The following is a 72089-nucleotide window of genomic DNA, read 5'->3' as shown; positions in this document are numbered from 1 at the left end:
ACCCTAACCCTAACCCTAACCCTAACCCTAACCCTAACCCTAACCCTAACCCTAACCCTAACCCTAACCCTAACCCTATTTTTCAAGGGCGACATCCATTTAACATTGGAGTCAATGGGAAAGCGACTTCTCGCGATATCTCCCCAACGGTTAAGGTTAGGGAAATGGTTGATATGTCTATGGATTCGTCTCAGCAAGACCTTCAAGGAGACACCCAACATGTGGCCCGCGGACCTTCCGGGGCCGAGATATGGCCACTTCCGGTCCGGGTTTTCCAGGTTCAGGAAATTGCCTGATTCATGCTCCTATGTGGTTTCTGGGATGTCGCCATTCCATAGGGACATGTAGCACTTAGGCATTTTTAAGACAGCTGGACATGTCACTTTTACTAACCTTAACCGGTCCCTTCTTCTCGCGATATCTGACGAACGCAATGTCCCACTGACCTCACACCCCAGTCCAGGCACTTGTCTACTCGAGGCCTCTCTGTAGATACCCAACATGACCCAATTTGACGACCATCAAAATCACTTCCGGTGCTCGACCAATCGTGTTCAGAATCGCCTGAAACGTATAGTGGTCAACTTTCCTGGGGACCACCCACCCATACATAGTACCCTGTGGCACTTAGGCGATTTTTCAAGGGCGACATCCATTTAACATTGGAGTCAATGGGAAAGCGACTTCTCGCGATATCTCCCCAACGGTTAAGGTTAGGGAAATGGTTGATATGTCTATGGATTCGTCTCAGCAAGACCTTCAAGGAGACACCCAACATGTGGCCCGCGGACCTTCCGGGGCCGAGATATGGCCACTTCCGGTCCGGGTTTTCCAGGTTCAGGAAATTGCCTGATTCATGCTCCTATGTGGTTTCTGGGATGTCGCCATTCCATAGGGACATGTAGCACTTAGGCATTTTTCACTAGGCGACATCCCATTTAACATGGGACTCTATGGGGGGGCGACATCTCGCGTTATCTCGAAAACGATAAGTGCTACGTCCGGGATGTCAATTACACATATGATCAGCTCCCTCAGACCTTCCGCTGGACACCACCCACTTGTCTCTGGCTACTTCCGGTCACGTGCTATGGACACCGGAAGTACTAACCGGAAGTCACTTCCAGGAAGTAGCTTTTTTCCTGATCGATGCTCATTTCTTACTTTCACCTCTCTACGACCTTCCTAACGGAAGTTATTGACGTATGTCGCCGCGACATACCCCCCATTTAGCTATATACCTAACCCTAACCCTAACCCTAACCCTAACCCTAACAGTTATGACCTCGTGGTTCAACGAACCACGATCGCGAAAACCCCCTAACCTAACCCTAACCCTAACCCTAACCCTAACCCTAACCCTAACCCGGTCCGACTTTTCCAAAGAAAGGAAATTGCCTGATTCGTGCTCCCAAGTGCTTTCCTCACTTTCCCATACATTAGTAACACTTAGAACAATTTTCACTCATGTATTCCTATGGGCCATTTTCATTGGCCCATAACTTTTGATAGGAATGACGTAGAGACTTGGTTCCGGTCTCTATCGAAAGCCCGCCCCCGAAAATGGGGGGGTAGCCAAAATCTCGATGACGTCACACCAATAGCCTTCCAATGAGCCACAATGCTTGTATTTTTACCCATGATCCTTTGCTCCAATCCCGGAAATGACGCCACCAGCGTGCTCAGCGCACCGAACACTCACTAGGGACATGTCTATCTCCCATCTAGCCCATCGGGAAAGTAGTTTGAGCCTAAATCTCGACTTGGTACTCATCCCTTATACCTAACCCAATTTTCACACTTAGTCAAATTTTCACCCTTCTCCATGCATTCCTATGGGGGATTTTAATTTGCCCATAACTTTTGATAGGAAGGTGCTAGAGACTCCATTCCAGCATTTCTGAATTCAGCGTCCCCGATAATGGGGGGGTAGGTCGTGGTCCCATCTCTCTACGACCTTCCCTCGAGGATGATCAAAATGATCATCGTGGTTATTACCCCTATACCTAACCCTAACCCTAACCCTAACCCTAACCCTAACCCTAACAGTTATGACCTCGTGGTTCAACGAACCACGATCGCGAAAACCCCCTAACCTAACCCTAACCCTAACCCTAACCCTAACCCTAACCCTAACCCGGTCCGACTTTTCCAAAGAAAGGAAATTGCCTGATTCGTGCTCCCAAGTGCTTTCCTCACTTTCCCATACATTAGTAACACTTAGAACAATTTTCACTCATGTATTCCTATGGGCCATTTTCATTGGCCCATAACTTTTGATAGGAATGACGTAGAGACTTGGTTCCGGTCTCTATCGAAAGCCCGCCCCCGAAAATGGGGGGGTAGCCAAAATCTCGATGACGTCACACCAATAGCCTTCCAATGAGCCACAATGCTTGTATTTTTACCCATGATCCTTTGCTCCAATCCCGGAAATGACGCCACCAGCGTGCTCAGCGCACCGAACACTCACTAGGGACATGTCTATCTCCCATCTAGCCCATCGGGAAAGTAGTTTGAGCCTAAATCTCGACTTGGTACTCATCCCTTATACCTAACCCTAACCCTAACCCTAACCCTACACCCAACATGTGGCTCGCGGACCTTCCTGGGCCGAGATATGGCCACTTCCGGTCGACATTTCCGGCCCGTCTCCAAATCACCTGATTCGTGCTCCTAAGTGGTTTCTGGACTTTCACTAACATATGTAACACTTAGGAAAATTTCACTATCCGACCTAAACCACGCCCACAACTTACCAACGGTACCGCCCACAAACTCCTAATTGGTGTCTACCCCCACTATATCGACCACCAGGAACACGATGACACCACCCACGTGTCTCTACCACCTTCCGTTCCTGAGATAATCATGCTACTTCCGGACCGGAAGTGGGTGGGGCCTAATGACGCACACCAATCGAAAGCCCATGCCGTGGTTGAGGGGGGTAGAGCTTAGTTTCATGTCTCTACGACCTTCCTATCAACAGTTATATCCTCGTGGTTCAACGAACCACGATCGCGAAAACCCCCTAACCTACACCCAACATGTGGCTCGCGGACCTTCCTGGGCCGAGATATGGCCACTTCCGGTCGACATTTCCGGCCCGTCTCCAAATCACCTGATTCGTGCTCCTAAGTGGTTTCTGGACTTTCACTAACATATGTAACACTTAGGAAAATTTCACTATCCGACCTAAACCACGCCCACAACTTACCAACGGTACCGCCCACAAACTCCTAATTGGTGTCTACCCCCACTATATCGACCACCAGGAACACGATGACACCACCCACGTGTCTCTACCACCTTCCGTTCCTGAGATAATCATGCTACTTCCGGACCGGAAGTGGGTGGGGCCTAATGACGCACACCAATCGAAAGCCCATGCCGTGGTTGAGGGGGGTAGAGCTTAGTTTCATGTCTCTACGACCTTCCTATCAACAGTTATATCCTCGTGGTTCAACGAACCACGATCGCGAAAACCCCCTAACCTAACCCTAACCCTATTTTTCAAGGGCGACATCCATTTAACATTGGAGTCAATGGGAAAGCGACTTCTCGCGATATCTCCCCAACGGTTAAGGTTAGGGAAATGGTTGATATGTCTATGGATTCGTCTCAGCAAGACCTTCAAGGAGACACCCAACATGTGGCCCGCGGACCTTCCGGGGCCGAGATATGGCCACTTCCGGTCCGGGTTTTCCAGGTTCAGGAAATTGCCTGATTCATGCTCCTATGTGGTTTCTGGGATGTCGCCATTCCATAGGGACATGTAGCACTTAGGCATTTTTAAGACAGCTGGACATGTCACTTTTACTAACCTTAACCGGTCCCTTCTTCTCGCGATATCTGACGAACGCAATGTCCCACTGACCTCACACCCCAGTCCAGGCACTTGTCTACTCGAGGCCTCTCTGTAGATACCCAACATGACCCAATTTGACGACCATCAAAATCACTTCCGGTGCTCGACCAATCGTGTTCAGAATCGCCTGAAACGTATAGTGGTCAACTTTCCTGGGGACCACCCACCCATACATAGTACCCTGTGGCACTTAGGCGATTTTTCAAGGGCGACATCCATTTAACATTGGAGTCAATGGGAAAGCGACTTCTCGCGATATCTCCCCAACGGTTAAGGTTAGGGAAATGGTTGATATGTCTATGGATTCGTCTCAGCAAGACCTTCAAGGAGACACCCAACATGTGGCCCGCGGACCTTCCGGGGCCGAGATATGGCCACTTCCGGTCCGGGTTTTCCAGGTTCAGGAAATTGCCTGATTCATGCTCCTATGTGGTTTCTGGGATGTCGCCATTCCATAGGGACATGTAGCACTTAGGCATTTTTCACTAGGCGACATCCCATTTAACATGGGACTCTATGGGGGGGCGACATCTCGCGTTATCTCGAAAACGATAAGTGCTACGTCCGGGATGTCAATTACACATATGATCAGCTCCCTCAGACCTTCCGCTGGACACCACCCACTTGTCTCTGGCTACTTCCGGTCACGTGCTATGGACACCGGAAGTACTAACCGGAAGTCACTTCCAGGAAGTAGCTTTTTTCCTGATCGATGCTCATTTCTTACTTTCACCTCTCTACGACCTTCCTAACGGAAGTTATTGACGTATGTCGCCGCGACATACCCCCCATTTAGCTATATACCTAACCCTAACCCTAACCCTAACCCTAACCCTAACAGTTATGACCTCGTGGTTCAACGAACCACGATCGCGAAAACCCCCTAACCTAACCCTAACCCTAACCCTAACCCTAACCCTAACCCTAACCCGGTCCGACTTTTCCAAAGAAAGGAAATTGCCTGATTCGTGCTCCCAAGTGCTTTCCTCACTTTCCCATACATTAGTAACACTTAGAACAATTTTCACTCATGTATTCCTATGGGCCATTTTCATTGGCCCATAACTTTTGATAGGAATGACGTAGAGACTTGGTTCCGGTCTCTATCGAAAGCCCGCCCCCGAAAATGGGGGGGTAGCCAAAATCTCGATGACGTCACACCAATAGCCTTCCAATGAGCCACAATGCTTGTATTTTTACCCATGATCCTTTGCTCCAATCCCGGAAATGACGCCACCAGCGTGCTCAGCGCACCGAACACTCACTAGGGACATGTCTATCTCCCATCTAGCCCATCGGGAAAGTAGTTTGAGCCTAAATCTCGACTTGGTACTCATCCCTTATACCTAACCCAATTTTCACACTTAGTCAAATTTTCACCCTTCTCCATGCATTCCTATGGGGGATTTTAATTTGCCCATAACTTTTGATAGGAAGGTGCTAGAGACTCCATTCCAGCATTTCTGAATTCAGCGTCCCCGATAATGGGGGGGTAGGTCGTGGTCCCATCTCTCTACGACCTTCCCTCGAGGATGATCAAAATGATCATCGTGGTTATTACCCCTATACCTAACCCTAACCCTAACCCTAACCCTAACCCTAACCCTAACAGTTATGACCTCGTGGTTCAACGAACCACGATCGCGAAAACCCCCTAACCTAACCCTAACCCTAACCCTAACCCTAACCCTAACCCTAACCCGGTCCGACTTTTCCAAAGAAAGGAAATTGCCTGATTCGTGCTCCCAAGTGCTTTCCTCACTTTCCCATACATTAGTAACACTTAGAACAATTTTCACTCATGTATTCCTATGGGCCATTTTCATTGGCCCATAACTTTTGATAGGAATGACGTAGAGACTTGGTTCCGGTCTCTATCGAAAGCCCGCCCCCGAAAATGGGGGGGTAGCCAAAATCTCGATGACGTCACACCAATAGCCTTCCAATGAGCCACAATGCTTGTATTTTTACCCATGATCCTTTGCTCCAATCCCGGAAATGACGCCACCAGCGTGCTCAGCGCACCGAACACTCACTAGGGACATGTCTATCTCCCATCTAGCCCATCGGGAAAGTAGTTTGAGCCTAAATCTCGACTTGGTACTCATCCCTTATACCTAACCCTAACCCTAACCCTAACCCTACACCCAACATGTGGCTCGCGGACCTTCCTGGGCCGAGATATGGCCACTTCCGGTCGACATTTCCGGCCCGTCTCCAAATCACCTGATTCGTGCTCCTAAGTGGTTTCTGGACTTTCACTAACATATGTAACACTTAGGAAAATTTCACTATCCGACCTAAACCACGCCCACAACTTACCAACGGTACCGCCCACAAACTCCTAATTGGTGTCTACCCCCACTATATCGACCACCAGGAACACGATGACACCACCCACGTGTCTCTACCACCTTCCGTTCCTGAGATAATCATGCTACTTCCGGACCGGAAGTGGGTGGGGCCTAATGACGCACACCAATCGAAAGCCCATGCCGTGGTTGAGGGGGGTAGAGCTTAGTTTCATGTCTCTACGACCTTCCTATCAACAGTTATATCCTCGTGGTTCAACGAACCACGATCGCGAAAACCCCCTAACCTACACCCAACATGTGGCTCGCGGACCTTCCTGGGCCGAGATATGGCCACTTCCGGTCGACATTTCCGGCCCGTCTCCAAATCACCTGATTCGTGCTCCTAAGTGGTTTCTGGACTTTCACTAACATATGTAACACTTAGGAAAATTTCACTATCCGACCTAAACCACGCCCACAACTTACCAACGGTACCGCCCACAAACTCCTAATTGGTGTCTACCCCCACTATATCGACCACCAGGAACACGATGACACCACCCACGTGTCTCTACCACCTTCCGTTCCTGAGATAATCATGCTACTTCCGGACCGGAAGTGGGTGGGGCCTAATGACGCACACCAATCGAAAGCCCATGCCGTGGTTGAGGGGGGTAGAGCTTAGTTTCATGTCTCTACGACCTTCCTATCAACAGTTATATCCTCGTGGTTCAACGAACCACGATCGCGAAAACCCCCTAACCTAACCCTGCCCATAACTTTTGATAGGAAGGTGCTAGAGACTCCATTCCAGCATTTCTGAATTCAGCGTCCCCGATAATGGGGGGGTAGGTCGTGGTCCCATCTCTCTACGACCTTCCCTCGAGGATGATCAAAATGATCATCGTGGTTATTACCCCTATACCTAACTCCCAGCTTCTTGCTGGACTCTCTACCCATCTGCAACCTAACCCAGAGGGACTATGCATGCTTTTTCCCTCTTTTCACCTGACCTGACCTGGACATTTTCTATTCTATGCCTGGACATGTCAGTTTTACTAACCTTAACCAATCCCTGACACATGCTGGACACTGGGATATTGCCTAAACTTAACCCACAGGTCCACAGCTTTCAGGTAAACTTGGTTCCATGTCTCTAGCCCACTCCTAGCCAGAGATATCAACTTGAAACCACCCCTTCTTTAATCGTAACACGCAAATATGCGCTTTTGGCCATAACTCACCAACGGTTAAGGTTAGGGAAATGGTTGATATGTCTATGGATTCCTCTCAGCAAGACCTTCAAGGAGACACCCAACATGTGGCCCGCGGACCTTCCTGGGCCGAGATATGGACACTTCCGGTCCGACTTTTCCAAAGAAAGGAAATTGCCTGATTCGTGCTCCCAAGTGCTTTCCTCACTTTCCCATACATTAGTAACACTTAGAACAATTTTCACTCATGTATTCCTATGGGCCATTTTCATTGGCCCATAACTTTTGATAGGAATGACGTAGAGACTTGGTTCCGGTCTCTATCGAAAGCCCGCCCCCGAAAATGGGGGGGTAGCCAAAATCTCGATGACGTCACACCAATAGCCTTCCAATGAGCCACAATGCTTGTATTTTTACCCATGATCCTTTGCTCCAATCCCGGAAATGACGCCACCAGCGTGCTCAGCGCACCGAACACTCACTAGGGACATGTCTATCTCCCATCTAGCCCATCGGGAAAGTAGTTTGAGCCTAAATCTCGACTTGGTACTCATCCCTTATACCTAACCCTAACCCTAACCCTAACCCTACACCCAACATGTGGCTCGCGGACCTTCCTGGGCCGAGATATGGCCACTTCCGGTCGACATTTCCGGCCCGTCTCCAAATCACCTGATTCGTGCTCCTAAGTGGTTTCTGGACTTTCACTAACATATGTAACACTTAGGAAAATTTCACTATCCGACCTAAACCACGCCCACAACTTACCAACGGTACCGCCCACAAACTCCTAATTGGTGTCTACCCCCACTATATCGACCACCAGGAACACGATGACACCACCCACGTGTCTCTACCACCTTCCGTTCCTGAGATAATCATGCTACTTCCGGACCGGAAGTGGGTGGGGCCTAATGACGCACACCAATCGAAAGCCCATGCCGTGGTTGAGGGGGGTAGAGCTTAGTTTCATGTCTCTACGACCTTCCTATCAACAGTTATATCCTCGTGGTTCAACGAACCACGATCGCGAAAACCCCCTAACCTAACCCTGCCCATAACTTTTGATAGGAAGGTGCTAGAGACTCCATTCCAGCATTTCTGAATTCAGCGTCCCCGATAATGGGGGGTAGGTCGTGGTCCCATCTCTCTACGACCTTCCCTCGAGGATGATCAAAATGATCATCGTGGTTATTACCCCTATACCTAACTCCCAGCTTCTTGCTGGACTCTCTACCCATCTGCAACCTAACCCAGAGGGACTATGCATGCTTTTTCCCTCTTTTCACCTGACCTGACCTGGACATTTTCTATTCTATGCCTGGACATGTCAGTTTTACTAACCTTAACCAATCCCTGACACATGCTGGACACTGGGATATTGCCTAAACTTAACCCACAGGTCCACAGCTTTCAGGTAAACTTGGTTCCATGTCTCTAGCCCACTCCTAGCCAGAGATATCAACTTGAAACCACCCCTTCTTTAATCGTAACACGCAAATATGCGCTTTTGGCCATAACTCACCAACGGTTAAGGTTAGGGAAATGGTTGATATGTCTATGGATTCCTCTCAGCAAGACCTTCAAGGAGACACCCAACATGTGGCCCGCGGACCTTCCTGGGCCGAGATATGGACACTTCCGGTCCGACTTTTCCAAAGAAAGGAAATTGCCTGATTCGTGCTCCCAAGTGCTTTCCTCACTTTCCCATACATTAGTAACACTTAGAACAATTTTCACTCATGTATTCCTATGGGCCATTTTCATTGGCCCATAACTTTTGATAGGAATGACGTAGAGACTTGGTTCCGGTCTCTATCGAAAGCCCGCCCCCGAAAATGGGGGGGTAGCCAAAATCTCGATGACGTCACACCAATAGCCTTCCAATGAGCCACAATGCTTGTATTTTTACCCATGATCCTTTGCTCCAATCCCGGAAATGACGCCACCAGCGTGCTCAGCGCACCGAACACTCACTAGGGACATGTCTATCTCCCATCTAGCCCATCGGGAAAGTAGTTTGAGCCTAAATCTCGACTTGGTACTCATCCCTTATACCTAACCCTAACCCTAACCCTAACCCTAACCCTAACCCTTTAGCCACAAGCATAGATTATCAGGGAATACTGAAGTGCATAGACAAGTCATGTAACTATGTTTACTAATTTGTTTACTCTGAAATGTCTGTGCTACAGCATCCCATCGTCATGGGTGAACTGGATCGGAGAGACTCAGGGCAGGCGTCCAAGTATGGAGAGTGCATTCCGTTTTGAGTGATGTCTCCGGCCTACGGCCTACGACATCACTCTTACAAATCTTCATAACCTAACCCTAAAATGAGCCGACATTTCAAAAGTGGCACTCTTCCTATATCCTAACCCTACCTATGCCTGGACATGTCAGTTTTACTAACCTTAACCACTCCCTGGCACATGCTGGACACTGGACTCTTGCCTAAACTTAACCACTCGGGCCATTTTTCACTATGTCGCAAAACACACTTCTCGCGATATCTGACCAGGGGAATGTCCCACTGACCCAACACCCCAGTCCAGGCACTTGTCTACTCGAGACCTCTCTGTAGATACCCAACATGACCCAATTTCACGACCATCACAATCACTTCCGGTCGGGGACCAATCATGTTCAGAATCGCCTGAAACATATAGTGGTCAACTTTCCTGGGGACCGCCCACCCATACATAGACACTCAAACACTTTGAACAATTTTCACTCCATTCATTCCTATGGGGGATTTTCATTGGCCCATAACTTTTCATAGGAAGGTCCTAGAGACTTGCTTCCGGTCTCTATCGATCGGGCGTCGTCGATAATGGGGGGGTAGGCGGAGTCTCAACTAATGAGCACTTAAGGGAAAAAATGAGCCCTCAAAAAACTCTGAAAAATACCCCTTTTTTGCCCATAACTTTTCATAGGAATGTCCTAGAGACTTGCTTCCGGTCTCAATCGAAAGGGCGTGGCCGATAATGGGGGGGTAGCCGGAGTCTCAAGTCTCTCACATGCTCACAGGAAAATGAGCCGACATTTCAAAAGTGGCACTCTTCCTATATCCTAACCCTAACCCTAACCCTAACCCTAACCCTAACCCTAACCCTAACCCTAACCCTAACCCTAACCCTAACCCTAACCCTAACCCTAACCCTAACCCTAACCCTAACCCTAACCCTAACCCTAACCCTAACCCGGTCCGACTTTTCCAAAGAAAGGAAATTGCCTGATTCGTGCTCCCAAGTGCTTTCCTCACTTTCCCATACATTAGTAACACTTAGAACAATTTTCACTCATGTATTCCTATGGGCCATTTTCATTGGCCCATAACTTTTCATAGGAATGAGCTACAGACTCCATTCCGGTCTCTATCGAAAGCCCGCCCCCGAAAATGGGGGGGTAGCCAAAATCTCGATGACGTCACACCAATAGCCTTCCAATGAGCCACAATGCTTGTATTTTTACCCATGATCCTTTGCTCCAATCCCGGAAATGACGCCACCAGCGTGCTCAGCGCACCGAACACTCACTAGGGACATGTCTATCTCCCATCTAGCCCATCGGGAAAGTAGTTTGAGCCTAAATCTCGACTTGGTACTCATCCCTTATACCTAACCCAATTTTCACACTTAGTCAAATTTTCACCCTTCTCCATGCATTCCTATGGGGGATTTTAATTTGCCCATAACTTTTGATAGGAAGGTGCTAGAGACTCCATTCCAGCATTTCTGAATTCAGCGTCCCCGATAATGGGGGGGTAGGTCGTGGTCCCATCTCTCTACGACCTTCCCTCGAGGATGATCAAAATGATCATCGTGGTTATTACCCCTATACCTAACCCTAACCCTAACCCTAACCCTAACAGTTATGACCTCGTGGTTCAACGAACCACGATCGCGAAAACCCCCTAACCTAACCCTAACCCTAACCCTAACCCTAACCCTAACCCTAACCCGGTCCGACTTTTCCAAAGAAAGGAAATTGCCTGATTCGTGCTCCCAAGTGCTTTCCTCACTTTCCCATACATTAGTAACACTTAGAACAATTTTCACTCATGTATTCCTATGGGCCATTTTCATTGGCCCATAACTTTTGATAGGAATGACGTAGAGACTTGGTTCCGGTCTCTATCGAAAGCCCGCCCCCGAAAATGGGGGGGTAGCCAAAATCTCGATGACGTCACACCAATAGCCTTCCAATGAGCCACAATGCTTGTATTTTTACCCATGATCCTTTGCTCCAATCCCGGAAATGACGCCACCAGCGTGCTCAGCGCACCGAACACTCACTAGGGACATGTCTATCTCCCATCTAGCCCATCGGGAAAGTAGTTTGAGCCTAAATCTCGACTTGGTACTCATCCCTTATACCTAACCCTAACCCTAACCCTAACCCTACACCCAACATGTGGCTCGCGGACCTTCCTGGGCCGAGATATGGCCACTTCCGGTCGACATTTCCGGCCCGTCTCCAAATCACCTGATTCGTGCTCCTAAGTGGTTTCTGGACTTTCACTAACATATGTAACACTTAGGAAAATTTCACTATCCGACCTAAACCACGCCCACAACTTACCAACGGTACCGCCCACAAACTCCTAATTGGTGTCTACCCCCACTATATCGACCACCAGGAACACGATGACACCACCCACGTGTCTCTACCACCTTCCGTTCCTGAGATAATCATGCTACTTCCGGACCGGAAGTGGGTGGGGCCTAATGACGCACACCAATCGAAAGCCCATGCCGTGGTTGAGGGGGGTAGAGCTTAGTTTCATGTCTCTACGACCTTCCTATCAACAGTTATATCCTCGTGGTTCAACGAACCACGATCGCGAAAACCCCCTAACCTAACCCTGCCCATAACTTTTGATAGGAAGGTGCTAGAGACTCCATTCCAGCATTTCTGAATTCAGCGTCCCCGATAATGGGGGGGTAGGTCGTGGTCCCATCTCTCTACGACCTTCCCTCGAGGATGATCAAAATGATCATCGTGGTTATTACCCCTATACCTAACTCCCAGCTTCTTGCTGGACTCTCTACCCATCTGCAACCTAACCCAGAGGGACTATGCATGCTTTTTCCCTCTTTTCACCTGACCTGACCTGGACATTTTCTATTCTATGCCTGGACATGTCAGTTTTACTAACCTTAACCAATCCCTGACACATGCTGGACACTGGGATATTGCCTAAACTTAACCCACAGGTCCACAGCTTTCAGGTAAACTTGGTTCCATGTCTCTAGCCCACTCCTAGCCAGAGATATCAACTTGAAACCACCCCTTCTTTAATCGTAACACGCAAATATGCGCTTTTGGCCATAACTCACCAACGGTTAAGGTTAGGGAAATGGTTGATATGTCTATGGATTCCTCTCAGCAAGACCTTCAAGGAGACACCCAACATGTGGCCCGCGGACCTTCCTGGGCCGAGATATGGACACTTCCGGTCCGACTTTTCCAAAGAAAGGAAATTGCCTGATTCGTGCTCCCAAGTGCTTTCCTCACTTTCCCATACATTAGTAACACTTAGAACAATTTTCACTCATGTATTCCTATGGGCCATTTTCATTGGCCCATAACTTTTGATAGGAATGACGTAGAGACTTGGTTCCGGTCTCTATCGAAAGCCCGCCCCCGAAAATGGGGGGGTAGCCAAAATCTCGATGACGTCACACCAATAGCCTTCCAATGAGCCACAATGCTTGTATTTTTACCCATGATCCTTTGCTCCAATCCCGGAAATGACGCCACCAGCGTGCTCAGCGCACCGAACACTCACTAGGGACATGTCTATCTCCCATCTAGCCCATCGGGAAAGTAGTTTGAGCCTAAATCTCGACTTGGTACTCATCCCTTATACCTAACCCAATTTTCACACTTAGTCAAATTTTCACCCTTCTCCATGCATTCCTATGGGGGATTTTAATTTGCCCATAACTTTTGATAGGAAGGTGCTAGAGACTCCATTCCAGCATTTCTGAATTCAGCGTCCCCGATAATGGGGGGGTAGGTCGTGGTCCCATCTCTCTACGACCTTCCCTCGAGGATGATCAAAATGATCATCGTGGTTATTACCCCTATACCTAACCCTAACCCTAACCCTAACCCTAACCCTAACCCTAACAGTTATGACCTCGTGGTTCAACGAACCACGATCGCGAAAACCCCCTAACCTAACCCTAACCCTAACCCTAACCCTAACCCTAACCCTAACCCGGTCCGACTTTTCCAAAGAAAGGAAATTGCCTGATTCGTGCTCCCAAGTGCTTTCCTCACTTTCCCATACATTAGTAACACTTAGAACAATTTTCACTCATGTATTCCTATGGGCCATTTTCATTGGCCCATAACTTTTGATAGGAATGACGTAGAGACTTGGTTCCGGTCTCTATCGAAAGCCCGCCCCCGAAAATGGGGGGGTAGCCAAAATCTCGATGACGTCACACCAATAGCCTTCCAATGAGCCACAATGCTTGTATTTTTACCCATGATCCTTTGCTCCAATCCCGGAAATGACGCCACCAGCGTGCTCAGCGCACCGAACACTCACTAGGGACATGTCTATCTCCCATCTAGCCCATCGGGAAAGTAGTTTGAGCCTAAATCTCGACTTGGTACTCATCCCTTATACCTAACCCTAACCCTAACCCTAACCCTACACCCAACATGTGGCTCGCGGACCTTCCTGGGCCGAGATATGGCCACTTCCGGTCGACATTTCCGGCCCGTCTCCAAATCACCTGATTCGTGCTCCTAAGTGGTTTCTGGACTTTCACTAACATATGTAACACTTAGGAAAATTTCACTATCCGACCTAAACCACGCCCACAACTTACCAACGGTACCGCCCACAAACTCCTAATTGGTGTCTACCCCCACTATATCGACCACCAGGAACACGATGACACCACCCACGTGTCTCTACCACCTTCCGTTCCTGAGATAATCATGCTACTTCCGGACCGGAAGTGGGTGGGGCCTAATGACGCACACCAATCGAAAGCCCATGCCGTGGTTGAGGGGGGTAGAGCTTAGTTTCATGTCTCTACGACCTTCCTATCAACAGTTATATCCTCGTGGTTCAACGAACCACGATCGCGAAAACCCCCTAACCTAACCCTGCCCATAACTTTTGATAGGAAGGTGCTAGAGACTCCATTCCAGCATTTCTGAATTCAGCGTCCCCGATAATGGGGGGGTAGGTCGTGGTCCCATCTCTCTACGACCTTCCCTCGAGGATGATCAAAATGATCATCGTGGTTATTACCCCTATACCTAACTCCCAGCTTCTTGCTGGACTCTCTACCCATCTGCAACCTAACCCAGAGGGACTATGCATGCTTTTTCCCTCTTTTCACCTGACCTGACCTGGACATTTTCTATTCTATGCCTGGACATGTCAGTTTTACTAACCTTAACCAATCCCTGACACATGCTGGACACTGGGATATTGCCTAAACTTAACCCACAGGTCCACAGCTTTCAGGTAAACTTGGTTCCATGTCTCTAGCCCACTCCTAGCCAGAGATATCAACTTGAAACCACCCCTTCTTTAATCGTAACACGCAAATATGCGCTTTTGGCCATAACTCACCAACGGTTAAGGTTAGGGAAATGGTTGATATGTCTATGGATTCCTCTCAGCAAGACCTTCAAGGAGACACCCAACATGTGGCCCGCGGACCTTCCTGGGCCGAGATATGGACACTTCCGGTCCGACTTTTCCAAAGAAAGGAAATTGCCTGATTCGTGCTCCCAAGTGCTTTCCTCACTTTCCCATACATTAGTAACACTTAGAACAATTTTCACTCATGTATTCCTATGGGCCATTTTCATTGGCCCATAACTTTTGATAGGAATGACGTAGAGACTTGGTTCCGGTCTCTATCGAAAGCCCGCCCCCGAAAATGGGGGGGTAGCCAAAATCTCGATGACGTCACACCAATAGCCTTCCAATGAGCCACAATGCTTGTATTTTTACCCATGATCCTTTGCTCCAATCCCGGAAATGACGCCACCAGCGTGCTCAGCGCACCGAACACTCACTAGGGACATGTCTATCTCCCATCTAGCCCATCGGGAAAGTAGTTTGAGCCTAAATCTCGACTTGGTACTCATCCCTTATACCTAACCCTAACCCTAACCCTAACCCTACACCCAACATGTGGCTCGCGGACCTTCCTGGGCCGAGATATGGCCACTTCCGGTCGACATTTCCGGCCCGTCTCCAAATCACCTGATTCGTGCTCCTAAGTGGTTTCTGGACTTTCACTAACATATGTAACACTTAGGAAAATTTCACTATCCGACCTAAACCACGCCCACAACTTACCAACGGTACCGCCCACAAACTCCTAATTGGTGTCTACCCCACTATATCGACCACCAGGAACACGATGACACCACCCACGTGTCTCTACCACCTTCCGTTCCTGAGATAATCATGCTACTTCCGGACCGGAAGTGGGTGGGGCCTAATGACGCACACCAATCGAAAGCCCATGCCGTGGTTGAGGGGGGTAGAGCTTAGTTTCATGTCTCTACGACCTTCCTATCAACAGTTATATCCTCGTGGTTCAACGAACCACGATCGCGAAAACCCCCTAACCTAACCCTGCCCATAACTTTTGATAGGAAGGTGCTAGAGACTCCATTCCAGCATTTCTGAATTCAGCGTCCCCGATAATGGGGGGTAGGTCGTGGTCCCATCTCTCTACGACCTTCCCTCGAGGATGATCAAAATGATCATCGTGGTTATTACCCCTATACCTAACTCCCAGCTTCTTGCTGGACTCTCTACCCATCTGCAACCTAACCCAGAGGGACTATGCATGCTTTTTCCCTCTTTTCACCTGACCTGACCTGGACATTTTCTATTCTATGCCTGGACATGTCAGTTTTACTAACCTTAACCAATCCCTGACACATGCTGGACACTGGGATATTGCCTAAACTTAACCCACAGGTCCACAGCTTTCAGGTAAACTTGGTTCCATGTCTCTAGCCCACTCCTAGCCAGAGATATCAACTTGAAACCACCCCTTCTTTAATCGTAACACGCAAATATGCGCTTTTGGCCATAACTCACCAACGGTTAAGGTTAGGGAAATGGTTGATATGTCTATGGATTCCTCTCAGCAAGACCTTCAAGGAGACACCCAACATGTGGCCCGCGGACCTTCCTGGGCCGAGATATGGACACTTCCGGTCCGACTTTTCCAAAGAAAGGAAATTGCCTGATTCGTGCTCCCAAGTGCTTTCCTCACTTTCCCATACATTAGTAACACTTAGAACAATTTTCACTCATGTATTCCTATGGGCCATTTTCATTGGCCCATAACTTTTGATAGGAATGACGTAGAGACTTGGTTCCGGTCTCTATCGAAAGCCCGCCCCCGAAAATGGGGGGGTAGCCAAAATCTCGATGACGTCACACCAATAGCCTTCCAATGAGCCACAATGCTTGTATTTTTACCCATGATCCTTTGCTCCAATCCCGGAAATGACGCCACCAGCGTGCTCAGCGCACCGAACACTCACTAGGGACATGTCTATCTCCCATCTAGCCCATCGGGAAAGTAGTTTGAGCCTAAATCTCGACTTGGTACTCATCCCTTATACCTAACCCTAACCCTAACCCTAACCCTAACCCTAACCCTTTAGCCACAAGCATAGATTATCAGGGAATACTGAAGTGCATAGACAAGTCATGTAACTATGTTTACTAATTTGTTTACTCTGAAATGTCTGTGCTACAGCATCCCATCGTCATGGGTGAACTGGATCGGAGAGACTCAGGGCAGGCGTCCAAGTATGGAGAGTGCATTCCGTTTTGAGTGATGTCTCCGGCCTACGGCCTACGACATCACTCTTACAAATCTTCATAACCTAACCCTAAAATGAGCCGACATTTCAAAAGTGGCACTCTTCCTATATCCTAACCCTACCTATGCCTGGACATGTCAGTTTTACTAACCTTAACCACTCCCTGGCACATGCTGGACACTGGACTCTTGCCTAAACTTAACCACTCGGGCCATTTTTCACTATGTCGCAAAACACACTTCTCGCGATATCTGACCAGGGGAATGTCCCACTGACCCAACACCCCAGTCCAGGCACTTGTCTACTCGAGACCTCTCTGTAGATACCCAACATGACCCAATTTCACGACCATCACAATCACTTCCGGTCGGGGACCAATCATGTTCAGAATCGCCTGAAACATATAGTGGTCAACTTTCCTGGGGACCGCCCACCCATACATAGACACTCAAACACTTTGAACAATTTTCACTCCATTCATTCCTATGGGGGATTTTCATTGGCCCATAACTTTTCATAGGAAGGTCCTAGAGACTTGCTTCCGGTCTCTATCGATCGGGCGTCGTCGATAATGGGGGGGTAGGCGGAGTCTCAACTAATGAGCACTTAAGGGAAAAAATGAGCCCTCAAAAAACTCTGAAAAATACCCCTTTTTTGCCCATAACTTTTCATAGGAATGTCCTAGAGACTTGCTTCCGGTCTCAATCGAAAGGGCGTGGCCGATAATGGGGGGGTAGCCGGAGTCTCAAGTCTCTCACATGCTCACAGGAAAATGAGCCGACATTTCAAAAGTGGCACTCTTCCTATATCCTAGATTTAACATGGCAGTCTATGGGCAACTTTTCACAGGAACGTCCTAGAGACAAACAGAGGACATTTCTGGAAAGCTCGTCCCAGATTGAGTAAAATGACACTAATTTCAAGTCTAACCCACCTTCCTAGCCAAAGTTATGACAGATGGCCCTCTCGCCAACAGGCCCTTTCAGACAGTAATCCCAGGACATAACTTTTCAACCATAACTCACACACACTTACAAGTGGTGTCTACCCCCACTATATTGACCACGGGGAACACGATGACACCACTCCCAAGTCTCTAGGACATTCCGGTCAAAAGTTCAAAAGTGACCCGGAAGTGACCCGGAAAGCGTGATTCATTGATATTTTTAGAATCAGCGTACCCCAAAATGGGGGGGTAGCCAAAGTTTCAACTCTATGAATCACTGGGAAAGGTAATGAATCACCACCTCCAAAGTGGCACTCTTCCCTTTTATTCTGTGGGTAATGGGGGCGGGACTAGATCAGCTTTAGCTTCTCCCTCTTTCCCTTTCGGCCATGTGTGTTGTATTATTTGAACTAAGATGAAGTGTGATGATGATGATCTAAATTGACATGCCCGAAATAAACAAATTGATTGATTGATTGATTGATTGATTGATTGATTGATTGATTGATTGAAAGAAAAAACATCTTAACTACATATTTCAACAATTATTTTAGAAGATATGTCAAATACAAATATCTAGACCACTTACTTTTCCATATAGACTGATTCGGCGACGTCACCGGAAATCGAACGGCCGCCATTACTGCGGTGACAACTCGCAGTCAGGCAGCTGTTGGCTCTGTGCGCGAAGCGGGCATTTGAATGCAAGTGGACCTTTTCTCTTCCCTTTCTCTTCTGCGAACATGTCCAGGAAGGCTGGGATGACATGTGCTGTCCTCGACTGCTCTAATATCAGCAAAACACAGCCCCTTACTTCAGGAGGAGTGTCCGTGTTTAGACCGTAACGTTACGTACAGCGTGTCAGCAGCAGCAGCAGCAGCAGCAGCAGCAGTCACAGCTGACCTGTACAACCTGGCTACCCTCCCTTCTCACCGTTACCTTCACATCGTGTGGACGGTCTGTGAATGTCTCACTGATCCCTTCAATATGATGTGATCTTGGTCGTCTAAAAGCCGGTGTAAAATATGTCCGACCCATCCGGAGCTCAGGTCATTTTGACCATAAATCAGAGACCTGTAATTGACGTTTTTTCTGATCATCGGAGGCCAGCTGGTCAATAAAATGTTCTTGAATATCTAAAACAAAGCAAAAGTTGTTGTTGTTTTTATAATCTTATTCATGTAGCCTGTCCACATGATTAAATACCCCGCTGCTGGCTTGCTAACGTCAGCACGCATAACGTACCGGTATGTTATATCGTTTATGATACAGTCTCTTATCTCCCTGTTACTCTAATCTTTCCTGCTAATCGCTCAAACAAATGATTAATTACTAAATGAATATTGGTATTCATGTAAGATACCTTAATCAGTTACTGGGGGGCACTAAACATCACAAATGCAGCCTATTTATGATGCTGTCATAGAGAATCAGTTTACTATGACTGACACATGTCACCGCAGCAATGGCGCCGCCGCAAGATGGCGGCATACACAAAACGTTCTCCGAATTCGTCTATATTTTGAAGTATATTTCCTAATCAAATATCTGTTTTACATGTTTGCACATGTATTTCATAATATAAGTTTAAAGCAAATATTGTAATTGCATATATGTACATATATCATAAAATATTTTAGCAAATATGTCAAATATATGTAAATACATGGCCATATATCAGATTTGTGTATGGGCACTGTTGTTTCCACTTGTATAATGTCATGTTTGTTTATGTTAATAAAGTCTGATTGAAAAAAAAAACTCGGTCGCAATCAATCATACACTGTATCAAATATATTGAATATCTTTGACTGTATCAAAGACGGTTTATCTTTGACTGTATGTCGCAAATAAGTTTTTCACCACATCACATGAATAAATAAATACATTAGCCTATAGAGATTTGGTCATTATATGACTCGATCACGACCCCACTCTCGGACTTAGTCGATCCGTGCGCAAGTAATTGGTTGTGATAGGGTCATATTCTGGGCCTGATCGGACTAGTTGTGATTTGACGTGATAACGACCCAATCGGGCTCTCTCGAACAGGTCCGGGTCCGTCCGTGTTTGCTGGGAGTCCAGATTTGAGAAGTCTGAGTACAGTGGTTTTTGATCTGGACCTGGTCTAATGAGGTATGTAGGTATCAAACAAAAACGGTGAAATCTCCCCTTTAGCATTTTCACAAATGAAATAAACGTTTCACAAACACAATAGTGGGTGTCAGGAAAAGTTAATGTCTTACCATAAATGTCTAAAATGATTTTACATCAAGAAGTGTCAAAAAAACAGACCATCAGTGTACAAACAGTCGCACTGCACGTTAGATTAATTTCCTCTTAACTTTCCCCTTAAGTGGCGAATCGGAGGCTAATTTCAGCATAGTGGCTTAACCATCCATCCATCCATGTATGTATATTAAAAAATACATCATCCATGTGAAAAGATGCTAACTTTTCTCTGTAACAGGACAGAGTTGAACCATGAACACATCCAGCAGCAGCAGCAGACTCAGTCCTCTTTGCAGACAGTGAGGACATTTCCACATATCTAATCAAATCAATCATTTCTTATTGGACACGATAATAAATAATCATGTTCCTGACATGAAAACACTGAGTGAAGTTTACAAAGACAGAGGAACAGCTTGTTCAGCTAGCTGCTAGCTGCTAGCAGTTAGCTGTTAGCTGCTGTCTGTGACCGCTGACCATGGATGTATTATAACAGATTCGTCTCTTTCTACGTCATTACGTCTCTGCTACTTCAACAGCTTCTTCATAAACTTCTCTCTTTTCACTAGTGAAGGTTTTTATCGCACTTACGGTGAGTTGGAGTGAAGTTGGCGGCGTCTCAGGTGATCTTCAGGTGTGTTTACCTCACACAGGTGAACCAGGAAGTGAACCGGAAGCTGCTGTGGCTTCAACAACAGCGCCACCTGGTGGCGAGTAGGAGCGGGAGCTGCACACAGCTGTGTTGATAAGGACCATTCACATCAGAAAACACAATACTGTCATACTAGAAGTCCACCAATTAGATTTTTTTTTTTAATTTTTACATATATCTAGCCTTGTTTTTTCTCCTATGTCATTTGGCATATTTCATCCTGCAAGTTCATGTATGTTTGGGGTCAGTGGTGGACAGTAACGGAGTAAATTTACTTGAGTACATATCCAGAGGTTTTTGTACTTTACTTGAGAATTAGATTTCTTTGGTATTTATTACTCTTACTTGAATACATTTCCAAGACAAATATTAGTACTTTTACTGGAGTTAATTAGTAGGAAGGCTGAAAAGTACTGGTTACTTTCAGGTCTTTTTCTAAAATCCTATTGGACACAAGCTGTGTTTGTCTGTGAAGGAAACCCTAACCCCTAAAAGCAGCACATCAGTGCAGCTGAGCAGCAAAGAGTTCATTCTCACTAACAAGAGTTAAAAGCTCCTTACATTCATTTACAAACTATTAGAGTCATTCACTGATGTGAAAAATTACTTTTGGATACTTCCTACCTTTAGAAGCAAGTACTTTTTTACTCTTACTCGAGTAACATGGCGACTGAGCTACTTTTACTTGTAACGGAGTAAATTTTGACCAGTAGTATTTGTACTCTTACTCAAGTACTGGGGTCGAGTACTCTGTCCATCTCTGTTTGGGGTTTGGTCCTGAGCTGAGCTGAGGCGTGAATCAGTTCAGTGAGATCGGGGAAAAAACCACAAACACATCCAATCAAAAAAAAGAAGACAACACAAATTATAATCTATAATTTATTATCCTGCTCTGCTCAGTTGCGGTCAAACATTGAAAAGACAAACACAAAGCTTTGCATAGAGAGATGAAGTTTTATTTTTAGGAAAGCAGTGCTCACAAACATTCAGATTTCAAAGTGAGGTGGACCGCACAGACAAGAGTGTTAAATGTGAGAGAGCCGGTTAAAGCTCTAAACTTTGGTTAGACAAACATTGGGCAGTGCATTCAGTGAGGGAGTTAATAGAATTAGTTTAAATATGATCACATTAGAACTGAACACAATGATCACGTGAATATTTACGCAAATGTACCATTCCCTGACTGAAGTTGTTTACGCTTAAAAAGTAGCTTAAGTATCAGACGAGAAGCCGATGTCAACCAGGACGAATAAATAGAAAAGCGATGAGAGTTGAAATATAATATAATATTATAACTATATATATACTATATATATATATTTATATGAGACTACAAATAACATCTGATGAGATAAGTCAGAAATAATAAAAAAAATTAATTTCAATTTAATGTGAGATTAATTTAGATTAAGTCTAAAGAATTATGTGTTACTATAAAGGATAGTAATTTTGAGATCGAAATTCAAGTCAAAAGAATGAATTTATTGTATTTTTTCCTTTTTTCACAGGGCACAACTTGACTTCTGAAAATTGATTGAACATGAAAGATTTTGCGTGTATAAAATGAGGCACCGAGTAGGGTTGTGTAACTTTTTAAGTGTCATAGGCCTGCGCGTGGTCGTGGCAGTTGAAGCCGTGCGTACATTCGTAAGTGTGGGGTGGAATGTCACTGAAGAGGCAGTAACAAGGATTTTACCGTATAAAAGAGTCAAAGATTTAAAACGGGATTTGTATTTTCGTGTCGTGATGCTAGTCAGAATTAACAACGTGAATAACAAACGAATAACGGAAAGAAAATGTTTCCTTCTAGAGCTACAGCTAATAAGTTGAGGAGACATTCTTACGCATTACATTAATGTCTGTCTAAAGCGTTTACGTAACAACGTAGTGTAAGTCAATGGACTTTAAATGGGCCAATTAAAAGCTACTGATTTGTGGTGGAGCTTAGTGATTTTTTTTTTTGGTTCCGATCTGAGATTTAGGTTGTTAAGATGTGATTCAACTGAATTCTAGATTTTTCTTTCTTTTTGTTTTTTGTATTTAGCATATAAAAGGTGACGCATTGCTACAAGGTACTTTTCTTTATGCGCCTCGCTCTACTCGCTCGAGTTTGCCCGCTGGAATATTTGTTTTTATTCGCGGCATTCGCGTGAGTATATTGAACTCACGCGAACAGGTGAATTTCGCGTGTTTGCTTCATTCACGTCTGTACATTGACTTTGTATGTAATCTTATCACACAAAAAATTAGCCTGGTGCCTGGTGTGAACGCACCATTAGGGCACCAAACAGAAGAACACAAGTGGCACCCAAGTAAAATTTTTGAGGCACCACTCCTGCGTACAGAATTTATAAATGATTTTTAACTAATGTATTAACTCGCTTGTTAACGTCTTATTATTTATAAACTGTTTTGACGCATTAGTTAAATGGGTAACAGTGACCTTGCCAAATAGTGAGCTTATGTAAATTTGTAAAATAAATGAAGCTCCTTTAATATACGTAGTAACTCATTTTTAATATTAATGAGTATTAACTTCTTGCTATACATTGAGCATCAATGTAATCTTTATAATTGCTTATTCATGATTAATAAATGTTAATAACCAAATTATAAACTATTTATATGTTTTTTCTTGCAAAGCGGTACCATATTTTGCTGGGTGGACTTTTAATTTTCTGGTGATAATTTTCAAGAAACTTTAGAAAAAAGCTCATTTCAACCATTCAAATACAATCAAAAGAAAAGGAAATGGTTACATGTAAAATGTTATTTAATTTAACAATCCACTCATTTAATAATTTCGGCAGCTCATCCAGGTCTGGTAGAAAATTCACTTCCCACATCATAAAGGTAGATACATTCAGATCACAACATGTCACTGCCACAATCATTAGAAAATCTTTTTTTTTTTTTCTTGTAGATGAAAATACTGTAACAGCCATACCAAAGCTTCTGTTGGGAACAACCGTAGGGAAAAAAGTTCAGTGGGAAAATCCCACAAACTTTACCAAAAAGAGTGCAGTTCCTACATCACGCAAACTGTACAACAACCAAAGCTGAAGAGGCCTTCAAGGTCCATCGAAACGTTGTGTAAAAAGCAGAATCCGCTCGGTTTTTGCAGTGAAGGCAGTGGTTGATTCCTGTGATTTTAAAGAAGACGTGATAAAAAAAAAATAAAAAAAATGACATCCTGGTCTCTGATTTGGTTTTAATCCTGGCAGTTACCATCCCAGGCCCAAAGGCATTGTGGGTCACATCACAGGTGAAAGCATGTGTTACTAAGTAGGCGAGGAGGACATGCAGGTGCGACGAAAAACTAACATGACACGTTGCGAGAGGTCAGAGTGCAGCTTCATGATTCCAATGTCAAAATGTCTTATAAAATACGGCCCACTGTCAAATAAACACAAACCCTGGATTAGACCGGACCTAATCCAGATTTCTGAATCCTTTTCCAGTTGCCAGCAGCAGTTTCAGGCCGTTGTCACTCCAGCCCGAAGGTACTGGTCTCCTCCACGGCCGTCAGCATCTTCTCATACAGCATCGAAAAGGACGGGTAGGGCGGCAGGTCCAGCCGGTTGAAGCAGGTGTGAGCTCTGGAGGGAAACATGTCACTTTTTGTTTCATATCATCTAGATTTAGATCATCAATTGATGTGCAATTAAATAACTTGATTAAAAAATATATAAAAGTGCAATTCATAAAGCTTAAGATGTGTGATTGGGTTTAACAGTACATTAGGCATACTAACAAACTTGCTTACCGGTAACTTCATTGAATATTTCTCTTGTTTTCATTGACAACTTTTTTTTTAGTATTATTCATTTTTACCATTTGCCCTCTTGGTCAATTTGTGCGACGGGGTATTAGGGCCACATTGAGAAAAACTAAACAAAACACAGACTTTGAGAATAAAGTCGTAAATTTATGAGAATAAAGTCGTACATTTCCTACGAGAAAAAAGTCATAACATTACGAGAATAAATTTACGACTTTATTCTTGAGGTTTGTGATTTTTTTATCTGGTAATGTTGCCCTAATACTCCGTCGTAAATTAGCGCAATACCAAGACACTTTAAAGTCTTTTATGACGTGTCTGCATCACATCATTATCTATTAGAACTAGCCAAAATAAACAGAATTCAATATTTTAAAGCGCTAATTTTTTTTTACAAGATAAAGGCTTATCATTTAACTATATATAATTTGAATATACTGCATATCAGTACTTTTACTCAAGTATATCAAGGATTTGTAGTATACTATAACTTCAGTACAGTTTTAGCTACTCCACATCTGGAAATATCGTTTCAAAACTGCTGCTGATATTGAAACTGGATTTTCAGTGAATCAAACTCCAGAATCACAGTAAAACTGATGATGGTATGTACTGTATGTGTAAGTATGAGTACTTGTGTGTGTATGTGTGTGTGTATGTGTGTGTGTGTATGTGTGTGTGTGTACCTGGGCAGTGAGGTGATGCGTGTGTGTCTGTGTGTGTGTCTGTGTGTGTGTGTGTGTGTCTGTGTGTGTATGTGTGTGTGTGTGTGTGTGTGTACCTGGGCAGTGATGTGATCTTTCCCCATTTCTCCACACAGAACCTGCGCGGTCCGTTGCTGCCTCGCAGAGCGGCAAAGCCCTCGTAAGGAATGCTGGACGTTCCCGTTACAAACTGTGAATGGAAAACACAAGGTGAAGAGACGCCACCTTCACTTTAACACACACACACACACACACACACACACACACACACACACACACACACACACACACACACACACACACACACACACACCTGCAGAAGCCGGAGTCTCTGTTCATTGTTGAACCTCTCCACTGCCACCCAGAACCACCGGATCACTATGTGGTTGTCGTGGTAACCTAAACATAACATATTTAAGAGGAAGACAAAAATAAATGTGTATGATGGTGGAAGCTTTTCTCTTTTTCCTCAGAATGTTAAATTGCAGCCAATCAGAAGAGAGCCAACAGAATGAATGATAACACCTCCTCTGTACTCTGTGTTGTTCCTCCAGTCTGATAGGTCGATTTCAGCCGTGCCCGCGATCACCAGCTCCAGCTCCCTGGCATCGAACACCGACACCAGCCGGGCATCCACCACCTGGCACACACACACACACACACACACACACACACACACACACACACACACACACACACACACACACACACACACACACACACACACACACACACAAGTTCAAGTTCACCTTTATTTGTATAGCACGTTTAAAATACCTGTCACGGTCAGCCAAAGTGCTTTACAGCGCAGAAGTAAAAAGACAAAAAAAAAAACATAACAATTCACACACGCATATCAATATACATACAGAAATATACAAATGCTATGTACGTGTATAAATATGTACACATAACCATGGCGAGAACACAACAATTCAATCATGATCCGAAAGCCAGGGAAAAAAGATAAGTCTTTAAGGCGGACTTGAACCTCTCCACTGATCCTGCAAGTCTAATATGTAGTGGCAGGTTGTTCCAGAGCTTGGGGGCAGCTACTGAGAAGGCTCGGTCACACACACACACACACACACACACACACACACACACACACACACACACTTATATCTATACTGTCATATTTTCATCGCTACATTTGATAGAGAAATGAAATGATTTATAAAGAAAAGCAGAAAAGAAGAAGTGGACATGGCACCTCGTAGAAACCTCGGACCAGACTCTCCGTCTGCTGCACCACTCCTCTCTCTATCCTCCACTTCACCATGCGCTCGATGTATTCCTTCTTGTTCTTCTCCGACACGGGGATGTTGGCGCCACCGGGCTTCAGCTCTCTCTCCGTTATCTGTCAAACACACACACAGACACACACACGTTTTTTATAATCAAATCTCAGACAGAATCTTTCATCAGGTTGACTGACGACTCATTTCGGGGCCTTTGGCTCATTTCATCTGTCAGGTTTAAAAGGGGCAGATATAGATGAACAGGCTCCGCCCACTTCCCCCAATTAATGTGGAACATCAGATTTTGGTTAATACTAGTACCAAATTTGATGAAATGGTCTTTCAAATACCAATCTTCATTTTTTTTAAAGATGATTGGACAAATACGTTACAACTTACCAATGTTAGCTAAACTCCAGGCTTCACTAAGCTATTTTGGTTGATGGGGGCCATGTTTTTTAGCCTTGTTCGATTTTGCTGATTTCTAATAGAAATGTTCCTGTCGGTGGCCCAGTGCTGTGTACCAAATTTGGTATTCATTGAGGAAAAATCTGGAAAGTTCTTCATCTAAGTGTTTTTACTATGCTATGCTAATGAGCTTTGACCTGCAGGTGTGACGTCATTTTGAAACCCACGGGAAAATATTCTAAACTTTTTTCTTTTTTCACATTTTTTATGAAGCGTTTCCATGACATTTGGAGGAATGCATATGGCTCGTTCCATCTCCATGGAAACCGAGCAACCGACCTGTCCAAAGACTTCTTCATTGACGGTGAACGTGAGGTCCAGGATGTCTTCTATGTCGTTGTCCTTGGTCCACTGAAGGGACTGGTGGAACTCCTCGTCCAGATACTCCAGATCACTGAGGTCACACGGACTAAAAGTGGAAAATATGAGTTTAGATCCTTAATTATTATTATATATAATATTATTATAATATTAAATCAATTCTATGTTTTAAATAGGTTCTACAGATGTTTACATGCGCAGCAGGCCTTTATAGAACGGTCTGGTGAAGAAGGCGTCCAGCAGGTACTGGTGGATTAGAGCCAGACCCAGAATACGACCACTGAACCTGAACCTGAAACACACACACACACACACACACACACACACACACACACACACACACACACACACACACACACACACACACACACACACACACACACACAATCAGAATCTGTCACACTGTTGTGTACAAAGTGACTGCTACGTGTGTGTTCAGTGAATCTCACCATTCATGGTGATTGTCTACGAAGGCCGACATGGGGCTGATCTGAACCGTGTACGTGTCATTGGCGGAATATTCAAACAGACCATAATAAGGGTTGAACAGCTCCCTGGATACCAAGAAGAAGAACTCTCTGGACGGCCCGCTGTAGTCCAGTCTGCAACACACACACACGTTTAGTTGATACACAATAAGGTGGAGCAGTCAAAACTCTGACGATATCACAGTTTACTAAGATATTTAAAGGAGTCATCACCTGTTTTCTTATGTATCCAATCCCCTTTGAATCAGTTCTTAAAACTTATTGGAAACTTTTTTTTTTTTAATTCAAACATAGAGCTTGTTCTGACACTTTTTCATACGGCAACTTTCTCTGGTGAGAGTAGGCGCGAGGTTTTGACTGGTCCGGATGTTCATTGTATTAATATGTAATGAGGCGCGCGTTGATTGGACGCAGGGAGGACAGAGCCCAGTGGGCTACATGCAGGCTGTATTGGAAACCACATACTATGCTGCTCTGTCGTGTACCGTAACCATGTTATAACTTCATAAAATAAAACTAAATGTTATCGGTTCATTGTAAAACATGTATTTATTGATGCAAATGTGGTGATTTGTGTACGTAGGCTACAGAGCCCCGGTGCAAAGCTGCTGCTGCTCTGTGTGAAGCTTCACTTTTTTTTTTTTAAAGTATATTTTTCGGCTTTTTGCCTTTATTTGATAGTGATGACAGTAGAGATAGACAGGAAATGGGGAGGCAGAGAGAGGGGGAATGACACACAGGAAAGGTCTGCCCGACGCGGGATTCGAACCGGGGACGCCTGCGGCGAGGACTGTAGCCTCTACATGGGGCGGTCGCTCTACCCACTGCGCCACGCACCGCCCCTTCACTTTTCATTCAAACAAACTAATACGACTGCCACAATGTTAGATTTCATCAATGAGACAAACGTTTATCTCCTAAAAAGAATTTAACCAGTCGGCGGTAAACCTCTACAAACCTGCGGGTAAGTTAATTAACGACCGTTTCCTCCGTCGGCATGACAACGTAGTTTGACCGGTTAGCGAGCAGCTGCAGGCGGTTGCTGACGAGTCACTCTCCGCTCCTCTGCCTCGCTGCAGCTGCACTTCTCCCAACGTGAAGCAAACTTCTAAACCGTCATGTGGATAAACTAACCGCACATTGTGGATCTAAACCCTTATACTTTCTCACATGAATAAATATTAAAACTTAATAAAGTGATGAAATAACAGCGCTACAGTGGGAAATAAAACAATACGTAATGGCGGCGCGGTGGAAGTCGGGGTGGTGGAGAGCAGCAGTCTCCACGGTGACGTCACCGTAGGAGCAGAATCCAGATCTGGTAATGTTGTAATGTTGTGGTGCAGCCTCATGAGCTACTCTAGTTTAAACAAAGAGCCCAAAACAAAAAACTCAGCCACTTTCAAACCCTCAGGTTTTCAGGAAAGTTTCCACTGAGGTCCAACAGTAGTTTACAGTAGTTTACAGTAGTTTACAGTAGTTTACAGTAAGCTACATGTTCTAACAAGGAACAATGAGATTTCCAGGTGATGACTCCTTTAATACATGGTATTCCTTTTCTATACAATAACATATAAATCTAAATACTAAAGACATGACACGTTGGTCACATCCTCACCCTTCCTCTCCTACGAAGCTGACGTAGAGCTTGCTGCGCTGCAGGTCTTTCCGTGAGTAGCACATGATCTGGTTGAAGGCGTCTTCTAGCAGGTGGTCCCGTCGGATGATCAACCTGGGACACGGAGGAAATCACAAGAGTTCAGACAGAAGATAAAGCACATGGAGGTTTATCTTTCTCTCTCTTAGGCTCAACACACTGCATTTACTTTAATTTGCCCGGTCCTTGGCCGTAACCTTTAGTTTCAAGTTTCCTGTAGAAGTTGCGCAGCTTGGCCTCGAAGTCTCTCTTGTAGGGCGCTGGAGCTCTGGCGTTGGCTCTCTGAGTACCTACACACACACAACACAACACGACACAACACGACACCACACAACACAACACGACACCACACGACATGACACGATACCAGCTTTTAGTTTGTGATTAGCTGTTCCATTTTCCCACTGTGACTATTGTCCTTTTTCCACTTATTATTAAATCTGGAGTTAGTAAATCTTGTCCTATAATGTCAATAGTATTAAATTGCAACAGGAAAGAGATCAGACCTCTGGATAGAAAATGACCAATTCCATATAGTAAATATTAATGCTTCCAAAGTCCAATAGTAAATATTCCATTTATAACACTATTAACAACGACAACACTGATATCTTATCATTTGTTCACTGTCTAATGTCTAATTTTTTTTATTTCTATTTATTAGTACATATTTATATTCTTTGTTTGTGCAATTATGGACATGTTACATTATTTATAATGTGCTTTCTCTATCTCCATAATCTACTCATGTTGTGTTTGTGCAGATGAATGTTCTGTTCAAACTGTTTCTTTTCTCTCTGTTATTGACATTCAACAAAGAGAAAAACTCTTCACTACTAATGTGAACTGTGATGATTCAGCTTCATTCAAATCCTTTGCTTCTGACGGCTCTTCATCTGCACCACTACTCCAATAAGTGTCTTATTAAACCTCAAAAGAAAATCTGGTTTGGCCTCATGAAAAGCACCAGACTGAGAGCAGGTGCGCTCGTCTGTCGTACCAGGTGAGTTCTGCGGGGAGGAGACAGGGGATCCGCGAGACGACTGACAGTAGCTGGGGTGAAGTAAGGCGTGAGGAGGCACGTAAGACATGACTTCATCTTCAAACAGGCTGCAGAGACAGACCAGAATGAACAGGTTGAGTGTTTCAGGTTGGAGTTAACACCGTAAGAACAGAAGGTTAGGGGTTAGGGGTTAGGGGTCAGGGGTCAGGGGTCAGGGGTTAGGGGTTAGGGGTTAGAGGGTTAGGGGTTAGAGGGTTAGGGGTTAGGGGTTAGGGGTTAGGGGTTAGGGGTTAGGGGTTTCACCTCAGCAGCATGACGAGGTCGGCGTCCCCCGACAGCCGGGCCAATCCTGACACTCCGTCCGTTCGGATCAGTTGCACCTTCTCCCTGTTGTCATAGCGATTTTCAAATGAGAATGCCGTTGGCGACCGTATCCTAGAAACCGTTCTACCCGTCATCTCCACCGGTTGCCTACCTGAGTGAGTGGTTGCGGCTGATGTCGGGCTGCCTCTCCTGCAGAATCTCGTAGATGTTCGGCTGCCGGAGAAACGCCACGATCTTGTCGTTGTAAGCTGGAAGGTCACAAGTTTACTGCTCTCAGTTCTCTGAGCTGGGGTGTGTGTGTGTGTGTGTGTGTGTGTACTGACCCACTGGCACGATGTCTTGGCACTGCCCCCTGTTGGCGGAGGTTAAGGTACTGGAGGGTCGGGGCACGACGGGCGGGCCGGCGTGACGGGCGTCTTCACCGGCCTACACAGACAGGTGGCTGTTTTATACTAGCTAACATGACTCAGCAGTTAGCTACTGAAAAACTAACATGACTCAGCAGTTAGCTACTGAAAAACTAACATGACTCAGCAGTTAGTTACTGAAAAACTAACATGACTCAGCAGTTAGTTACTGAAAAACTTCACACAGAAACACACACATTTATTTTATGTACAGAGTACACACAAGAATACAAGTCCAGGATGAGGTAAAAATATATATCATTGGAAAAATCCTAATGCTAACGTTAGCATCCGAATGTGTGTTTTTCTTACCAGTCGTCAATAGCTATCAATATGTTAGCATAAAGCTAACATATTGGTAATATATATCAATATGTTAGCTTTATGCTAACGTCTATGGAAAAATTCAAATGCTAACGTTAGCATCCGAATGCGTGTTTTTCTTACCAGTCGTCGTGGGCTGACCTCCCCGGCGCTGTGGCTGCGTTGGCGGGTCAGGTGTTGGCGGTGCGCTAGCAGGGCGGTGGGCCGCGCGCTCTGCAGCGGCAGCCGCGGGTCGATGAAGGTGGTGGCGCGGCAGTTATGGTCCACGAAGAAAGGCTGCATGTGCACACACATACAATATGAGATTTTAAACTACTTGAATAATACTTTTTTCTTAATTTTAAAATCATGTTTAAATATATTATTATTATTTAAAAAATGTCACTTTAATACGACAGAGTATTAGGGCCACATTGTGGAAAAACAAACAAACACAGACTTCGAGAATAAAGTAATAAATTTACGAGAATAAAGTCGTAAATTTACAAGAATAAAGTCGTACATTTCATACGAGAAAAAAAGTCATAACATTACGAGAATAAAGTTGTAAATTTACGAGAATAAAGTTGTTAATTTACGACTATTCTCGAAGTTTGTGATTTTTTTTATTTGTCAATGTGGCCCTAATACTCCGTCGTACTTTAAAATATCTTTTTTTTAAATATAAATTAAATAGCAAAAGTAGATATTCAATATTAAGCATAAACCTACACCACCTACACATTGCTGAACACAACCATCTAATGGATCCTCTCTAGATTTGATGGTACGTTCCATTTACGTTGAAAGTCAGAATGACATCACCTCTGAGTCGAGCGCTTTCTAGTTGCAAAACCAACACAAAAGTCGTAAATAAAGACAATTAATTTAACAAAATGAAAATTATAATGAAAACGTGTTACTTTCACCAAAACACATGGGCTAGCCGTTAGCTACATGGCTGACTTTAATTGTGTCAGCTACTGTTGACGCTAATGGCGGCCATCTTGAATTCTCACGTTGGGGTGTGTGGCGGATTTGGAGATCTGATTCCAGATTAAAATTCAAACTCCAACTTTAAAGAACCTGATTGCACTATGTAGTGTATTATACACTGAACATCCTATGTTCTTCATGGTGTTTTCTTAGTCTTAAAGTTAAGGGATAGGTCAGAGGTCATTCAACATTTGGATAAGAACTTCATTTGTGATAAGTAACAGTTTATAGTTAAATGGAATAAATATAAATAAATGCAGATGTTAGAGAGAAAGGCACATGCATACATTTACAGCAAGATGTTTAGATTAGGTGTCTAGCAGTAGTGTGTAAATGTGTTTCTTGTCATCTACCCATCTCTGTGGGTCATAGTTTTTGGGGAAACTTGACACTGTATCTATGTTTAATTAGCTTGGTCAAGAGGTTAAATGTCAGAAAGCTAAGGATAAATTCTGTTTTTAGATCCTGTCTTTGTCTGACCATCCTGGTCAGTTATATCCTTCTGTGGGAGAAGGTGGAGTTTTAGAAAACGTATATAAGGTCAGAGCTTTAGGCCAAGAGAGAGAGATCTCATTTTGGCACCAGAGATGCTCCACGACTCGGCATTTTTGACACTGTTCTTCTTCTTGTAATAAACTCTTTTTGAATGCAAGAAAAGACGTGTCGGCAGTGATCCCTTCTTTTCATCAACACATCAATACACCACAACTATTATTAATAAGGTGAGACTGTGAGCCCCCCCCCCCCACACCTTGCCGGCGTGGTCGTGCTTCATCTCCCAGCCGCGCGGCAGCTCCAGCTGCTTGTTAGAGAACATGTTGAGGAAGGTGACCAGGTCTCTGTTGTGCTGGTAGCGCTCGTAGTGGTGAGCGTCACGACGGACCTTACTGATCATGTGCTTCAGACACGTGTTGGTGGTGAACATGCGGTAGGCACTCTGAGAGGGACACACACACACACACACACACACACACACACACACACACACACACACACACACACACACACACACACACACACACAGACACACACACACAGACACACAGACAGGTTAACAGACAGACACACACACAGACAGGAGAGCTTGAATGAAAATTTAAAAAGAGAGAAAAGAGAGGAGGAGGAAGGAGAGGAAGGAGAGAAAGGAGAGAAAGGAGAGGAAGGAGAGAAAGGAGAGGAAGGAGAGTCGTACGGGGTTGGAATGCAGCACAGTGAAGAAGTCGGGGCTGGTGAGGAACTTGGCGCTGGGAGACTGAAGCAGCAGCGTGAGGCGAGACCTGGAGCTGGACTGAGCCACGCTGCTGTCCCTACGCAGCTCTGCAACACACACACACACACACACACACACACACACACACACTCTATATCAGAAGAAGTGCACAAATCAAGGTGGAGGAACATAGAGAGCCTAAGTGGAAGCAGGAAGTAACGTCGCCATGGGAACTCAATTCGAAAAAAGTCTCCATGTGAGTGAACGGGACTGAAAGTTTTATTTCTAATCCGTTTGAATTGTGTCATGATAAAACTCTGTCCTCTACCTTTAAAACACCACGTTTCATGAAGAGAAACCAGCAGTTTGTTGTAAAACTATTGTAGAATAAAACTCCTTAGAATCCGTAACCATGGAGACTCCAGGTGGCGTAGTGACGTCACCATGGCGACCACATGGCGTCCTTCCTTTCCCGTGTCAGTTGGTGACGTATTTTTTGTGGGACACAGATCTGTAGTCACACTAAATACATTCTTCTGTTGCCGTGACAACAAACTGCTGGTTTCTCTTCATTAACGTGATGTTTTAAAGGTAGAGGACAGAGAGTTTTATCATGACACAATTCAAACGGATCACGAAATAAAACTTTCAGTCCCGTTCATTTGCATGGAGACTTTTTTCGAATTGAGTTCCCATGGCGACGTTACTTCCTGCTTCCGCTCCGGCTCTCTATACTTGTCCTCCATAGACCAGAATGCATTGCGGCGAGGCGGTCACCTGGTATGGGGGGCATGTCGGTCTCGTCCGCCAGCAGCTCATTGGCCGGCTGCTCCTCCGGCCTGCTGTCATTGGTCATCGTCCTTCGTATACTCTGATACCTGGAGAGGTGTGTGTATAGTAGCAGTGGGAGAAAAAATACATTCACATAAATATCGCAATATCTTTTTGGACGATTTTTAAATCGATTTTGGTTTTCAAAAGTCAATTTTTTTTTTTGGAATTTTTTGTTGTTGTCGAATTTTTTGAAATATTGTGCATTTGTTCGCCTTTTTTACATCCAGAGAGTCCAGGTTGTGAAAAGGGTTTAAGTTCACTTTATAATAGAGTATGTTCATTTCTAGGCTCCTACAGTGTTTGTGTGCAGATAAATGTTAAAAATGCTAAAGACTAAAAATCTAGAGAATCTACAATATCGTAGAATCACAATTTAAATCGAATCACCATCCAAAACATCGTAGAAGAATGGAATCGGGAGAAAAGCATATCGACCCTCAGCCCTCGTGTATAGATCATCATATTGAAGCTGGTCGTACAGTGTGTGTGCGTGTGTGTGTGTGTGCGTGTGTGTGTATGTGTGTGTGTGTGTGTGTGTGTGTGTGTGTGTGTGTGTGTGCGTGTGTGTGTGTGTGTGCGTGTGTGTGTATGTGTGTGTGTGTGTGTGTGTGTGTGTGTGTGCGTGCGTGCGTGCGTGCGTGCGTGCGTGCGTGCGTGCGTGCGTGCGCGTGCGCGTGCGCGTGCGCGTGCGCGTGCGTGCGTGTGTGTGTGTGTGTGCTGACCGGCGGTTGAGCTGCTCCATCTGCTGGATGGAGTTGGACCTCTGCAGCGTCTGGGGGGCCGGGGGGGCGGTGGGCCGCTGCCACGTCGTCGTCCTGTTCACGTGGTCCACGTAGAAGATCCGACCGTGGCTGTCGATACGAGCCTCCCAGTCTGACACACACACACACACACACAATGACAAATGTTTAAAGAGATAGTTCAACATTTTGGTGAATAATCCCGATAGTTTTCGGAGTAGGTTCATTGTTGTTGCAAGCTGTTTTTAGAGCGGCGGGGCGGGGCAGAGACGTGAGCTGCTCAGTTTGATGAGGGAAAGGTGAAAGTACCGTTCACCGAGCAGCTCACGTCTCTGCCCTGCCAATCTCAAAACAGCATGCACCCATAATTATGACTATAGGGATTATGGTGATAGGAGAATCAGCTTGAGGGATTTGAACTGTCCCTTTAAGGACCATGAGGTGTCGTATTAACACTCACTGGGCGGCAGCGGCTCGTCCACTCTCTGGTAGCGGCTGATGTCATGGCGGACAGACGGCAGCGAGCGCATGGACGGGTGGCCGTTGACCTGAGCTGTGGGACACACACACACACACACGCACACGCACACGCACACGCACACGCACACGCACACGCACACGCACACAGTTATTATTTAATAATGTCCAACAATCAGCTGCTGCCTTCAGCATCTCCACCAGACTGAAACACTCCAGCTCCTTTTCACTGGATTGTTGTGTAATAATATTTAATTGTGGTTGAATCAGTTCCTTTTTTTATATTCTGACTTCAGAGATTTCATAGATGAGACATTAAAATCAAAGCAACAAGAATTTTTTGCAGCAATGTATATAGACTAATTCAGTGGTTCCCAACCTGGGGGGCGGGACCCCCCAGGTTGGGAACCACTGGACTAATTAATGAATTAATAAACAGACCATTCTCCGGTCTGCAGCTCACCTGTCTCTCTCTCCCCCGTCGAGCCACTGGGACTCTCTGTGGCGCCGCTCACTTCCTGGTTCTGGCCCCCGCCCCCCTGCTTGGACCTCCTCCTCCTCCACACCTGCCCCCCCGCCCCCTGCTGCTCCTCCTGCTCCTCCTGCTCCTCCTGCCTGTCGCTGCCGCCGCTGGCTTCAGCTCCTGGAATCAGCCAGAGGTAGGGATGCACATTTTGAATTTTTTTTTCTGACCGATAACCGACGCTTGTTAACCGGTTATTAACCGTTAACCGATAAGATTAAGACGCTTGTGGCGCACGGCAAAAAAAATAAAAAAATTGATCGCTCCAACTTTATTTTTTTTGCCGTTAAATACACACGTGCGCCGCGACAGCTGATCAGTGGCTCTGTCTCAGCTGATCGCTCATATGGAGGTTAGATCGTCCAATGTAGAACTGTTTTATACAAAGTGCAGCCAAACACCAGGCTGAAGGAGCAGCAGAGCTCTGACAGCTGCTCTGACAGCTCCTCTGTGGAGCTGCAGGTGAACGACTGGAGAGCAGCAACGTCCTCTTTTTTTATTTCCTTCAGCGCCGTAGTTACAGGTGATTCACATCTATGTCCGTGTAGCTACATTTATTGTCTGATCTTCCTTCATGCGGCTGCTGCTCATACTGTCAGTCCTCCTGTGGAACTTCTTGCTGTGAAATATGACTGAAGGCAGTGAACTCTGCACGTGTCGACACGCCCACATGAGTTGATGACATAAGGAGCTAATAAAATAAATAAATAACCGATAGTATTAATCAGTCAAAGTTCTTGTTATCGGTTAACGGTTAAACGGTTCATCATGTGCATCCCTAGCGAGAAGACTTCATGCGTTGGAGGTAAAAGTACAGCAGAGTAACCTTTAGGCCAGTGTTTTTCAACCTTGGGGTCGGGAATTCAAATGGGGTCACCTGAAATGTCTTTGCTTTTTTTAGCTAATTATTATTCTTTTTAAAAATTAGGATTAAAAACACCACACACAATCTTAAACAACTGTTTTCTATACTTTCACTTTCTCTAATCAAGTTCAAATAAAATTGACAGGATTGACCGAGACTGCACGTGATGTCAAGATGAGGTTGCGAGCCTAAAAAGGTTGGGAACCACTGCTTTAGGCCAACAAATCAAACTGCCAACTGTAATCTTAAAGGACCTACATGTAAAGTTTGCTACTGCTATATGGCTAATATTAGCATTAGCTATTTTCTTGACAAACACTTTGACCACTGTTACAATTACAAATACAAGAAGTACTAATACTAATTGGAGGTTACAGCTAGTAAAGGTCTGACCAGGATAGAAATATAAGAAAAACAAGAGGCTTGCTAACAGCTAGCTAGCTATGTAGCAACTGCAAAACTTTTTTTCTGGCATATTTATTATTTTCATAGCAATATCAAACTTTTTTGATACAAAACAGCCAGTAAAAAAAAGAAAGTATTGTTTTTTTTGTACAGTGTTTTCATGACCGGTAAGTAAACAGCTAACACTAGCTGTGTAGCTATAGCGATATATCATGAAAAAACGTGGTTATATACTGTAGGTATATAATTTTTTTTTCTTGAAAACTTTTTAAAAGTTTTTTAAGTTTAAATATAGGTATATAATTAACCATAAACATGAAAGAGAAGCATTATATATCCGTTTATATTCTCATGAGTTATGTTTACAGCACTCTCGCCTCAGCAAGAGGGTTCTGGGTTCGATTCCCGGGCTAAGGGTCCAGCTTCCCCTCACTTCTTTATATCAAAATTTACCAGTCAAACGTGACTTTTAGAGCTCGTCGCCTGGATTTTGAATAGAACAGTCAGCACCCACCAGCTTCAGAAGCCCCTCCTCCTCGGTCGGCTTCGTTGCTGCCTGTAGGAGCAGCCGCTGCTACTGGTCCATTGGCCTCGCTGCTCGATGACTCCGCCCCTTCCTCCTCTGCCTTTGGAGCTACCTCCTTCCTGGTGTCCACCTCCTGGAAAGAGCCAGAGAGTCAAGTTTTGCCAATTTTTTTTTTGCTTTGCTTTTAAAGGGATACGCCAACATTTTTTTTCCGTGTCTTGCCTCACTCCCGAGTCCATGACCAGCAGATAGACACCATCCTTTCCACTGTGCGTGCAGTAACCATGGAGATAGAGCCGTACCGCCGTAATTAGCTTAGCTCAAACACTGGAAGTGTATGGGTAGTGTTAGCCTGCCTCCACTTAAAGTCACTAATTAGCTTAGCTCAAACACTGGAAGTGTATGGGTAGTGTTAGCCTGCCTCCTACCTGAGCTGAAATCAGCAGTCAGAAGCTGATTTCATTTTAGCTCTAAACTCTGTAAATATATCACTTTATCAACATTTCAAACATGTTTAGGTGAGAAAGTAGCCGTTTAGATCAGCAGTGTGTCGTTAATTTGTCTAAATACCAGCTGTTTACTATTTTGTTCGGACAAATTGACCTTTCGCAAAACCACGCCCCCGAACGGTCATTGTCCAATCAGACATCATAGCAACCGTTACTATGTAAACAAGGTCCGTCAAGCTTCGGACCTCCGACAAGCAAAGTGTATTGTCGGACAGTAGTTACCCGAAGAGTTTGGCTGGGGGAGTCGTGTTCTTTCCCTTCCCAAAGCTGAAAACACAACAGGAGAGGTGCCTACAATGGGTCAAACCGTGTGGAAGCACCACGTCCGTATTCTCTTGTTTATGACAAATAAGACTACATCATAACATATGATAATTCATCGATCCACTGATTGATTATGAAAGGCTTCGTTGAAAATACATGCACAGGACAAAACACATGATGCAATTTATGAATCGATAAAAGCCGTATTTTGATCACCATTATGTTTACATTGTGACCACGCAATTTTGTAGTGGTGTCAGACTGTTTAGTGATTATTAATATTCATAAATATAGCGCTCATATGCCTCTGCGGGCTTTTGCGAAAGGTCAATTTGGCGCTACTCAAGCTAGCTGTTGTGACCAACAAACTTCCGGTTACTTTCACAAAATAAAACACCCGTTGCCCTTTACATACAGAAAACCATGAGGATAGAATTTGTGCTTTTACTTTGAAACAGGAAGCTAACCTACCCTCGATGTAGCTAGCTTGAACCAAAATAAAGCGTCTTTGCTTGAACCCTCCGTTTTGACCGATCTGGTCCCGTTAGCGGCATCTGACCGCTCAAGATGCCTTACCGGAGAGTTTTGTCAGCTCTGAGACCAAGATCGGTCCGTTTAGAGTTGCTGAAGAGTTTCTCTGATGACTTTAGGTGGAGGCAGGCTAACACTACCCATACACTTCCAGTGTTTGAGCTAAGCTAGGCTAACACTACCCATATACTTCCAGTGTTTGAGCTAAGCTAATTACGATACGGCTCTATCTCCCTTGTTACTGCACGTACAGTGGAAAGGATGGTGTCTATCTGTTTGTCATGGACTCGGGAGTGAGGCAAGACACGAAAAAAAAAATTTTGGTGTATCCCTTTAAACTTTCTTACACCTTCTCACCTCAATGATTGAAAGTAGAGCAGGCATTGAACTGCAGGCTACGTCTGGATTTGTGCTGGTCCTGTTGCTCTGCTCCTGACAGGCACTTTCCCTCACCGGCTCCAGCGCCTCGGCCCCCGATGCCTGAGACGAGCCGGGGATTGTGGGTGTTTCTTGCGTGGCGTGTACCACCTCAGCCGAAGCGGCGGCGGGTTCACCGATCCTAGCCGCGGCCTCTGCAGCTCCTGATGTTCCCGCTCCGGCTGCACCGCCTGCAGACTCCGTTTGAGCCTGAGCTCCAGTCTGCTGCCGTTCCCCGTCCGAGCCCCCGTTCCCCTGGTCGGACTCGGATCTACCCGACCTGCTTGTCGAGGACGAGCCCGTACTTTGCTGCGTCTGTGATTGGTCCCTGTGCGTCTCTTCGTCCTCGTCCGAGTCTATGTGCAGCATGGCGTTGAGCCGCGTGTCCGTTGGGAAGCTGGAGCGGAGTTTTGGAGAGGGGCCGGCCGGATGCGGGTCCCCGGCGCTCCGGGGAGCCTCGATGGCGTCCAAGTAGTCGTTGAGCGACACCTGCCGGTGGGTGTGTCCGCCCAACGCCACGGGAAGCAGATCGTCCTCGCGCGTCTGTCCGGGCTCCCGCCACACGCCGTAGTAGCAGCTGTTGCCGTTGGCGACCGGGGAGCCCTCGTCGGAGCCCGTGGGGGAGGGGCCACATGTGACGTGTAAAGACGAGGAGGGGTGAGGGAGGTCTTCGTCGTCCGAGGGGCTGCCGGGGTCGCTGTTGGCCGCGGCGCCCAGGAGGGTTCCCATGGTATCTGGGGAGGCTTCTGACAGGAGAGCACACGAATTATGACTGAATATATTTTAAAGGGACATATTCTGCTCATTTCTGCTTCTTGATGTCTAAAAGTAATGTTAGTAACAGGCTTTGGTCAGAAAAACCAGGGGCGGAGTTTAGCTCAGTTGGTAGAGCACCCGCCCCATGTGTTAAGGCTGTAGTCCTCGCTGCAGGCGGCCCCGGTTCGAGTCCCGCGTCGGACGGCCCTATCCTGCATGTCATTCCCCCGCTCTCTGCCTCCCATTTCCTGTCACACTCTCAACTGTCCTATCGAATAAAGGCATGAAAAGCCAAAAAATATACTTTAAAAAAAAGAAAAACCAACAGATTGAGCACAGCTGGTTCTCTACACACCAGTTTCACAGCCCTGCTCTAAACGGTCGGTTTAGAGTCTTCGCTCTGGTAGCTGAGGTAACCATGGTAACCATGGTAACCATGGTAACCATGGGAGCGAGGGCTTGAATATTCACATCACCCGGCTTGTGATGTAATAAGCCGGGTGAAATTAAAACGGCTTGTTAAGAGACACATTTTCTGACTATGGCAGTTTACAAAATGTTGACGTGGTCAAAACTTACGTTTAAGGGGTGAGGAGGCAAATACACACTAAAGCTATGAAAAAGTGAGTTTTGCCTAATATGTCCCCTTTAAAGGAACACCTTGACATCTGCGTTTACTACATATGAAGATAAATATGGGAGAGGATACTTTAGCTTAGCATAGGTTAGCTTAGCTTAGCCCAAAGTTTAAAATGCTAGCATCTGTGAGAAACTATATCTTGATTGTTGATCAGTACAGTTTAATTCATAATTAGTGTATTGCTCATTTGCATATTCATATCCATTTTCAAAGAAACTTGTAATACAAAAAAATTTACTTTTCATGTCTACTTTCATTGTGTAAAGTTTCATTGTGGTAGGATTAAAGGGGGGGGGGGGGGGGGAGCCTATTCGGGTGTATTTTGGACATATTTGATAAGTGTGTGGCTCATTTGCATATTCAAATTCATTTTCAAAGAAACTTGTAATACAAAAAATGTTACATTTCATAGATACTTTCATTGTGTAAAGTTTCATTGTGATAGCAGTAAAGGAAAAAAATAGCCCCATTGGGGTGTATTGTTGTCAGCACCATAGACTTTATACAGTAAATCAAACTTGGATTGATGAGAATTAAACATATTTCCCCAACTCGGATTCATTAGGACTTTTAGTATGTTGTTCTGGACACCTCAAAGAAATGATGCATGGTGAAAAACATTCTGTTACAATTAGGTAAAACGCTATTTTGCCTGGACTATAAAGGGTTAGAACTATATACAAACAATATAAACAACCATTGTAATACACTACTTAATTATGCCTCCGCACCCTAATGGAGCTTAGAAGTATAATATCCTGAAGCTCTGCTATACTTCCAAATTTCATTTTACTTGTATGTTATTCCCTACATTGACATACATTAGCACCATACTGTTGATCCATGCACCAATAGTTGATACAATAGTTTTCTACCACCTCTCAAACTGAGATTTATTGGAGACAAGAGGATAAAAAACATATTTTCTTACAATGTATTAAAAGTTCCTTGATCCCAATTACCAAAGATTGGTTTTGTATTGAAGAGAAAAAACTGTAGAGTTGTTTTCCAGTAAGTAAGATTCATTCAAACCTCTATTTTAAAAAGGGTTGTTTCAAAGAATTTGTTATTCCGTTGGGTATGTTTAAATCAAACCCAGGGTGTGAAATAACACGAGGCACCTGGCTTTGTCCTGCCTGACGTTCCAGATGACCAGTCCATCTGTGGAACAGACAACTAGAGCTGGACCTCCACAGTCAGCACTTGTGCTCCTAGTTTTAAGGACACACTGAGGAAAAAAAAAATCTGAAATTTCAAGAATAATCATCATGGTACAAGAATAAAGTCAGAATTAAAAAATAAAAAAACTTTCTGAAATCTCAAATGTTTTTCTTTTAACCTCAATGTGGCCCTTTGACTCTGCTGTTGCATTTGAAAGCTATGGCTGTGTTGGCCTGGCTGAATGGAGCTGTCCATGGTGCTGAAACAGCCATTTTTATTTTGCCTTGTTAAATCAGCATCTAATCTTTGGTTTGGTTGTGTATTATTGCTTCCCCGTGTGTGTGCATCAGACACATCCAACCATACACACACCTTCATGTCCATTGGAGGTGATGTCCACTCTGAACAGAAGCTCCCCGCTCACATGGTCCGTAGGGAGGCGACGACACAGGCTGTAGCTGACTGGCTGATCACTATACGCACACACACACACACACACAAATACACACATGCATTACATTGCTACTGACAAATGATAAATAATCAGAGAACACACTTCAAACTAAAGCAAAAATAGATAGACGCTGCATATATCCACACCGTCTTTGATATATAACATTTAAACAGAAAATAAATGTGGACCAAGCATAGAACCCTGGGGGACTCCAAATAGTAATCCAGTTGTCAATTATATTCCTAATTGTAAATTGTTACCATTAACTGTTATCGATCACAACAACTTATCTGTAGCATGTATTAACAATAGCAAGAATTTCCCTAAAATGCCCCTTCACAGTTGTTTGTATGGACTCACTCCTGTGTAGGTCCCTCCAGAAGTCTCTGCACAGGGATGATCAGCTGACCCAGGAACCGCTTGATGATTGGTCGGCTCTTGGAGAACTTGTCTTTCACTTCGATCTCCAACACATCACTGACCAGAGCCACAAAGGTGTATTTCTATCAGGAGAAAATGGGAAAATTATAGTTCTATTTTATTACCTGACATGGAAATTAGGTATAGTTGCTGATTCTTTTTTTTTTGGTAATCAACTTTTTATTTCTTTTCTTAAAGGGACAACGAGGAGTTTTGTTAAAGCAAAGTGTTTCCACACTACATTTATGAGCCTCCGCACCGTGAAATTCTTTGACCGGGTCAAGACAGACTCATGTTTTCATTCATCAAGAATTAAAGTCAGAGGTTGGAAGACGATCACATACCGTCGTAGTTCCCACCATAAACGGAGATTCATACGGCGGCGTTATTCTCATGACTCGCCACGAAACCGAAAGTAAAGAAACGCTGGTCGGCTCGCCCAGCATTTCCACCACCACTAATAATAACAAAATAACCATAGAGACAAAACCATAGATTTATCTAAAATGGACCATTAACAAGTGGTAACGGAGATTCATCCACATTAATATCAGACTTTTTATAACCAAATAGAAACTCCTCGTTGTCCCTTTAACAAAAAAAAAAGTTTAAAAAAATCTTAAACTTTTAATCACAAAGGTCTTAAGATGAGGCTGTCCATTGGATGAATTCTTAAGAAGCAGTTTGAAAAAGTATGAGGTCCTCAAGTTGCAAAAACTGTGACACAAAAGTGCATTTAAATTCAATTGGCCAACTTTCTGTTAGGTTTACACTGTCTTTTTGAGACCATTGAAATATGTAGCCTGATGCATATGCAAAGTTTCTTGTCTTTTTGAGCATGTTTAGGTTGTAAAAAACAATTAATTAGTGTTTGTGCTATTAGTGTTTGTGCTGACCTCGCCGTGCCACACAGGGTTGATGGTGTTAGCTATGATGGAGGAGCGCCTCTCCTGGCCGTGGTGGGTGAACTTGGGGAGGCCGCTCCTCTTCCCGGGCTGGATGGACATCTTCAGGTAGGGGTCTGGGTTGAAGAACATGCCCTTCTTCAGGCCCGACGCCCGGATGTCTGGAGAGGAAACCAAACGTTCAGAAATCATACCTGCATGAGATGAATCGACAGCACTACAAGATGCTACGCTATTCAGTCCTCTCACCTGATAGGGTGAAGCTGACAAGTTTCCGACTGTGCTCGGGCCCTGATTGGTCGTCCGCTTGGCCTTCACTCCCCACCTGATGCGTAAAAATCAACAATTCCCATTTTTAGGACGAACCAAAAATTGGTCCTAGGGAAACTTAAAACATTAAAACAAAGTGTGACAAAACTTTGCATTCGATATGATCACTGATCTCTAGCCTTTGGTCCTAAAGGAAGGGACAAACAAGCACTAACATAATGCAACCTACCCTACCCATCCCTAAACTTTAACATCTAACTCTGAATTTCAACAAGTTCTCCAAAGATAATGTTCCTACAAGACCTCAGTTGTCATGGCTAAAATAAATGAATGAAAATAAACAAGCAACTAGCTCATGGTTAGGTTTCGGAACTCAAACTACTTGATTTACTCCTACCACGATCATTGTGGTAGGAGTGAAGGGGAAAAAAAAGCCTATTTGGGTGTATTTTGGGCATATTTGGTAAGTGTGTGGCTCATTTGCATATTCAAATTCATTTTCAAAGAAACTTGTAATACAAAAAATGTTACTTTTCATGTATACTTTCATTGTGTAAAGTTTCATTGTGATAGCAGTAAAGGAAAAAAACAGCCCCATTGGGGTGTGTTGTTGTCGGCACCATAGACTTTATACAGTAAATCAAACTTGGATTGATGAGAATTAAACATATTTCCCCAACTAGGATTTCTTAGGACTTTTAGTATGTTGTTCTAGACACCTCATAGAAATGATGGATGGTGAAAAACATTCTGTTACAATTAGTCTGTCAGAAAACACTATTTTGCCTGGACTATATGCTTTGGAAAGGAATGAAGACCAGAGCACTTTCACAACATGTCACATTTACTACAACCACTAGGTGTCGCCTTACAACAAATAGAACTATGGCTCACAAGAAGCTGCTGCACAGGTAACCAATGGGACAGTCTCCTGAAAGTCAGAAAACAGCTCCAACATGTCCTCAAATTGGTCCAAACTAAAAACTCTCATCACAAACATACCAAGACTCTGGGGTTCTTGACGGTGATACAAGGAGTCGTTGCTCTCAGCGCCCCGCTCACTCCGTGGTAGTATTTAAAGCAGATCTTTGTCTCCGCTGAGGAGAGAACACACATCAACATGTCACTTTGACAAAATGGGGGTTATGTGGACATTATGGGGTTATGTGGACATTATGGGGTTATGTGGACATTATGGGGTTATGTGGACATTATGGGGTTATGTGGACATTATGGGGTTATGTGGACATTATGGGGTTATGTGGATATTATTATGTAGACATTATGTGGTTATGTGGACATTATGTGGTTATGTGGACATTATGTGGTTTTATGTGGACATTATTATGTGGACATTATTATGTGGATATTATGTGGTTATGTGGACATTATGGGGTTATGTGGACATTATTATGGGGTTATGTGGATATTATGGGGTTATGTGGACATTATTATGTGGACATTATTATGTGGATATTATGTGGTTATGTGGATATTATGGGGTTATGTGGACATTATGGGGTTATGTGGACATTATTATGGGGTTATGTGGATATTATGGGGTTATGTGGACATTATTATGGGGTTATGTGGATATTATGGGGTTATGTGGACATTATGTGGTTATGTGGACATTATTATGGGGTTATGTGGATATTATGGGGTTATGTGGACATTATTATGGGGTTATGTGGATATTATGTGGTTATGTGGACATTATTATGTGGATATTATGGGGTTATGTGGACATTATGGGGTTATGTGGACATTATTATGTGGACATTATGTGGTTATGTGGATATTATGGGGTTATGTGGACATTATTATGGGGTTATGTGGATATTATGGGGTTATGTGGACATTATTATGGGGTTATGTGGATATTATGGGGTTATGTGGACATTATGTGGTTATGTGGACATTATTATGGGGTTATGTGGATATTATGGGGTTATGTGGACATTATTATGGGGTTATGTGGATATTATGTGGTTATGTGGACATTATTATGTGGATATTATGGGGTTATGTGGACATTATGGGGTTATGTGGACATTATTATGTGGATATTATGTGGTTATGTGGATATTATTATGTGGATATTATGGGGTTATGTGGACATTATTATGTGGACATTATGGGGTTATGTGGACATTATTATGTGGATATTATGTGGTTATGTGGATATTATGGGGTTATGTGGACATTATGGGGTTATGTGGATATTATGGGGTTATGTGGACATTATTATGGGGTTATGTGGACATTATTATGGGGTTATGTGGATATTATGGGGTTATGTGGACATTATTATGGGGTTATGTGGATATTATGGGGTTATGTGGACATTATTATGGGGTTATGTGGATATTATGGGGTTATGTGGACATTATGTGGTTATGTGGACATTATTATGGGGTTATGTGGATATTATGGGGTTATGTGGACATTATTATGGGGTTATGTGGATATTATGGGGTTATGTGGACATTATGTGGTTATGTGGACATTATTATGGGGTTATGTGGATATTATGGGGTTATGTGGACATTATTATGGGGTTATGTGGACATTATTATGGGGTTATGTGGATATTATTATGTGGATATTATGGGGTTATGTGGACATTAGGTGGTTATGTGGACATTAGGTGGTTATGTGGACATTAGGTGGTTATGTGGACATTAGGTGGTTATGTGGACATTATGGGGTTATGTGGACATTATTATGGGGTTATGTGGACATTATTATGTGGACATTATTATGTGGACATTATTATGTGGACATTATGTGGTTATGTGGACATTATGGGGTTATGTGGACATTATGGGGTTATGTGGACATTATGGGGTTATGTGGACATTATTATGTGGACATTATGGGGTTATGTGGACATTATTATGGGGTTATGTGGACATTATTATGTGGACATTATTATGTGGACATTATTATGTGGACATTATGTGGTTATGTGGACATTATTATGTGGACATTATTATGTGGACATTATGGGGTTATGTGGACATTATGGGGTTATGTGGACATTATGGGGTTATGTGGACATTATTATGTGGACATTATTATGTGGACATTATGGGGTTATGTGGACATTATTATGTGGACATTATTATGTGGTTATGTGGACATTATTATGTGGACATTATTATGTGGTTATGTGGACATTATTATGTGGACATTATGTGAAGTCCACTCACGGTCCATGAAGTAGGGTCCTGGCTCGAGCCTCCAGACGATCTGGCCCCTCTGGGTGCCGTTCACGCCGCGGTTCTTGGAGTCCCAGACGTCGGCCACACAGGTCTCATCTAACAAACACAATTATAAAACGGAAAGGTGAAATCCAGCGATCTGATTGGTTGTTAACCGTGGTATAATGAGCAGTTACCACGGCTACTATTCTAAAGCCTTATCACAGCGTAGGCTATCACTCCGCCTCAGGCACGTATGACTGGTATGAATGGAAGTTGTTGTCATGTATCCATGACAACGGACTGTTGCAGTCCGTAGCAACAGACAGTCGATGTTTTTAGGATGTTAAAAATGTAGTAAAGTAGTGTAATTGACATGTTGAAGGTGAACTTTGACCTCCAGAGGGTTAACAATGGTAGAGGGGACTGAGCAGTGACAGAGCTACTTGGAGCTAACGTCTGGACAGCTGGGAACAGCTTTTTATTGGATAATATGTATTTCTGGTTGAATAAAACTACATGAAATTGATTGTGTATCCCTCTTTCATATTGCTTTTATTGGTAACCGTTGGCGTGGGGCCGAACAACGGCCCTTAGCCGTGGTATAATGAGCATAGACCACGGCCTGGAGTGATATATTACTTAAACACATCACTATCAATATAAAAGGATCTGATGGGCCAATTCTACAACCACAAAGGTGCGTAGTTAGCAACACTTCTAGCTTGCTGTACATCATTTTGAAAAAGCAACATCAGTCAGTCAGTCACATTAGCAGTCCACACATTAAAGGGATAGTTCAAGTTATTTTTAGAACCGAGCTGCTCAGAACTACTCTACAGTGGCTAAATGGATTTCTTGGTTTCCCTCATCAAACTCATCAAAGACACAATCCAACAACTCCACAACGCTCTGGTGGACAAGTTGTGAGCTGCACATTCACCACGCTATGAGATAATAACACAACGTTACCACACAGAGTTGTTTTAGAGGGAAATTCATGTAAAACCACTGATGCACGTTGCCTTCAGGGACAGTTTTTCATCATCAGTCTCTGTATTTCCCTCTAAAACAACTCTGTGTGGTAACGTTGTGTTATTATCTCATAGCGTGGTGAATGTGCAGCTCACAACTTGTCCACCAGAGCGTTGTGGAGTTGTTGGATTGTGTATTTGATGAGTTTGATGAGGGAAACCAAGAAATCCCATAATGAGCCTCCGTAGCGTAGCTCTGAGCAGCTCACGGCTCTGCTCCACCGTTCTAAAAACAGCTTGCACCGACAATTAAAGGTAACGAACCTACTGCTATGACTATAGGGATTATGGCAATGGGCCAATTTGCCAGAATGTTGAACTATCCCTTTAAGTACGATTGAAGTAAGTATGATTAAGTGTAAAAACTATGTTACTACACTGCTATTTGGTTTAATGATACAACACCAGTTCCTCATTTGTTTTCTCATTGAGGATTTGACAGTAGAAGTAAAGAAGCATGTCGACTGACAACCCATCATGCATCTGATCGGTACCTGAGGGAAACTTTGCCCTGGGGTTATAAATAACAGCCCTGGGGGTATAAACAACAGCCCTGGGGGTATAAATAACAGCCCTGGGGGTATAAATAACAGCCCTGGGGTTATAAATAACAGCCCTGGGGTTATAAATAGCAGCCCTGGGGTTATAAATAACAGCCCTGGGGGTATAAATAACAGCCCTGTCCGTGCCTGTTGAGCCATCAGACACTGATGTGTATGTCCTTTAAAGGATGAGAAATGGCCCATGTCGTAATAAGTCAACCACATAGACGTCGCCCTAGCCCCGTCACACCAGCTCACCATCAATAAAGCCCACACACACACACACACACACACACACACACACACACACACACACACACACACACACACACACACACACACACACACACACACACACACACACACACACACACACACACACACACACACACCTGTCAGTCAGACACACACACACACACACACACACACCTGTCAGTCAGACTGCTTTCGATAGGCATTTCCTTTTCTGTAAATTCAAAATCTTTCAAACTCCTTCTACATAATTCTACTCCTCTCCAGAGTAAAAGTCATAATTTGCTCAGTGAGATTTAAAGTATTCTTATTGTATGATTTCCATGTAAACTTTGATAAAGGCAGGTCTAGTAGTATCAATATAGATTAACAAGTATGGATCAACACTTAAAATTAAACACAGAGGAGTAAAATGGAGTAAAATATTGGACTTTTAAGTAATTCAAATAATATAATTCATATACACACACACACACACACACACACACAGTCATTCACAAGTACAACAGGATGAGGATGAGACGCTGTGAGGAAGAGCGAGACAGTAACATGAGCTACAGTGTGTGAACACAGCACTTTAATGCCACTGATGCTGAGTCAGGATCACTTCTTAACAGGATATCTCCTTCCTTTCACTTTCCTTTTTTACAGGCGCACACACACACACACACACACACACACACACACACAATCCATTAACCACTTATGTAGCTGCAGAGGGGCTGATGCTAATGCTCTAACCTTCAGATGAGTTACAAGTCACAACCTCTTCAACAGTGCTCTCAAATTACATCCCTAAAGCAAGAAAAGCAGAGAGATGTATGAGAAGAGGGGCGGAGAAAGTGAAGACCGCCATGACTGATAACGATGAGCTAAGCAAGAATAGGCGATCATGTATTACTCAAAAATAAAGCTGTGTTGTGACCTAAAGGTAAAATTTAAGTTATGCTTTTTGTGACTAGCCAGAGCTAGCTGGTTAGCATGCTAACCAATGCTGAAAACTGAGGTTAGCATGCTAACCAGCTAGCTCTGGCCTGTCCTATTTCCTAATATCTGGAAAAGTGATACAGTGTATCTTGTAACCCAGCATCAAAAGCTGAGGCTAATGGTGCTAATAGTGATGGACGCCACTATTAGCCTAGCATTAGCTCCCACATACCAAAACTTAAAGGGATACGCCAACATTTTTTTTTCGTGTCTTGCCTCACACCTGAGTCCATGACCAGCAGATAGACACCATCCTTTCCACTGTGCGTGCAGTAACCATGGAGATAGAGCCGTATCGCCGTAATTAGCTTAGCTCAAACACTGGAAGTGTATGGGTAGTGTTAGCCTGCCTCCACCTAAAGTCGCTAATTAGCTTAGCTCAAACACTGGAAGTGTATGGTAGTGTTAGCCTGCCTCCACCTAAAGTCGCTAATTAGCTTAGCTCAAACACTGGAAGTGTGTTCTGACTCCTGTCAGTGTTTGAGTAATGTTATTGGCCCCCTGGTGGCGTGTCAGGGTTTTACACCGTAAAGGAGCTGACTAGAGAAGTGACCTGCATAACATACACAGACCGTGCTACACCGCAGTGTTGTTGTCTGAACCTTGGAGTAGATCCATCAGTAAGTACGGCTGATCGTAGCTCATTTAAGTTAAGTTTAAGGTTGTTAAAGGTGCATTGAAGTTGAAAATCCTTTTTATCTTTTAGTTGGTAAACAATGCTTGCGAGGCTAATGCTAACAGGATCGTATGCTAACGCTAACAGGATCGTAGCTAGTAGCATAGCAAACTCGGTTCATGGTCAAGCCTCATTCATGTTGTATTTCACGTTTATGTGTGAACCACTGCCATTTACTGTGTTAATGGTGTTATTTCCCTGTGAGAGGATACTGTACTGTAAAAAACAATGTGTTTGCATTAGTTGATATTGTGTTACTTACCTGATTTCTAGCCTGAAAAGGAAAAAGAAAGTGTGACCAGTGTTGTTGCATATATTTAATTTCAAATTGTAACATTCTGTATATTTCATTGTGTTGCAGTTTTACAAAAAGAAAAATAAGTCTCAAGATTTCAGTAAACAGCCTCAACCTGGAATCAAGCCTACGAGTCTTCAATTGTTAGCTATCTGTCTACAATACTACAGTTCACGTGTTATCCAGGACAGAATAAAGTGTATGGGTAGTGTTAGCCTGCCTCCTACCTGAGCTGAAACCAGCAGTCAGAAGCTGATTTCATTTTAGCTCTAAACTCTGTAAATATTTCACTTTATCAACATTTCAAACATGTTTAGGTGAGAAAGTAGCCGTTTAGATCAGCAGTGTGTCGTTAATTTGTCTAAATACCAGCTGTTTACTATTTTGTTCCGACGAATTCGGTGCTAGGCTACTCAAGCTAGCCGTTGTGACCAACGCACTTCCGGTTACTTTCACAAAATAAAACACCCGTTGCCCTTTACATACAGAAAACCATGACGATAGAATTTGTGCTTTTACTTTGAAACAGGAAGCTAACCTACCCTCGATGTAGCTAGCTTGAACCAAAATAAAGCGTCTTTGCTTGAACCCTCCGTTTTGACCGATCTGGTCCCGTTAGCGGCATTTGACCGCTCAAGATGCCTTACCGGAGAGTTTTGTCAGCTCTGAGACCAAGATCGGTCCGTTTAGAGTTGCTGAAGAGTTTCTCTGATGACTTTAGGTGGAGGCAGGCTAACACTACCCATACACTTCCAGTGTTTGAGCTAAGCTAGGCTAACACTACCCATACACTTCCAGTGTTTGAGCTAAGCTAATTAGCGACTTTAGGTGGAGGCAGGCTAACACTACCCATACACTTCCAGTGTTTGAGCTAAGCTAATTAGTGACTTTAGGTGGAGGCAGGCTAACACTACCCATACACTTCCAGTGTTTGAGCTAAGCTAATTACGGCGATACGGCTCTATCTCCCTTGTTACTGCACGCACAGTAGAAAGGATGGTGTCTATCTGCTGGTCATGGACTCAGGAGTGAGGCAAGACACGAAAAAAAAAAATGTTGGCGTATCACTTTAAGGAAAACTTACAAATGGCACCTTTAAAATGAGTCACCAAAAGGAAATCAATCCTTAATTTATCGCAGATATTCACATTTTTTATGTAGCTGGGAGCTAATTCTAAGTGAGCTCACCAATGTGGTACAGGCCGATCCAGTCGGTGGCGTCCACTTCCTCCTTGATGTCCCAGGAAATGACCAGGTGGCTATGACCCAGAGTCAGCTGATACGTCGACGCCGTGAGCGACGAGCGACTGTCCGAGGTCACCAGGTCCGTGTCGCTGTTGGCCCGCTGCAGTCCCAGACTCGCCGCTGCTTCTGGCTGAACCTCTGACGACATGGAGGAGGAGGAGGAGCCAGAGAGGTTGTCCGGCCCGATGGTGAACGGCCGAGCGTGGGGGGTGCGCCGCCGCACCGCCAGCAGGTGCTCCCGAGCGCTGCTGTTCGCCGACGACGAAGAAGAGGGAGAGGAGGAGGAGAAGGAGCAAGAGGTGGCGGCGGTGGTGGTGGCGGCGGTCGCCATGGCTACCACGGACGAGGAGTTACTGGCAACGGGAGGGGTTGAAGCGCGAGGGGGAGAGGAGGAGGAGAACTGGTGGTGGTGGTGGTGGCGGTGGGGAGAGGATGGAGGGGATGAGGTGGAGGATGACTGGGGGCGGGGGCGAGGGGGGAGGACAGCTGTGGCGAGGGAGGGGCGAATGGTGGAGGCCAGGTGGGAGCGTTAATTAAAGAAAATGGAAAAGGGCGGGAAGGAAGTCGGAGCCTTTCAGCTTACAAGAACATCCCCCAACCAAGCCGCTGCATATTCTCATTTGTCCAGGTCATAGTATCTCAAAGGAGGTTAAATCGAAAGCAACTGGACTTAGTTATTTGTCTAGAAGACGTTTCACCTTCATCAGTTCATGTAGCATCTGACCAGGCTGGGACTGGTCCAACTATCTGGTGTGGAGACTCACTATTTAACCTCTAGTGTGGGCGTTCACAAGGCTGATGATGTCACTGGTCCCTTTTGTGCTCCAAGTGTTTAAATGACTGTCTTTGATGGACAGTTGGTTTCAACTTCGTTAGTGCCCCTGTGTTGTTATCCCCCAACCAAACGGAGTAGAGTAGAGAATACTTTATTCATCCCTAGGAGGGAAATTCAAATCAGTCCAGTAGCTCACACGGCAATGACACAAAAAAGAAAGAAAGATGGAGCAGGACCGAGGAAGGAGGAGGAAGCGCAGAATAGATAGATAGAAGGATGACGAGAGGATGGTGGAAGGGTGGAGATAGAGTGGCGCACCATCCGGGGCACATCTACTTTAAAAACGGATTTTGATCTTCTCTAAACTCATGTCTTTAGCCCTGCTAGCCTTGCTAGAAGGCGGTTCTGTTTCCCCAGCGTTCACTTGGCGGTGGTACAATCCAGTCTGGACAGGAAGTGACAGATCTTCTCTGTGATTCCTCGATCAGTCATTTATATCCCAGTTTTTCCTGCAACACGTGTCACTTTTGACCAAAGCAGATCAAGGCCCAGAGTATTTTGTAAACCGTGGCGATATCCATTGCGGAAGAGGAGATCTAAGATGGAGAGGAGGAATGATACTTCCACTCATCTGTCCAGAGGGTGGAAGGGGGGAATGACGGGCGATCCTACAATCCACAGGGAAGACGGGTGGAAAAAGGTTTGAGACCTATAGAGGAGACAGAGAGAGAATAAACAGTGTGTTGAAGGATGATTGAGGTTTTTTAGGATTAATCATTTCAACTATACAGTGATAATCATAGATACACTGTACTACAAAAAGGTTTCAAGACATTTTGATCAAGTGACTCGTGACAATGTCAAGATTCTAGGTGTTGCATTGCATTTGATCTTACCCTCTCTTTTGATCACCACATCAAAGTTATCACCAACACCTCTTTTTTCATATCAAGAATTCATTCTTTTCTGTCAAAGGCCGATGCTCAAATTCTGATTCATGTCTTTGTTTCATCCTGACTTGTTTTCTGGCCTGCCACATGCTCGGATTTAAAGTCTTAAATGCTGCAGCTGGAGTCCTAACCAAATCCAGGACATTTGATCATATAACACTGATTTAAGCCTCCCTTCATTGGCTTCCTGTCCAAATCAGATCCCATTTAAGGTGCTTTTGAAGTTCTAAATGGACTTACTCCTTCTTACCTGTCTAATCTGTTTAAACCTGTATACTCCAATTAGCCTATCCCTGGAGTTAAAAAGGCATCAATCCTCTCTTTCTCCTCCTGTAGTTTCTACTACAATTGTTTTCTTAAGTGTTATATCTTTTGTCCGTTCCTTTCCAACCCAACTGGTTAAGGAAGGTGGCTGCCCAGTGCCCACCTTGAGTCTGTTTCTGCCCAAAGTCTGAGTCTGTTTCTGCCCAAAGTCTTGCTCTCGGTTGTACCTTTGTACCTACTAGTATACCGTTGGCTCTTTGTACCTACTAGTATACCGTTGGCTCTTTGTACCTACTACTATACCGTTGGCTCTTTGTACCTACTACTATACCGTTGGGTCTTTATACTGCTATACCGTTGGCTCTTTGTACCTACTAGTATACCGTTGGGTCTTTATACTGCTATACCGTTGGCTCTTTGTATATACTAGACCTTGTTATGAATTGGCCCTACATAAATTAAACTGAATTGACCTGAAATTGACAATAACAGCCATACTACAAGCCATCAGGACTTTGTGATGTCACAACGAAGCAGTCACTGATCACAGTCATACCCTGAGTCCCACCAACAACCTGGACCTTTCATCCAAAATTGCCAGCTTTCATTTCTCAGAGTGTTTACCTGGAATCTGCTATTTTTGTACGTGATCACTGAGAAGACAGTCAGCCAATCAGAAGCTAAACCTAAAGATGCTCCTGACCTGTTTTTCAACATGAAATACTAACAGGAAAAAAAGTCAGCAGTCACACCGTCTCAAAAGTTGTCACAGAATGCAACCATTTCTGAGTGGTTGTAGACAACATCAAATGAGGCTTGTTCATTAGTCACACAATGACTTTGTTCCTTAGAGGTCAATGGGTTCATTTCCACTTCCTGAATGGATTTAAAGAGCACACACACACACAAACAATACTCCCCAATCTGCTCCTCTTTCTCCCCCTCCTTTCTTTCAAACTATCAATTCCTGTCTCTCAAACACTGCACACACTTTGGTTGCCATGGTGAGAGGTGATAATGAGTCCCAGCTTCTCAACCAGTCACGTCACTGCCTCCTTCCTCCCTCTCTCTCTCTCTCTCTCTCTCTCTCTCTCTCCATCCTTCTTACCAGTCACAGCACAAGTATTCTACTTTGATGAAAATACTGTGGCAGTGTGTGCGTATATCTCTAGAAATAATAATCAGTAACTCACCAAACTTTGATCTCTATGTCCACAGGAAATTAATAGATAAAGAGAAATAAGGAACCCACAAATATTCCTTAGGCCTACTAATTTGACACTTAAACATACATAGAATTTGAATAAATACTTGAAACACACACAAGATTGCACACAATCAAGCCCAAACATCTGGACAGATAGATTTAGAAATTGCTCCAGGCAGAGTCCAGTACTGAGCATTGTGTTACTACAAGAGGGGATGCCACGCACACAGACACACACAGACACACACACAATCACGAACACACGATCCCGGAGCTCTCGGGAGGTAAGTGTCCTTGATCCGGCAGCGGGATTAAAACCTAGAATAGGGGATTTACCGTCGACAGACTATCTTCCCTAATCCATTGCATTAGCAGCAGGCTTCAATCTGCAGCTGGAGCCCTGGCTGCCATCTCCACTCTGTGTTTACGGCTACATCCAGCTGTCCAACAACTATCGGCTCAACAGATTTCAGTGACTAACGTTCAGAAGAAGCGATTGCATCCGTTTCAAAAATATAAAGACACACATTTTGCTTACAAATTCTTCATTTTTGTGTTATTATTTTTATTCTCGTCTGTCACTGCTTTTTTGGAGGAGCACTGATTTTCGTAACACTGAGTGATGAGGTACAGTCTTCTAAGTCAGTGGTCCTCAAAGGTTTTTACATCAAGGACCCTAAATTGACACAAATTAGACAACGGACCCTCACTGGACAAAATTTTGAAGCAAATGCCAGAAATACACAAATATTTGTTCTGAGACTGAAGAATGTTACATTTTTTAGTCAATGTACGGCGTTCAAATTAGGGCCAATGGCGATAATTTTTGGAAATATTATAGAGAAATTTCTGGAAAAAAATGGTACAATTCTCTAAAAACATTTAAACATTTCTAGAACAAGTGGTAAAATCTCTGATTTTCTTTTTTTTTTTCATTCTAGAAAAAAACATTTCCAGAGAAAAGTGGTAACATTTCTCAAAAACAATTCTAGAAAAAAATGCTAAAATTTCTCAAAAAACTTTAAATTCTAGAAAAAAGTGGTAAAGTTGCCCAGCTGCTTGGAAACTGTGAGGAAGCAGAGGAGCAGTTCCAGTACACTGAGCACGTAGACGTTACTGTGTCTTCTGTGTTCTGGCATCTGATGATGAGTAATTCATTTAGAGAAACTGGTGGAGTTTCCGTTTGGATCATTAAAGGGATAGTTCACCCTAGAATGATATTTCGCTCATTATCTACTCACCCTCATGTTGACTAAGGGCTGGAAGAATTTTCAGAGTCCACCGTCCCTTCTCTGAGTTACAGGGGGTCTTAGCGTAGCAGTGCATTTCAATGCCACGGTAGCAAAGGGACACCAGAGCTCTTCGTAAAAAAACACACACAAAAAAACATCCAAATGCGCAAGGTTCGCACTGATACTGAAGACTCGAGTCTTCAGTATCAGTGCGAACCTTGCGCATGCGCACTGGCAGCAGAACCGGACAACAACACTAGGAGCTAATGCTACAAACAAGCTTAAAATATAGACTTATTTAATTTTTTTCGGAGTTAGGGTTAGTTAGTTACGCAGTTTGGGGCTTCAGCACAAGACGGACATTACATACGAGCAGCATGGAGGTATTTGGATGTTTTTTTGTGTGTGTTTTTTTACGAAGAGCTCTGGTGTCCCTTTGCAACCGTTATATGGACATGCACTGCTACGCCGAGACCCCCTGTAACTCAGAGAAGGGACGGAGGACTCTGAAACTTCTTCCAGCCCTTAGTCAACATGAGGGGGAGGAGATAATGAGCGAAATATCATTCTAGGGTGAACTATCCCTTTAACTTGAAGCAGAGTTGCCAGACTTCATTTCATGAGTATTTAGTTTCTTTGTTTGAGGAAAAAAGGGAACTGTCATTTCCTGTCGTTGTCCATCAGTTGCCTAATTAACACAGCTGCCCATCATTCTCAATTAGCTAGAGAACATATTAGCTGCTTAATGCTTCACTCTGTTCATCTATGTTATATCCGCCAATTGACACTGAACCAGAACAACAAAATTATGGGATATAAACCCAAAACAACCAGCGAAAAGATTAGATAAAGGATCGACGGACTAAAATACTGCTAAGATTTTGTGGTGCACTCTTTCCTCCGATGGCAGCCTCAAGTCTGTGGGTTATTTATAAATTGGCGAGTCTTTGAGACTAAAAATACACACAACCTAGTGAAAACAGAGCCAGGCTGGTGGCATCGATACAGCATGTTGTGCAAGCTGTATGCACAAACATACACCCAAAAACATTGAGACAAGGGAGAGACACGCAGCAGTGCATTCACATTACACTGTGCTTTTTACATGTTGGTGTCGTTTTCCCCCTGACTCTAAGATTCTGAAAACATGAAATCAATACAATGCTGATATTCTTTGAGGTGAGTGCACACACACACACACACACACACACACACACAGGAAAGCTACTTTAGTGAATTATGCACCAGTCAAGGCTTACAAACTGCACTGAAGACAAAAAAACTGCTCATAAATTGGTGTTTTTGGGGCTGTGATGACAGGAATACACACTGCTAGAGGGGATAACAAAATGCAATCTATCTGTAGAAGGGTTAGGGTTAGGTTAGTGAAGGTATGGGCAGTTCAAACTTACACACACACACTCACACACACACACACACTCACACTCGCATACTCTCACGGTCCTGAAATAGCTGTAGCGTGTTTGGAGAACAATGAGGCGGTCCCCACAGAGGCGACAGCTTCCTGTCCCCACATTCCACATGCCAGTCTGTGTGTGTGTGTGTGTGTGTGTGTGTGTGTGTGTGTGTGTGTGTGTGTGTGTTTGCATTTAGTGCAATCTTGTACTTCTGACCTTGTGCAGATTAAAGGGCCATACCGGACAGCAACATTTAAAAGCCGCTGAATTCGAGGCTTTTGTTAAAACGTTGGGAAATATGTTAATTCACACCAGTCATGAGTATTAGTTAGTACCCTAACTATGACGCTGAAGCTAGCAGCTGATTGGCTCAATGCTGAAGCTAGCAGCTGATTGGCTCAATGCTGAAGCTAGCAGCTGATTGGCTCAATGCTGAAGCTAGCAGCTGATTGGCTCAATGCTAAAGCTAGCAGCTGATTGGCTCAATGCTAACGCTAGCAGCTGATTGGCTCAATGCTAACGCTAGCAGCTGATTGGCTCAATGCAGACTGTAGATTTCCCTGAGTTTCTATTATAAAGCTGGTCTAGGTTCTAATTCTATATTATGCGTAATCCTCGGAGAAATGCACTGTTGAGCTGTCAGAACTCAGACCCACAATCCGATCCACTGAGATGATTCTTTGCTCTGAATACCACAAATATATATAGTTTTGGATCAACAAATCAAATAAAACTTCAAATGAAATATGAAAAAACAAGATACAACAGAACTTAGATGACGATTTCCCTGGTTTCCAGACTTGATACTGAGCTAAACTTACTGGATGTTGGATGTTAACGCTTATTCCTTTAAGTTCAGACGTTCAAAACAAGCTAAATTCCACAAAGCACCTTACACCCAGAATTCAACTGATGTCTTCGTTTCCACTGATTATTTCAGCACTTAGACACTGACTCTAACACCACGGATCAGCGGCGCCGGATTCACTTTAGAGGTGGGGGGGCCATGGAGGTTGGGTTGTTACGGGGCATAGATTTACACACTCACTGTCGGTGCAATAGTCATTTGTAGTGTCCGGTCGTGATGCGTAATACCAGCACAATGCATGCGTAATCCCCCTCCGCCAGCATCTCCCAGACCGTCATGCCTACCGTAACTTCTCAAAAAAAAGAAGAGAAAAAAAAGAAAGCCCTATACTCCGGTCTCCTGTGCTGGTCTGGCTGCAGGTTTAAGTAAATAAAATGTTGTGAATACACCTCTTAAAGCCCGTTTGAGCAGTTTCTATAAACTGCTAGGTTCTCAACGACCCGACCCGGTCCGATCCAGGTGTTGAAGCCTGGACCTGATGCAGCCGGACTCACGAGCATCTCTCAGCTGGACCACGGCAAAAATAAAAAAATAAAAGAAGCCCGTGGTCCGACCTGACCCAATTTTTAATCAGAATTTTAATAATAGAAAACATAATTTGTGAATTTGAGATCTCTAAAATATTAGTAATGTTACTTCTACCATGCATTTAGTTTTTCTGTAGGTAAATTAATCATCATGGATCAAGCAGAAAATCAGCCTTTGTAAAAGCCGAAGTAACAGTTTATGAGCACTCAGGTCTGTGGCGCATCAGTCTGCAGCGGCTACTTTTCACCTCTTATTCTTGTCATTCATGTTTTAATAATAGGAACAATGCTTAAGGTCAACGTCTGCTTAGACAGATGTTTGGACTTTATGTAGTGTGGCCACATGAGTTATTACAATGTTTCCATTTTGTTGTTTTCTGAGTCTCTTCTTTTTCTCACAAGTTATGGTTTTTACTGGCAAAACGAGCCAGTTAGAAATGAATAAAGGAAAAGAAAAAATAATATCCAGGAGACTTTGTCCCGTCCTCAGGACGTGCGCGAGGGAGGATCAGCTGGTGGCTCAGGTTTGGTGATGTCATGGCTGTCAGCTGCACATCTGTCAGCAGGTCCGCTTGACCGCTCCACACACACTTCACAAACTTTAGGAATAAGCTAGATGGTGATTTTGTAAACAGACAGTGACATGCTGGAAATAAGCAGACACCATACTCGCCCTAGTTAATATTGATTATTGAATTACTGTACGTAACGTCATAAATCTCTCGCCGCTGTAGTCCGGTTCATCACCTGGCATGTACGTCATCTCCAGGTGAAACGACTGTAACAACTGTAAAACACCTGGAATTGAAAATAACTAAGGCATATCACCAAAGCTGAACTAGCCTAGGCTATTAACACTTAAGGTTAAATTAATTCATCTTTTCCTCGCATTTTTTCAAAGTAAACTTCCCTTCGCTCACCGGCAGAGCAGAAGTTGCACTTTCTGAGATGGTGCACTTGGTCAGAGACGAGACGTTCTAATATTGATTAATTAGGAAGGACTTTGACTTGGTCCACAGTGTTTGTGGATGAAGCCTACAGGATGAGAAGGTGACGAAGGTGAAGGTGACTAATAAGCGGAGGGAGGACGACGGAAGCCGGAGAAGCTTCGTTCAGCTGTGCATTCACGTGGGCACCATATGGCCGGAGAGACTTGAATTGGGACTACTTAGCCTACTGGGCTGCACTACAGACAGAGTAGCATTAGATTTGATTTTAAATGAAAGATTCTTCTAGCCTATGTTTTATTTGTTTATTTCATTTGATGTGGGTGGGACCGGGGGAATTATTGAAACCGGCGGCCTATGGTGATCAGTGACCGGTAGAGCAGGGCAGGGGCGTAAAGTGGGGGGGCCAATGGCCCCTTGGCCCCCCCCATTCCGGCGCCCTTGCCACGGATGCATTAATGCAGCATTTTCATTGCTGAGGGACTGTTAGTGGCTAACAGTTAGCATGGCTACCGAAAACCTTCTTTTTTCAGATGTTGGCAGCAAATTGTATATGTAATACTGTGTTGTATTTCCCCACTGCTACAGATAGAATACAGTCAATTACCATTCTGTTAACTACAGTATATACAGTATATGCAACTTTAAATAGCAATGCCTTGGAATGTGCTCCCATGATTAGCTTTTCCCAAGTCCCCCAAACTGGTTCAGATAAATCAATACATTATTTTCTTTATTTTTATGGAAAGGTAAAAAACCTAGAATACATTTGAAGAAATCCCTAGAAAGAAGGACGGTCTAGGGATACCAGGTATACATACTTAGTATTTAGTGTATAATGGGATGTCTTATCCTGGGCAGACAGTTGGAGATGGCTGGAGCAGAAATTTGTCGCTGAAAATTGTAAAAATGTCTCTTTAGCTTCACTTTGGTATCACACCAATTATAATAAAACCATTAAAAAAAATGTTTTCATGTAGAATAGTTCATGTAAACAACTCAAAATGAACGGCCGATCTTAACCCTTGTGTCAAAATCCTGGGACGCAGTGGCGAAATGCTCTTTCAATGAACTTAAGAGGAAATTCAGTTTGAACAATTCGAATATATTCCAGTATCTTCAAATTAAGTCAATCATGCAGTTTGTAATTTTGGTTAAATATCAGAGATTATTTATGATAATTATTCAAAATTAACTTTCCATTGGACCCAGCAGTGGGCCTACGGGGAAACAGATAGATGGAGTAACTCCAAAAAGACTTGAATATCTGTTGGATTTAGCTTTCCCTTCAGTTAAATGCAGAATTCTTATCAACTGGAAGGTGAGGAAATCAAAAGACTTTCTGGAAATTGTTTCTATGGAACCAGCAGCCACTGTTCTGAAGATCTGGGCAGTGACAAATGATGTCATGTCATGAATCAAACAGATGATGAGTCATTTTTGTTGTTGTCTCTGCTGTATCTGAAAAATTAAAAAAATATATAATGGTAAAAAAAAAAAAAAAGCAATGCCTTGGTTAGTATAGACTCTATCCTGTCTTACAAACTGGAGATATGGGATTCGAAAGCTATGGTTTTCCCTTTTTTTTTTTTTTTTGCTCACCCTGGGGTTTTCCCTTTTTTTTTTTTTTTTGCTCACCCTGAGGTTTTCCTTTTTCCCCCTGTCAAGGGTTTTCTTAGGAGTTTTTCATCAGTGGATGTGAGGGTCTAAGTGCACAGGATGTTGACATGATGCTGTGTAATATGGGCCAAGCACATAAACTCGCCCTGCCTCACTGGGTTGCATTATGGGAAATGTAGGAGCACTGTCAATAAAGGATGTGAATCAGGGTAAGTCATTAAACCCTTAATGGAAAACAGACTGATCACACTTAAAAACCTCCCTAAATGCTAAAAGATCCAGACTCGAGCACAACCCAAACCCACATCACATCACATCTCACATCACATCACATATCACCTATCACCTGCCCTGCTGAAGTGTCTTTGAGCAGGAATACTGGAAAACCAGCATTCCTCCTCCCAGCTGAAGAGATGGAGAACCAGCATTCCTCCTCCCAGCTGAAGAGATGGAAAACCAGCATTCCTCCTCCCAGCTGAAGAGATGGAAAACTAGCATTCCTCCTCCCAGCTGAAGAGATGGAAAACCAGCATTCCTCCTCCCAGCTGAAGAGATGGAGAACTAGCATTCCTCCAGCATTCCTCCTCCCAGCTGAAGAGATGGAAAACCAGCATTCCTCCTCCCAGCTGAAGAGATGGAAAACTAGCATTCCTCCTCCCAGCTGAAGAGATGGAAAACCAGCATTCCTCCTCCCAGCTGAAGAGATGGAGAACCAGCATTCCTCCTCCCAGCTGAAGAGATGGAAAACTAGCATTCCTCCTTCCAGCTGAAGAGATGGAGAATTAGCATTCCTCCAGCATTCCTCCTCCCAGCTGAAGAGATGGAGAACCAGCATTCCTCCTCCCAGCTGAAGAGATGGAGAACCAGCATTCCTCCTCCCAGCTGAAGAGATGGAGAACCAGCATTCCTCCTCCCAGCTGAAGAGATGGAAAACTAGCATTCCTCCTCCCAGCTGAAGAGATGGAGAACCAGCATTCCTCCTCCCAGCTGAAGAGATGGAGAACCAGCATTCCTCCTCTCAGCTGAAGAGATGGAGAACCAGCATTCCTCCTCCCAGCTGAAGAGATGGAGAACCAGCATTCCTCCTCCCAGCTGAAGAGATGGAAAACTAGCATTCCTCCTCCCAGCTGAAGAGATGGAGAACTAGCATTCCTCCAGCATTCCTCCTCCCAGCTGAAGAGATGGAGAACCAGCATTCCTCCTCCCAGCTGAAGAGATGGAGAACCAGCATTCCTCCTCCCAGCTGAAGAGATGGAGAACCAGCATTCCTCCTCCCAGCTGAAGAGATGGAAAACTAGCATTCCTCCTCCCAGCTGAAGAGATGGAAAACCAGCATTCCTCCTCCCAGCTGAAGAGATGGAGAACCAGCATTCCTCCTCTCAGCTGAAGAGATGGAGAAGCAGCATTCCTCCTCCCAGCTGAAGAGATGGAGAAGCAGCATTCCTCCAGCATTCCTCCTCCCAGCTGCACACACCTGTATCAGCCCTAATGCTGTGAGGATGCTGCAGAAACAAACATCCATCCAGACTACTTTCTATCCCCAGTGAGCTGCAGCAAACACAATAAGATGCTAATCAACCAACATGAAGCTATAGAGTCATGTGTTATTTAAAGATCCCAGTCAGTCAGGTCCATGACGCTGTTAGGAAGGAAACTGAACATGAGCCGTCCAGCTATTCTGGGATGGTCTGGTTGTGCTGCTATCATTTATATTACCCAACAGGTTCAACATTACTATCATCACTTTCCCTTCGTTATTTTCTCCTCCTGACACCTGCACACAATGACACAACGACACCGTTATCATTTATTCTGGCTGTGTTTTTATTGTTAGTGTCAGGCCTGAAACCAGCAGCAACAACACAACACCACAACAGGCTAATTAGCTTCGAAATAACTTCTGCTACAATACATTTGCGTTTAAACAAAAGACGTAAATACATTTATAGTAGCAAACAAACCAGGCTGCTAACGTAGCTACCGAGTCCGAGCTGCTCACAATGAACCAAAACAAAACACTTTTTCTTTCTTTCCTTTTTTTTTTTAACGTCGCACGTCGCTTACCTTTAAACGGGGGGTTTAAAAAAACAAACGTCGTTAAATAACGCAGTGAAGACGGTGAAATATTCCCAAGACAGCGGCTTCATCATGGACGACAGCTCCTCCGTACGGTCACCGAGCCTCCATGGCTACTGAGGGGGGGTTAGCCCCCTTTACAGCCCGGGTAACAGGCTTCACAGCCCGGGTAAGAGGCTTCACAGCCCGGGTAAAAGCACCGCAGCCCCTCGGTAACAGTAACCGTTACTCCAACCGACTGTCAACGCCGTTAATTTGTCCTGTTTAGCGAAATAATAATATCCGTTATCCGTCTCCCAAATGCAGCGTGAGGTGTTTTTTATTCCGTTGTGTTGGAGTTCATCTCTTATTTATCTGTCTGGACCTGATTCATCCATGGGAGCGACTCTTCTCTTCACATCCGCTCCCGTTTCCGCTGCTCCACGTTTCCTCCGCTGTGTTCACGGCAGAACCAGGGCCGTAGCTAGGAATCCTGGGCCCCCTGAAACAATACTAAAATGGGCCCCCTAACCCCCTGACTTTTCCTTTTTTTTTTTCTTAGACTACGTATGTATTATCATTTTTTATTTAGCCTTCTTTGTTTTGATGCTAATGCAGCAAAAACTCAAGTATCTTAGCAAGAATATTTGTCTTATTTCTAGTCAAAACAAACCTCATTCTACTTAAAATAAGACTCATCATATTAAAAGCAGCTTGTTTTTAGACACTTTTTACTTCTTTCAAGCAGATTTTCACTTGGAATAAGTAGAAAAAATCTCATAGTGGAGCAAGTTTTTCTTCCTTATTACAAACACAAAAAACATGTTTTCACTGGCAGATTTTTCTACTTATTGTGAATTTAAGTGAAAACTATCTAAAAACAAGTTCATTTTTAGGTGATGAGTCTTATTTTAAGTGGAAAGAGATTAGTTTTGACTAGAAATGAGACATTTGGACAAGAAATAAGACAAAAATTCTTGGAAAGATGATGAGTTTTTACAGTGTACTATGAGTATTAGTCAGGGTCTTATGCAGAATAAATCAGTCATACAAAGATTAGACTACTGGGGTTTTTTATGGGCCCCACTGGGCGCTGGGCCCCTAGAGTTATCACCACCTTTCTCCCCTACACAACGGCCCTGGGCAGAGGTCTTCAACAGGGGGTCCGGGACCCCTAGGGGGGCCGCGGAGGTGCTGCAGGGGGGACGTGGAATTTTTTGGTTGATTAGGCAATGTTTTCTATCTTTTAGTTTCCACATTTATGTTTCAAATAAAAATGTAAATTTTGAATAGCTTGTCTGCACGATTATCATGCAATCAACAGACATAGTTGATATTGGCATTGGAATCAGTTAAAACATAGACTTATTTAATTTTTTTCGGAACAATTTCTCATGTCATCTCAGGAGAAGGAACGGAGGACTTAGTCGACATGAGGGTGAGTAGATAAGGAGTGAAATTTGGATTTTGGGTGAACTATCCCTTTAAAGCATTGTCATACAAAGGCAATATATCATAAAACTTAAACTCGACTTAAACCTTAACTTAAAAATGAAGCTGTCTTTGCAAAATGGGATAGAACATCACTTGTGTAAAAAAGTGAGTTTTTTTTATTAGAAAAGCAGCTGTGAAAATAACTGATTCATTTCTAAAGTATTCTGTATTTGCACATAATACACAATACGTCAACAGAATGACTTATCAATAAATAAAATAGATGAAATAATTTAATAATACACTTAAATACACACACCTTACACAAGACAGGTGTATGATAAACAGTTTGATGAGATGAACTGTATTGGTTGAATGGACATGAAATCATAACCCCCTTCACAGAAGTAATAAATGCTCATAATAAATCTCAATACAAACCAAAACAATATTTTCTTCTTAACTGCTGCATTTCTTCTTTCTCAGAATAGTTCCAGGTGTGTACTGGTACAGGCAGGATGTAGATTCTCACACTACACAGTAGGTGTTGATGTACTGTCGAGCCACGTCCATGTTGCCGCTCGTCTGGTAGATGAGCGACAGGTTGAAGGCGATTTCCCTCCTCAGGTCCACCTGGTCGTCATCGATGCCCTGAACGAACAAGAAGAGGGAGAGATGAAGAACAAGAAGAGGGAAAGATAAAGAACAAGAAGAGGGAGAGATGAAGAACAAGAAGAGGGAGAGATGAAGAACAAGAAGAGGGAGAGATGAAGGAGAAACAGAAGAATGAATGGAAGTGTAGTCGTACATTTCCTACGAGAAAAAAGTCGTAAATTCACGAGAATAAAGTCGTACATTTCCTACGAGAAAAAAGTCATAACATTACGAGAATAAAGTCGTACATTTGTGAGAATAAAGTCGTACATTTCCTACGAGAAAAAAGTCATAAATTTACGAGAATAAAGTCGTACATTTCCTACAAGAAAAAAAGTCAAAACATTACGAGAATAAAGTCTTAAATCTACGACTTTATTCTCGAAGTTTGTGATTTTTTTTATTTGTCAATGTGGTCCTAATACTCCGTCGTACGACTCACTCGCTTAATTTTCCACGTTTTCATATGCTAGCTTGCCTTAGCGTTAGCGTTAGCCGCATCGCTGCTAAAGTGCATTTACCTCCAGTTTCTGTCCCGGCAGCGTTAGCGCCTTCTGGTAGTAATGAACGGCCAGATGTGTGAGCCCCATCTGGTGCATCGCTCTGCCCATGTTGTACATACTCTCCTGACAGACGCCCCGCAGCTCCACGTAGCGCTGCAGGAAGGACGAGCCCTGACAACACACGGCCGTTTCAAGTGTTTAACACCTTTCTGGACAATAGTTGTGTGTTGTTGTGTGTTGTTGTGTGAGAAAGCACCGAAGGATTTCATGTTCCAACTCTTTACCTGCATCACCAGCGTGTGTCGTTTGGCGACGTACTTCTGAGACGCCATGTGGAAGAAGGTGAGGCCCACACACAGACTGTGGAGCGGGTTGTTGGGGTGAGTCTGGAAGGCCTGGACGTACTGGCCTGAAGAAACACAAGTAGGAATTCAAATGACATTAAAGGGACATTGCGTAGGAATTCCTCCCATCTAGCGTTGTGGTTGTATATGTGTGGTGGCCTGGGAAAACCCTTCACATGGTGGGATTTTGACATTTCATTTTTTGATATTTCCATAAACTGGAAATTGTCAGCTGTTCATAACTGTTTGAATAACTGAGATATCCCTCTCAGATCAAAAGTTATGGACATTTTAATCTATTATGACCAAAAAACTGAAAAGTGAGAAAAATGGCTTTAAATAGAGCGTAGCTGTTTTAACCCTCTAAAGACGAGTGTTTTACAAAACATTAAACAACTTCTGAACCGTTTATGATAGAGACGAGCCGTAACCTGTATCTGAATCATGAGGTTTTCTGCTTTCCGAGGGTCCTTGAATGGTGCCTCTATGACAAGAAGGGGCCGTATAGGGTGCGTGTAATCACGTGGTACAAGAACAGACGCTTTTTATCAGTTTTTTGAAAGACTTGATTGACCAGTGCAGCGTGTAGACGTTGTAGTGCAGCGTAAAGCGTGTAAACGTTGTAGTGCAACGTGTAGCGTGTAGATGTTGTACCCAGAGCGTGTTTGAAGCTGCCTGACACCATGGCGTTGTGCCCACACAGGACGCACAGCGCGTAGTTGTCGGGGTGTTTGAGCAGCAGACGCAGACTGAAGCGATGGTGGCGCTGGTGCTGCGAGGTGATGGTCAGCTGAGGAGGAGAGACAGTCGGTCGTTAGCAGGATTCCTTCATTAACAGCTTCATCTTTGACTTGTGGATACATGAACATCTCTGACTTGTGGACACATGAACATCTTTGACTTGTGGACACATGAACATCTCTGACTTGTGGACACATGAACACAGCTACATCTCTGACTTGTGGACACATGAACACAGCTACATCTCTGACTTGTGGACACATGAACATCTCTGACTTGTGGACACATGAACACAGCTACATCTCTGACTTGTGGACACATGAACATCTCTGACTTGTGGACACATGAACATCTCTGACTTGTGGACACATGAACACAGCTACATCTCTGACTTGTGGACACATGAACATCTCTGACTTGTGGACACATGAACACAGCTACATCTCTGACTTGTGGACACATGAACATCTCTGACTTGTGGACACATGAACACAGCTACATCTCTGACTTGTGGATACATGAACATCTCTGACTTGTGGACACATGAACATGGTCTAACCTGGTTGAAAACGTTCCACAGCTGAGGCAGATCCACATTCTCCATCAGCATTTTCCTGTTGAGAAGAGAAGAGACTTGAGCTTGATGTTCCTGGAAGCCTGTTAGAAGCACAGCGTTCCTACAGCTTAAACCAACTTAAATTTAAGACTTTTTAAGATGTTTTTAAAGCCACTTGAAATTAAATTTAAGACCGACTTCACAATTAACACAAATGCAAAAAAAACACACAAAAACCGTCACCACATCTATTACATCACAGAGTTATAGGGACAATTTAACCATCTTTCCTCTGTGGTCCAAGGTGAAGTGACTGCTACATGAATGATTGGGGGAAAAAAGTCACTGACTCTGGAGCTGGAGGCGGTGAGAGATTTAGCGTTGACGGCCGCCACTAACTTCTCTATGTCAGAATGTTACCAATTATTTAGAGATTGGAGACTAATTACAACCATAAAGCACCACTTACCATGTGTTAACACTTTTAAGACTTTTGAAAAATGTATTTAAGACATTTTAATGCCGATTAAGGCCTTGATTATAGATTAATGAATTCAATGCCTTTTAAGACTTTTTAAGGATCATTAAGAACCCTGAAGCAGCGGCCATGATGGGATGTTGTTGTTTACCGTGGTTGTTTACCGTATGTAGTTGTAGGCCTTGTAGTGGTTGTTTACTGTATGGGATGTTGTTGTTTACCGTATGTAGTTGTAGGCCTTGTAGTGGTTGTTTATTGTTTACCGTATGTAGTTGTAGGCCTTGTAGTTGTTGTTTACCCTATGTTGTTGTTTACCGTATGTAGTTGTAGGCCTTGTAGTGGTTGTTTACTGTATGTTGTTGTTTACCGTATGTAGTTGTAGGCCTTGTAGTGGTTGTTTACCCTATGTTGTTGTTTACCGTATGTAGTTGTAGGCCTTGTAGTGGTTGTTTACTGTATGTTGTTGTTTACCGTATGTAGTTGTAGGCCTTGTAGTGGTTGTTTACCCTATGTTGTTGTTTACCGTATGTAGTTGTAGGCCTTGTAGTGGTTGTGGTCCAGCACGGTGGCCGACAGCCCCAGGAACTCGAGCGCCTTCCTCCGGGGGATGTTGTTGTTTACCGTATGTAGTGGTTGTTTACCGTATGTAGTGGTTGTTTACTGTATGTTGTTGTTTACCGTGGTTGTTTACCGTATATAGTTGTAGGCCTTGTAGTGGTTGTGGTCCAGCACGGTGGCCGACAGCCCCAGGAACTCGAGCGCCTTCCTGCGGGGGATGTTGTCGTAGAAGGAGTAGAACTCCATGGCCGAGTCGACCAGCAGCTCGGCCTCGTCGTAGCGCCGCGCGTCGCACAGCGTCGCCACGCAGCTCAGCAGCAGCTGCCACCAGTCCTCTTTAGACAGCACGTTGGTTTTACCTGGGACACGGACCAGACATGAGCTGTGTTCACATACACACCAACACTCAGAATAAAGGGCTGATCCCAATAAAAACGCATCGTGTGAACACGTCGATTGGAAGATTCTGATCTGATTGAGCTCAATCGGAAAGAAGTTGTGTTTCGATTAAGAGGAGAATAATACGACCCAGTATTAGGGCCACACTGAGGGAAGAAAAAAACAGACTTAGAGGATAAAGTCATAGATTTACGAGAATAACGTCGTAAATTTCCTACGAGAAAAAAGTCATAACATTACGAGAATAAAGTCAGACATGAAAACGGGTCGTGGGTGAAAAGGTGAGAAGGATTCGACCCCCCTACGGGGGTCCGGGGTCATGTTCCCCCGTAAGAAAATGTTGAATATTTCATATTTGAAAGCATCAATCTGATGCATTTTGAGAAGAAATTCCTGCAGAACTACAAGACAGTATGAGTGTATAATAAAGTCACATTATGCTATATAACGTTATTAGTGTTGTCACGGTACCAACTTGTTTTTTGATAATTTTCCAAATACAAAGAGAACACAAAACATGTCATTATTGACTTTATTTTAAATCTTAGAACTATTATGCATCAGTAAATAATCAATCACTGCTGCTGCAGGATTAAAACTTATATTTCCATCGATATTAATCTGAACTCTTCCTAAATTAAAACATTAGTGGTCTGTTGTTTAAAAATGAACATCAACTTGTTTTCTTTGCATCTTCATTTGTTATTTTGACCAGTTGTAATTTTTGGGAAAAATTGTTATCAGTAGTTTATAAAAATTAAACACAAATGATCATTTTACTCAAACGAGTCAAAAAGAAAAAAGAAAAAAGTCGCAAATTTACGAGAATAAAGTCGAAATTTTAGTTTGTGTTTGAAGTTTGTGATTATTTTATTTGTCAATGTGGCCCTGATACTATGTTGTAGAATAAAACTTGATCAGATTATTTGATTTTGCGCCTCCATAGAAACATAGAAACACTGGATTCAGATTTTCAAATCCTCAAGTTTTTAATCTGATTAAGAAATTGTGCGCATGTAAACGCAGCAACGGTTTCAGCTTTTCTTTTTCATCTAGTTTGAGTCGGTTCCTGTTGAATGTGGTCTATATTATTACTATATATAATATATTATTACTATATATAATATATTCTACTATATACACTATATTCTACTATATTGTACGTACCGGTGTTGTCCAGATAAGCAGCTTCATGGTCAGCGATCTCCGTCATGTCTTCAACTTTGACCAGCTTCAGGTGATTCTCACCCGACATGTTTGCAGTGCAGACGCACACCTTAGCTCGCTGCATGGCAACCTAGCGCACACACACACACACACACAGACACACACACACACACACGGTTTAGGTATTTTGTTAACATATGATCATGTTGTACCAGTACAGTAGTGCATGTGAGTGTGTTTGTGTGGTACCTTCAGCAGCATGGAGATCATGGTGATCATAGCGTCCAGGTACGCTGGGATTTGTCCCTGAGTCTTCAGCAGCGTGGAGCGATGCAGCAGCAGCTTCAGTTCCTACACACACAACGCAAAGATGTGAGTACACACACACACACACACACACACACACACACACACACACACACACACACACACACACACACAACACAGAGATGTGAGTACACACACACACACACACACAACACAGAGATGTGAACACACACACACACACA

The 72089-nt window shown here is 43.8% G+C and overlaps 2 protein-coding genes across 4 annotated transcripts in view; both read right to left on the bottom strand.

Annotated features, from left to right (window-relative positions):
- Positions 1-21942: 21942 nt before the first annotated feature.
- Positions 21943-53229, bottom strand: hecw2b (HECT, C2 and WW domain containing E3 ubiquitin protein ligase 2b). Of its 3 annotated transcripts, none has more exons than XM_085802795.1 (30): positions 52827-53229; positions 47862-47969; positions 45649-45743; positions 44626-44701; positions 44368-44537; positions 43412-43554; positions 42970-43070; positions 39981-40786; positions 38308-38452; positions 36464-36643; positions 35984-36076; positions 35506-35656; positions 34727-34827; positions 33932-34056; positions 33491-33676; positions 31888-32040; positions 31357-31459; positions 31185-31281; positions 31013-31096; positions 30707-30816; positions 29876-29996; positions 29668-29781; positions 28011-28163; positions 27755-27853; positions 27520-27649; positions 26745-26891; positions 26057-26171; positions 25845-25930; positions 25609-25721; positions 21943-24645 (listed from the first exon to the last, which is right to left on the bottom strand). In XM_085802795.1, exons 1-30 carry the CDS (start codon positions 53212-53214, stop codon positions 24534-24536), a joined length of 4605 nt encoding a protein of 1534 aa, XP_085658921.1. In that variant the 5' UTR covers positions 53215-53229; the 3' UTR covers positions 21943-24533. The 3 variants fall into 3 exon arrangements, with proteins under 3 accessions (XP_085658921.1, XP_085658930.1, XP_085658941.1); XM_085802804.1 differs by having other exon boundaries at positions 36464-36640; XM_085802815.1 differs by having other exon boundaries at positions 39981-40783.
- Positions 53230-66485: 13256 nt separating this feature from the next.
- The window catches only part of gtf3c3 (general transcription factor IIIC, polypeptide 3), a 39205-nt gene continuing 33601 nt past the window's right edge, over positions 66486-72089 (bottom strand). The window contains exons 12-19 of the mRNA XM_085802831.1: positions 71830-71931; positions 71581-71710; positions 70148-70373; positions 68982-69036; positions 68336-68471; positions 67622-67746; positions 67356-67508; positions 66486-66831 (exon numbers count right to left, since the gene is read on the bottom strand). Coding sequence (XP_085658957.1) covers positions 66709-66831; positions 67356-67508; positions 67622-67746; positions 68336-68471; positions 68982-69036; positions 70148-70373; positions 71581-71710; positions 71830-71931 — 1050 coding nt within the window. The 3' untranslated portion in view covers positions 66486-66708. The remainder of the gene's footprint in view (positions 66832-67355; positions 67509-67621; positions 67747-68335; positions 68472-68981; positions 69037-70147; positions 70374-71580; positions 71711-71829; positions 71932-72089) is intronic.

Source organism: Trachurus japonicus, chromosome 2, assembly GCF_045865225.1.
Source record: "Trachurus japonicus isolate A0001 chromosome 2, Traja_1.0".
Taxonomy (NCBI): Eukaryota; Metazoa; Chordata; class Actinopteri; order Carangiformes; family Carangidae; genus Trachurus; species Trachurus japonicus.
The sequence above is the reverse complement of the archived record's forward strand: the minus strand, read 5'-3'. Positions and strand labels throughout refer to the sequence as shown.

Excerpts from the sequence above, each read along its gene's own strand:
- hecw2b (XM_085802795.1), bottom strand. The coding sequence starts at position 53,214 with ATGGCGACCGCCGCCACCACCACCGCCGCCACCTCTTGCTCCTTCTCC. Across the intron at positions 30,817-31,012 it reads GACCTCGTCATGCTGCTGAG|CCTGTTTGAAGATGAAGTCA; the intron begins GTGAAACCCCTA and ends CTGTCTCTGCAG. Across the intron at positions 27,650-27,754 it reads TATAAAGGCCTGCTGCGCAT|TCCGTGTGACCTCAGTGATC; the intron begins GTAAACATCTGT and ends TTCCACTTTTAG.